General features: G+C 34.9%; 2 protein-coding genes across 2 annotated transcripts; both read left to right on the forward strand.

The window, feature by feature from the left end:
• The first annotated feature begins 8,692 nt into the window (after window positions 1-8,692).
• LOC127863873 (RNA polymerase II subunit 5-mediating protein homolog) lies at window positions 8,693-10,905 on the forward strand. The gene is made up of 2 exons (XM_052403558.1): window positions 8,693-10,615; window positions 10,758-10,905. The coding sequence occupies exons 1-2, from the start codon at window positions 10,030-10,032 to the stop codon at window positions 10,862-10,864; spliced, it is 693 nt and encodes a 230-aa protein (XP_052259518.1). The 5' UTR covers window positions 8,693-10,029; the 3' UTR covers window positions 10,865-10,905.
• A 12,353-nt stretch (window positions 10,906-23,258) lies between these two features.
• Window positions 23,259-56,584, forward strand: LOC127863874 (telomerase reverse transcriptase-like). Its single transcript, XM_052403559.1, has 24 exons — window positions 23,259-23,302; window positions 27,438-27,532; window positions 28,327-28,444; window positions 30,111-30,167; window positions 30,310-30,419; window positions 32,002-32,087; window positions 33,186-34,026; window positions 34,507-34,577; window positions 36,131-36,260; window positions 37,063-37,130; window positions 37,608-37,757; window positions 38,120-38,190; window positions 39,387-39,594; window positions 40,820-40,857; window positions 41,348-41,476; window positions 44,631-44,885; window positions 46,111-46,248; window positions 46,560-46,676; window positions 47,929-48,136; window positions 51,475-51,576; window positions 53,264-53,344; window positions 54,965-55,034; window positions 55,844-55,940; window positions 56,579-56,584. The coding sequence occupies exons 2-24, from the start codon at window positions 27,438-27,440 to the stop codon at window positions 56,582-56,584; spliced, it is 3,246 nt and encodes a 1,081-aa protein (XP_052259519.1). The 5' UTR covers window positions 23,259-23,302.
• The last annotated feature ends 1,727 nt before the right edge of the window (window positions 56,585-58,311 follow it).

Consider the following 58,311-nt stretch of genomic DNA (forward strand, 5'->3'; position numbering starts at 1 on the left):
GTGCCACCATGACAACACATATGCCTGTGTTCATTGTGCCACCATGATTACACGTATGTCTGTGTTAACAGTGCCACCATGACAACATATATGTTTGTGTTCACTGTGCCACCATGACAACACATGTCTGTGTTCACTGTTCCACAATGACAATACATGTCTGTGTTCACTTTGCCACCATGACAACACATTTCTGTGTTCACTGTGCCACCATGACAACATCGATGTCTTGTGTTCACCCTGCTAACGTAAGTCCCAATCTGTGTTCACTTTGCACAAAAGGTGCAAGCTAGAGAATCTGTCTTTATTGAGCAGTATATAGGGCAGTGAAATCTAGAAAACATGAATCTGAGTCCTGTCTGTCTCAATTTTCTACTATATGAGCTGTGCTCTGTAAAAAGGGGTTTAATACATGTGCGTAAAGTGTCGTCCCAGATTAGCCTTTGTAGTCCGCTACAGGCTTATCAGGGACGACACTTTCCGCTTTTATGACTTTTTTGTTTTAATGAAGTCTCTTCTTTGCAAAAAAAAACAAACAATTTAGGCGGAAAGTTTTTTCCTGATTAGCCTGTGTGGATTGCACAGGCTCATTTTCTGGGACGACACTCTACGCACAAGCATTATGCCCAGTTTTTCTCAGAACACAACACATATGAATCAGTGGAACCTAACAGACAAGCATTTGGATCCATTCTAATCGAAGAGTATTTGAGTCATTTCTCTCATTATCTTGGCATTAAATAGAAACCTAATAGACAAATACTTGGGACCATTGAATGTTTAATATTCGTGCCTTATACAGAACAACTTCAAGAGAGAATTTCTGTCTTAAAATTGTTCTGTATAATAGGCAGTAAGACCTATACATTGCAAGTATTCATGTCTGTTTGTCTTTACTGTGCCTTATATAAACTGTAAACCTTAATGTAAGTATTTATGTCAACTCTGTCTTCACTTTGCACTATATGAGACGGTGAAAACACATTAACTCTGTCTTTACTCTGTTTATATAATGTGTTTCAATCCAACCGACAACACAAATATTCAAGTCCCTTCTGTCTTTCTGAAATTTGGGGTATGAACACACAAATTCATTAGCATTCCAAGCCACCTCAAAAAAAAATAAATAAGGGGAACAACTCATAAACATTAAGTATTAACTTCTGTATATACAGTTTTTCATACTATGTTTGACAGATCAATAGAGCTTATGATCTATAATTTGTAGTGTGCGCTTAACACTCATTAACAAGTTTTAAAGTCCCTTCTGTATCGTCTGTTATTTGTAGTATGAGGCATCATAACTATTTAAGTTTAGGGAAGTGTATTGAAGTGTCTTCTATCTTTTCTTTGATTGTAGTATTTTAGGCAATAAAAGTCGCATAAAAACTGTACAATAAATATTCTGTCTCTGCTTTTGTGAGACCATGAAACTCTTTGCTGTTCAATAGTAAAGAAACTTGCCATAGGTAACTTTAATATGAATGTAATGTTTACACTGGTCTTGAGTTAAACCCTCCAATAAGTACTCATACAAATGTATGCATAAATGCAGTTAAGAAATTCTTGGTACATGTCTAAAATATATGCTGCAACATTAAAACCCATTTGGACATTGGGAAAGCCAAGCACTTCAAACTGAGTGGATGAACTGGTCTAGCAGAAATCCCTTCAGTGATTTATACATTCCAGGCCTTCTTCACGCCTTCTAACTATTCAATAACATAAGTACATAGTATTGGTGAGTGTTGTATCATTCTCTGGCTAGTGAAGTTGTAAGCTCAATCTTGGAGGAGATTGTGCGAGTCTTACCACCACTGCTATGCCCAACTGGCCGTAAGGTCTGTCTCGAAGGGGATTGAAAGCCTTATACCTTGTAGAGAAGGTAGCAACACTCATTTCAATACCTGAACTTATGATATTGATGGTTGGAAGGCGTGTTGACCGTTGGGAATGTACATGTCACTAACGGGACTTCATTAAGACCAGCACACTCACTTAGTTTGGAGAATTAGTCCCTTCCCTTTATCCTGGTGGGTCGATTTTAAACAGCTTATATTAAAGACCAATGTGCCGAGCATTTCTTGATGCATATTTTTCCTCAATTCTAGAATAAAAAAAATTTGTTTCCAGTGTTTCCTAGTATGTTTTTTTAACAAACAAATATTTTACACAACTTTTACAAAAACAGGAAATTTATGATAGCAACTATTAATCATAAACCTGTTCTAATGTAATCGTTTGGGTTGTAAATATAGGACAAAATTTACCAGCAATATGCTAAGTAGACTCATGATCAAGTACATGGTAAACTTGACCTGTTTCCACAAGAGTCAAGTCAGATAGGTGCATGAATGCAGTAAAGTAATCCTTGTTACACAGAGGTGGTAGGCATGGGATGATCTAGATAGTGACATCCATGTCGAAACGTAATTTTTGCTGTTTTATACCCTTGATAACTGTTATTAATTTTTTAAATGCTGCTTACTTTTCAGCCATATCAGCAAAAAAGTGATAAGGGTGTATTTTGTATTTGTATTTGCTCTTTTTCCGAATTAACTCCCTACAAAATTTCTTAGAAGGACCACACAATTACAGCTGGACCGGCTAACAAAATTTATATTGAGTGAAGCCTTGATATAAAACTTACATAAGTACAAAATAATACTCATCTTTTTCGTATTGATATTGCCAGAAAGCTGGAGGTATTTCAAAATTAAACAAAAGTAACAATGGGTATAAACTGGCAAAAAACACCTGTTTCAGCACGAACATCGCCATTTTTATAGTCGCATGATTATCATTTCTGATAAATCCTCTTAACAGTAGGCAGCGGCAGTAAAACCCATTGGGACAATGGGAAAGAAAGCCAAACACTTCAAACTGAGTGGATGAACTGGTCTAGCAGAAATCCCCTTAGTGATTTATACATTCCAGGCCTTCTTCACGCCTTCTAACTGTTCAAGATCATAAGTACATAGTATTGGTGAGTGTTGTATCATTCTCTGGCTAGTGAAGTTGTAAGCTCAATCTTGGAGGAGATTGTGCGAGTCTTACCACCACTGCTATGCCCAACTGGCCGTAAGATCTGTCTCGAAGGGGATTGAAAGCCTTATACCTTGTAGAGAAGGTAGCAACACTCATTTCAATACCTGAACTTATGATATTGATGGTTGGAAGGCGTGTTGACCGTTGGGAATGTGCATGTCACTAACGGGACTTCATTAAGACCAGCACACTCACTTAGTTTGGAGAATTAGTCCCTTCCCTTTATCCTGGTGGGTCGATTTTAAACAGCTTACTTTTTATGTATTTAAAGCATTCATGTACTGATTAGCTTCATACTCTTGGAAAGAAGTATTGTTTCCAGAATAGTTATTAGCTTGAATTCAGGACTGCTGCAGGAGTCAATTTTTTTTACAATTTCCTTTTTTCCTTCTGTCTGTATAAGAAACATCGGTGCACTTATTGCACATTTACTACTAAAGTAACCATTATCTATGGACCTTATTTATAACAGACAATGTAAGCCATAATCTAAAGAAAATCAGCAAAACTAAAAACAAAAGATCTTGTATAAGAAAATTTTGTACTCTTTATTTTGTGTCATTTTACTACTTCTTGTCTACCATGTGTAACCACTAAATGAGTTAATTTATCTGGCAAGTTTCTCGTTTCCACAACTCTTCTGTTGATTGTGTATAGTCATTCATGGAACTTTTATTGAATTTTTGCAGTATTTCAGTAACAAAAGTAAGATAATATTTAATCAAACTAATGATGATATTTTGTACTTATATTCTTTTGTTAGGGCGACTTCAACTTCTTTCTAAACACACAAACCCACTAACACCACTGCATATCAATATAATTTACCAATTAATCAATTATCAAGTTGACGTAATTCTAATCTAAATTTAAATAGCAGATAAAGTTATAATAGTAAACTATGTAAACATTGCTAGCCCAAATGTGCCTGTAACTTGCCTTAACATCCATAGCCCTCATCTAGCTGAGAACCCAAATACCCCTGGACCCCCATCGTAGGATACCCACCTTTGACCCATTTTGCTACTATACTCATTCTTTAAAAGCAAACATTTAAACCACATTGATCGCCTTTAAAATATTTAAGAGACAGCCTATTTCCATGTGGTTTTGCTTTGAAGTAATAACTACACTTCTCACGAACAAAGTAGACAAGTAGTTTTGGTGACCGTTGATAAAATATTTTGTTGATAATTTGAATTTTATAATATTAAATATATTTATCTTTTTTTTTTTTAAATTGAAAACCACAGGAAAGTTTCTCAACACACATAAAATTTGCTTTGAAAAACAATGTTGCTACACTTATTCAATTTGCCCACTTTTGCTAAGCATTTATTGCATTTATCACAAGCATTGCAACACTCCTCTGTCTACAATAATGTGTTTTCTTTAATAAATCATGCATATGATCTATAATCCTTGAACAAGACTACTCCTGGTGCCAAATTCATTAAACCCTTTGCATGCTGGGAAATTTGTCGTCTGCTAAAATGTTGTCTGCTGAATTTCTAAAATTATCATTGTCTTCGATTTTTTTTCAAAGAATACAATCAGAATAGCAAACAGTTTGGATCCTGATGAGAGGCCACGTTCTGTGGCGTCTCATCTGGATCCAAACTGTTTGCAAAGGCCTTCAAAATACGGTTCCAGCACTGAAAGAGTTTAAGACGAACACTTCACATTCACTCTAATTAAAGAAACTCTGGTTTGATTACCGCTAGCTCCATTCATGTCATAAATACATGTAACACCACCCTCCCTTTACACTTTACCACTTAGATACGTATTTTGACGCATTTGTAGTCCCTTATCAAGTTTAAATTTAATCAAATAGTTTTCTACCTTTATTCAAGTTGTAGGCTTCATTTACGACCCTTAGATACTGGAAACAGCATAAAACCTGAACAGACTGCGAGTTACTTGCAGGCTGTTCTGGTTTTATGCTGATTGCAAAGGCATTTTCACTTTGCTTCTTATTGGGGAAAGGGTTAAATTGGAAGTCTATATGTGAAGATTTTATAAGATATGTAAATTTGAAATTGTAAATTGAAGTGGAAGATTAAAACCTATTTACTTGTTTTGTTGATATCCGTTCAAAAGATAAACTTGCAACAAAATTGATTTCACTTGTTAAGAATGATCTATTATCAAGTACTGACCAAAAAGGTTTATTAGAAATTAAAACTTTTCACAACTTCAATAATGGAATTTTTCAATTAAAACATCATGCATGGTCATGAGCTCAACATAAATAAAGGCCCTTAGAATCTTGAACTATTGAAGTGGAATTTGAAGCACATTATTTGCAATTAATATGACAATAACTAAAAAAAAATGAAATTTAATATGAGCTCCTTGTCAGGTTATAAATAGCACTGAGAAATATATTTGTTCTTTTTTACTGTTATCAGAACTTGAAATGTTAATTGCTCATTGAAGTTTATAAACTGAAAAGTGATTAATATTTTCAAAATGTTTCTTTAACAAACATATTGAAAAAGATATGGAATAAATTTAATTTATATATCAAATAATTTTTATCATTTAATGAAAATTTAATAGGATATGAAGATGTGTTTACATGGAAATTAATTATTATTGGAAAACCATTTAACGTCAAATTAAACATGGCGGTGCATTTTTTTAATGTTTATTATAATTTTGAACAATTCAATAAGCAGATTCAAGCTCAGCAAAATTGTTGGTACATGTATTTTTATTTACGCTTTTTACAACAAAGCCGTACATATTGCTCTGATCTTATTCAAAATAATTATTTTTTTATAAATTTGAAAGTGAAATGCATTTAGAAAAAAATTCATGCACTCTTACAGAACCTGATATACTGAAGCATGTGTCTTGAACCTTTTTAATGAATTTCAGCTGATGATGAAAATCACAGAGCAAAATAAAGACGGTCTATGAAAATTGTTGAAATTCGTCACCTTACATACAATTCGTTGTATGACCTTTTTTATGCCATACAGAACCTGTGGATAGGAGCTAGGTCTGTGTATCATCTGCATATCCGGTTGGTGCTGTGCGTGCTGTAGATCATTGATTGACCATGGAGCTGGTTGCAACAGGTGGGTGGTGTAAGCTCTACGTTGTATGGCAGGTCTCTCTATATGTTGGCTAGGTACATTTGTTGGTGGATTGAAAATTGATGGCTGGACATCTTACTGGTTCCTGATACACTATTGATGGTTGTGGCCCATAGTGTGTTGTAGACTGCTGTACTATTAAGGGGCTGGTTGCACGAGATGTGGTTGAGGAACCCACTGCTGACCAGTTGGATTTTGTGCCTCCTCGTATGTGTGTGGGGCCATACTATATTGTTCATTGTTGTGATAATGTATGTTTGATAGCATTCCAGACGATCTTAGCTGGATTAATTTTTTTGAAGTTCAAGAATTTGTGTCTGGAACTTTAGATTCTGAGTTTCAAGATGATGTTGAAGCTTAATGTTGTTAATATCCAGCCTATGAATTATGAGTTGATGTGAACTTCGCCCAATTTTGCTATTATCTGGGATATTATAGTTTTACGCATCATTATGTATATTGGTTACCGTTGGAGCTTGCGAATGTTCAGGATTTCTTTGATGGTCTCTATTCGCTGAATTATGTCTTAATAACACCACTGTGTTCTGCAGGTCCTGATTATCAGTTTCAAGCATTTGGATACGAGCTTTGCATGCAGCAAGTTGCTGCTGGGTTTGTTCAAAATTAGCTTTTGCAGTCTTGTTTCTTGGGTTTTGTGTTTACTTTGGATGCGTTTGAATAGTTTTCATTGTGCCCAATTGCTAGGGGTTTATTATTTACAACTAGGACATTTTCGTTCACTTTCATTTGCGAGGATTTTCTGGATTTTAACGAGAGTGTCCTTGTAAAAGAAATATCTGTGGGCTCGTAATAAAATCATATGGGCCGCATAAAATCTCACATAAAATGTATCAATGTTACGTCACCGGAGTCCAGCTACTCCTGCATAAAAATGTATCTGTTTAAATATAAAACCTAGAACCTAATTTGACACAATATCGGTGTATGTAAAGTACCTTTAAAACGGGATAATACAAGTTAAAACGTTCTCGGTCCTCTAAAAACATAGTTTTTAAACGAAAAAGCAAGATGGCCGACAATTGGGAGCATGTGTTCACCCAAACCATGAAAAATCAGTCTTTTCTGCTTTCAGACACTTCACACTGGACAGCAATGTGAATATTGACAATTCCTCAACCAATATGTTAGTTAAAAACTAATTCAAACAACAATAAAACTCTAAAACTTGTTAAAAATGTATGTGCACAAAATTTTGCGTCCCTTCTCTTCCAATCCCCGTCGAGTTCGGGCTATTTCTCCCCAACTACTGAATTGAATTCAATGAAGCTTTATGGGAAGCTTAACTACCTTGAGGAGATGCGCATGTTATTAGTGGGTTCTGATGATTTATTTAAAGAGTTAAGGCCCTTTGAAATTTTTAAGTTGCTAAACCATCCATCGTATGATTTTGTCCAAAGTTATGCCCCTCAAGACGTTTCCTTTTATCTGAATATATAATGCAACATTGTGACAAAAAAACAAACCTTTGGGGAGCATCACCTGTCGGCGGTTTCTTGTTGTAGCATTTCCTCTCATGTATTCAAACTTTGTTTACTGGTTTTCTACATTAGTGTCATAGTAGCCAATTGGGAAAAAAAAATATGTTATGGCCAAAAAAATGTTACATTCTGATGGCCGACGATCTACATGTTAGATGCTATAACAGGATATCTGTATGTCTTTAACTTGAACTATGATCGGCATGTTTGATGATGGTACAGGATATTTTACATCTGTGACTCATTGAATATGGTATGGTCCTTGCAAGTAGCCTGCAACCCGGGTGAGTCGCGGTACTTAAGAAATATTCATTTGCGTCTAGAAACCATCTTCAAATATCAGATAAATAATTTATAAGACAAACATATCTGACTTAACTTCATTGGAAAATAGCCTTTTTATGACGAAAATCCTTCAATTTTAACTGCGGTATAAACAAAAACAACACCACTGTCCGCCATTGTTGTTTATTTTCCCTCCCGGTTGACTCGCGGTAAATAGGTTAAACGACACTTATATAAAATTTAACATGAATAAACATAAAGATCTGACATACCATTCATAGTAACAATCAATAACGTATATAACAATTAGAACATATGGAATTTAAGACATCAAATAAAATAAATATCACAGGTATGTTCAAGCAGTGTCTAATTTTAATTCTCAATATTCAAATAACTGTTCATGTTAATGCATTCTTCTGCTTAAGAGCCTGACCTACCGAAATAATTTTTAAAAATCGGTGGTGTGTAACCCCTTCACAAAGAGAATAATATTGGTAGTGTCTGACCTAAGCAACCGCAAGCAGACGAACTTAAAAAGTGAAAAAGTTGAAAGGGAAATTTCATTTTTACATGGATTTTTACATAATTTTGGTTTAAAATGATGTTTTAAATCGTTTTTGGGTAGTTACTTACCAAAAATCTATTCAAATTGGCAGCAAAAGATGTTTTCTGTCAGATTTCAAAAGTAGGTCACGCAGGTTTGTTTACAAACACAATCCAGAGGGCGCTAATGAAATACCGCGAGTCAAAACGACCCGCGACTCAACCGGGTTTGAGTATAGTTTTCACAAATGTTTATGGAGGTGCATCTTCATCTTGTTGTTGGTTTTGATGTTGTTGTTGTGATTTGTGGTAACATAAATATAAAAAGAAAAAACATTAACTACAGAATTATGAGCTCACTTGAAAACATAACTGTTAAATAAAATATAGTCATAGAAAGATACTTATAATTTTATTAGCTCGAATGTTTTCGGAGAAAACCCAAGGTATCGTCATAGCCAGCTCATAATGTCCGCCGCCCAGCATCTGCCGTCCGCTGTGATTAAACCTTAACATTGGCTCTAAAAAAAAAGTGCTTCCATCTACAATTCGAAACTTCATATGTAGATGCACTTTGATGAGTTCTACACGTCACACCCATTTTGGGTCACTAGGTCAAAGGTCAAGTTCACTGTGAATTCTTTAAAAAAAAATCTGACAAGCTTTCATTTATTCACAACTGCATCTGCAGCCGAGCGTTGGCACCAATTATGCGGTGCTAAATTGCTTCACATATACTGGCAAGTACAGGAGATGATTATCATAATAATAATATTTCAGTTTAAATAAGAAAGATCTGTTTGGTCAGTGTATGGTTTTCTTTCTAAATGTCCATTTATTGGACTTTTTCAGTAAGGTTAGGGGTTTTTCATTGCGAAGGTGTTGGCACTTATTCTTGTGATTCCATGTCAGTTTTCTCGGTATTGTTTTCTGAATTTCATCATAATTTTAGCTATTTCATCAATTTGTTCCCCACTCATGTGGTGGATTGCATGGTCTCTTTCACTAATTGTGTGTGTCTTTGATTCTTCATTACTTATAATGGACACTGTGCAGTTATCATACTGTGTCAACAATGTGTGTTTTCTTTTGCAATCAAGCAAATAATTGTAACATTTAAGACTTCTAGATTATGATTTGCATTTTGGAATTCCCCTATTTTGTTAATTGAACTGGAGTTCTTTATAAAATAAATTGCTAGTACAAAACATGTTTATTAATATTCAGTGTTCTTGGAAAATGTTTTGTTCCATCATTTTCAATTTTCAACCAATGTTATTGTGGGAAGGAATGGAGATTTAAAAATAGTTTTGTGAGATTTTTGATATTTTATTTTATTCATTAAACCAAGTAATTTTCCAAGTATAAACCTTTTATATATCATGACTATGATGCCATAGATGTAAATTATAACAATTATGTTGATGATCATGACTATGATGCCATAGATGTCAATTATAACAATGATGTTGATGATCATTACTATGATGCCATAGATGTAAATTATAACAATTATGTTGATGATCATGACTATGATGCCATAGATGTCAATTATAACAACTATGTTGATGATCATGAGAATTATGATGATCACAGATGTCGATTATAACAATGATGTTGATGATCATGACTATGACGCCATAGATGTCGATTATAACAATGATGTTGATGATCATGACTATGATGCCATAGATGTCGATTATAACAATGATGTTGATGATCATGACTATGATGCCATAGATGTCAATTATAACAATGATGTTGTTGATCATGACTATGGTGCCATAGATGTCAATTATAACAATGATGTTGATGATCATGACTATGATGCCATAGATGTCGATTATAACAATGATGTTGATGATCATGACTATGAGGCCATAGATGTCGATTATAACAATGATGTTGATGATCATGACTATGATGCCATAGATGTCAATTATAACAATGATGTTGATGATCATGACTATGATGCCATAGATGTAAATTATAACAATGATGTTGATGTTCATGACTATGATGCCATAGATGTCAATTATAACAATGATGTTGATGATCATGACTATGATGCCATAGTTGTAAATAATAACAATGATGTTGATGATCATGACTATGATGCCATAGATGTCAGTTATAACAATGATGTTGATGATCATGACTATGATGCCATAGATGTCAAATATAACAATGATGTTGATGATCATGACTATGATGCCATAGATGTCAATTAAAACAATTATGTTGATGATCATGAGAATTATGATGATCACAGATTTTAACAATGATGTCGATTATCATGACTATGATGCCATAGATGTCAATAAAAACAATTATGTTGATGATCATGAGAATTATGATGATCACAGATGTCAATTATAACAATGATGTTGATGATAATGACTATGATGCCATAGATGTCATTTTATTATAATGTTGATGATAATGACAATGATGATGATAACAGATGTCAATTATAACAATGATGTTGACTCAGCAGTGTCCGCTCTCTAATTTGACACGTTGGTCCATATGTGAGAGATATCCAGCCATAGGTCACTTACAGCTTGCTGTATGGCCTGGATATCTCTCGCATTTGGACCATGTCTCATGTATGAATATTTGTTAATTTCTGTTCATTGATTTTACGCGTTGGTCCATATGTGAGAGATATCCAGGCGTAGGTCACTTACAACTTGCTGTATGGCCCGGATATCTCTTACATATGGACCATGTTTTGTGTACATACATATGTTATCTTTTGTATTATTTATGTTCACTGACTTGACGCGTTGGTCCATATGTGAGGGATATTCAGGTGTAGGTCACTTACAACTTGCTGTATGACCGGGATATCTCTTACATATGGACCATGTCTCTTGTACAAACATATGTTATTTTTTGTATTATTTCCGTTAATTAACTTGACACGTTGATCCATATGTGAGAGATATCCAGGCGTAGGTCACTTACAGCTTGCTGTATGGCCCGGATATCTCTTACATATGGACCATGTCTCGTGTACAAACATATGTTATTTTTTGTACTATTTCTGTTAATTAACTTGACGTGTTGATCCATATGTGAGAGATATCCAGGCGTAGGTCACTTACAGCTTGCTGTATGGCCCGGATATCTCTCACATATGGACCATGTCTTGTGTACAAACATATCTTATTTTTGTGTTATCTCTGTTCATTGTTTGGACACTGTGGTTCATATGGGAGGTATATCCAGGCAAAGGTCACTTACAGCTTGCTGTATGGCCTGGATATCTCTCGCATATGGACCATGTCTCGTGTATGAATATTTGTATTTTTCTGTTCATTGATTTTACGCGTTGGTCCATATGTGAGGGATATCCAGGCAGAGGTCACTTACAGCTTGCTGTATGGCCTGGATATCCCTCACATATGGACCCTGTCTCATGTACATATGTTTATCATTTTCTTTTTGTTAATTCAATTGACGCAGCGGTTCATATGTGAGAGATATCCAGGATATTTCCCTCATATGGACCATGGGTTTATTTACAAATATATATAATATGTACATTGATTTTAGACTTTGGTTCGTATGTGAGAGTTATCCAGGCATAGGTCACTTACAGCTTGCTGTATGGCATGGATATCTCTCACATATTGACCAAAGTATCATATTTGCTCACACTCCTGTGGCTTGTTGTCATTTTGTTAATATTGTTACAGTTATCATTGTTCTATATTGGTCAGTGTGTATTTTTCTTGTCCTGTAATGTATATGTCAAGAGATACCATGGTTAGAAATCTTGTTGGCCTGGAACCTCCATAGAGATTTCTGCCATGATAACTCTTGACATAATACATTACAGACTCTTAAAGTCAACTGACTTTTAATAAATTGTCAAATCTTAAAAACATTTTTTTTCATATCTTTAAACTTTTAACATCAACAATAAATTCAGTCATACATTATTTTTGCAAGTTTGTTTTAAATAAAGCTCTTTTGTTTTTTTAGGGAATAATCAATCATTTGTTTTGTATGAAATACAAGATTTTGACAAAAAACTGCTTTTGTTCTAATTTTCACTGCAACAGAATTACTCATACAGATGAACCGCTGTATAGACTGTCACTATCTGTAGTGAACCAGTCTATGGCTTATACCCACTGAAGGCCGGGTAAAAGTACATGTAAGTTAGCATATGTCAAAAGTGTTTTCGATTTTTCAAGGTCATAAATAGCATCGCGAAAATATATGTAGCGTTGCATTTTTAGCTCATCTATTTTTTGAAAAAAAATTATGAGCTATTGTCATCACCTTGCCGTCGGCGTCTGCGTCCGGTTAAGTTTTGCGTTTAGGTCCACTTTTCTCAGAAAGTATCAATGCTATTGCATTCAAACTTGGTACACTTACTTACTATCATGAGGGGACTGGGCAGGCAAAGTTAGATAACTCTGGCTTGCATTTTGACTGAATTATGTGCCCTTTTTATACTTAGAAAATTGAAAATTTTGGTTAAGTTTTGCGTTTAGGTCCACTTTTTTCAGAAAGAATCAATGCTATTGCATTCAAACTTGGTACACTTACGTACTATCATGAGGGGACTGGGCAGGCAAAGTTAGATAACTCTGGCGTGCATTTTGACAGAATTATGTGCTCTTTTTATACTTAGAAAATTGAAAATTTTGGTTAAGTTTTGTGTTTAGGTCCATTTTATTCCTTAAGTATCAAAGCTATTGCTTTCATACTTGAAACACTTACTATCATTTATTCATAAGGGGACTGTGCAGGCAAAGTAATGTAACTCTGACTGGCAATTTGACAGAATTATGTGCCCTTTTTATACTTAGAAAATTGAAAATTTGGTTATGTTTTGTGTTCAGGTCCACTTTATTCCTACAGTATCAAAGCTATTGCTTTCATACTTGCATTACTTATTAACTATCGTAAGGGGACTGTGCAGGCAAAGTTATGTAACTCTGACTGGCATTTGGACGGAATTATGGGCCCTTTAAACTTAGAAAATTGAAAGTTTGGTTAAGTTTTGTGTTTTGGTCCACTTTACCCCTAAAGTATCATAGATATTGCTTTCATACTTGGAACACTCACAAACTAACATAAGGGTACAGTAAAAGGACAAGTTGCATAACTCTGGGTGTCATTTTTACGGAATTATGGCCCTTTTTTGACTTAGTAACTTTGAATATATGGTTAAATTTTGTGTTTCGATCCACTTTACTTCTTAAGTATCAAGGCTATTGCTTTCAAACTTAAAATACTTTCATGCTATCATGAGGTTACTGTACCTGGCAAGTTGAATTTTACCTTGACCTTTGAATGACCTTGACTCTCAAGGTCAAATTATTAAATTTTGCTAAAATTGCCATAACTTCTTTATTTATGATTAGATTTGATTGATACTTTGACAAAACTACTCTTACCTGACATACCACAATAGACTCCACCCAAACCATCGCCCGTGCCCCCCCTTCCCCCCCCCCCCCCCCCGATTCCCCCCCCCCCCCCCCCCCCCCCCGAACCCCCCCCCCTATTTTTATATTTTTTTATTTTATTTTTTAAGATCATCTCACAAATGACCACCACACCCTCACACTATACCCCCCCACCCCACCCCCTCCCCCAATTTCTTTTTTAAACGGTTAAAAACAAAACTATTTATTTTGATTATTTTATGTTTGAAATACCGTCCAACCATCGCACCCAAGAATCCCCCCCACCCCCCCTCCCCCCATCCCCCACCCGAATCCCCCCCCCCTAATTTTTTTTTTTTAAGATCATCTCACAAATTACCACCAAAGAATCCCCACCCCACCACTCCCACTCCCCCACCACCCCCCGAATTTTTTTTTTCCCTTTTTTTCGCATTTTTGGAAGATAATGTAATAAATGTCCACACCCCCACACAATGCACCCCTCTTCACTCCACCCCTCCCTCCTTTGTGATTGAAAATGAGAGTCCCTTCACCTTTAAAAAGAAAATAGATGAGCGGTCTGCATCCGCAAGACGGTGCTCTTGTTTTTAGATGCATCCACTATGCCTATTGTTTTGTTTAAATTTCCAAATGTAAGATCGGTCAACGCGCGCTACGCTGGCTTTTGCCCATATTACTACATTTCCTGCTGATAGCGGAGATTAGGGCATTAGGCGCATTGTGGGAAGACATCGAACTTTACCACTGCAGGAAGTTTACTAGCTACCGTAATATGATTAAAGGTGCTACCTAATTTACCGCCAAAAGCTTTTTTGATAACCATCTTGTTTATTTTAAAATAAATATATGGACAAAATATGTTCAAAATATTATAATTGTTTCAATAATAAAGTTATGCATTGAAAAATTCAATCTTCAATCAATCAAGTAACAAATGTTCCTAGCTTTAAGAGCTTATAATGCCGTAGCTGATATTTGTTTATATATAGACAAATATAGACTTTTCAAAGGTCTATACAAGTTCATACATGTTCCATCCAAGTAAACCAACAGAACTAATAAATAACATCACCACAGCTATTAACTATGTGTATAGCTTGGAAACTTAGATAGTTCAGGAATCCTTCCTTTGTTGATTTCTGAATACCAAAACTGCCAGTTTTACATGACATTCTGTTTGCATTCAAATCTTTAATACACAGCTACAATCTAAGTCAATGCAGTTGAGAATGTTGTTTATGAATTGCTTTAAAATTGCAAGTGTTTTGTGAAGACATAATTTTAAGTAGGCAACACAAGTTTGCGAAAGAAACCCCTGTGAGATACCTGTATGAACTATTTCAATAGCCAAACAAGTATGCTGCCCCTCAGTTCTGCATCATTATACATTGATACTCCTGACAATAAAAAATGATTTGACACATCACTTTATTTTGATAACCTATTTAGTTAAGGTTATGCAATAATCAACAGCTTTAGTTAAATTTAGACATGATTAAACGATATGTTTCCATGGTAGGACCAGTAGATCTATTTGGTTTCTAAAGAGTGATCTAAATAAGGCTTCTACTTAAAGGATCAAAACAGAGACCTCCGAGTCGATAAGCGGACACCATATCCACTACGTCGCCACCACCGAACTATTTTTGAATTCAAGAAGCTAAATACGCACACAAGTATTAAAAATATAAGATCAAAAATCTTGGCAGATGTAAAAGCTTCGTCCGGCCGAAAATAAGATTTTATTGTTTTGATGCATTATTTTTCTATTGAAACAATTAAAATGTTTTGTACACATAATGTCCAAATTTTTATTACATTACATGGTTATGAAATAAGCTTTTGCCCTTACGTTAGGTAGCACCTATTATCATATAATTGAAAGATGAACGTTTGGGTGCGTTTGTTGAAGTACTGTGCTTTGGTCGAAATCTCAACCGGAGTTTTCGAGAAGGCTTGCATTTAAGCGAATGCGATTATCTTCAATTTTAAACTAAGCTTTAAAAATCTGAAATTAAGTAAAGGCAGAACAAAATCCTTAAACGTTGATCATTTTATGATGTGACCCCATGTTTCACTCTCTTACACTGCGGTTCATTGCATTCGCAATGTATGGTGAGGAACGAACGACAACTCTGCTAGGAGAATGCCTCAAACTCCTCACAGCAGTTACTTCCCTTACAAAGTTTTTGCTGATCATCTTTGCTGACAACAGACTCATCACCAAAAGGCAAACGGAAAGCTTTAATGTTATGTTCAGCGAGAATCTGCATTTGATCTTGTTGAATAATTGTAAGTGGAGAAACAACTAAAACAACTACATTGGTTGAACTGGATACAGATGATAAAAGCATTGGCAAACATTGATAAATAAGGCTTTTACCATAGCCAACAGGTAAATTGACAATTACATCTTTATGACACAATATTGTCTGCAAACATTCAATTTGTTTTGTCTTGGGTGTAACATTTGGGTCAAAAATTTGAACGGCATCTAAAATATTTTGTAATGTTGTTGTTGCAGAAGACATTTTAATTTTAATGTCAAAATGAAAACTAAGGGAAATAATCATCACACAATTTTTTTTTAAATGTTCTTCGTTGCTTATTCAATGCAGTGCTCACGCTGCTGCCAGACATTATCGCCAATGGCGATTATTTTATCCAACTGGCTATTATTTCTTAAAATTGTCTAGAAAAAATGGCGATTATTTTATCCGCCTACATAAAAAAAACAAATTGCCACTAAATGTTGTCCCGCGATTGCGAAACGCCTGCAAATCGGGCCATCAAGCAGGAAAAATCGATAACGAGATTACCTGTGTACACAAACGACCCTGTGTATTGTCATACACGCGTCAATAACTTCTGCGACATTGTGGCCTAGAGCATTTTTCTCAATCAGTGTCCGACAGCAGTGATATATTTCGGAAAAAACGTCTTTAATCTCCCTGTGCTTTACCAATTATCGGTAACTGTTAGATCTTTGTTAATTTTTCGCCAATTATTATTTAATCGTCATTATTGAAAATCGCCGCTAATATTGTTGGCTGGTTTTGTTTTGCACGCCGTTTTTTCTGCAATTAGATTACGTTGAACATTGCTTGATGAAATAATTATTTAATCGCCATCAACAAATTATCCCCGTAATTACCGCTGTTTGTCGTCTGCTTTAACATAATGATTCCACAGGGGCGTAGATAATGGGGGGGCAGGGGGGGCAGCCGCCCCCCCAATATTTCAGCTAGTCATCGTTATATAAATAAACGTAAAATCCCCCAAAAATTGCCGCCCCAAAACCAGTATTTTTGTAATCACGCGCCGTCAGTGCAGAAGCCATGTGTCCCCTCTCCGTCTGCTCTGAGGTTGCCAATGGTGATGTTTAATATCCCTTGTTAGGTGTCATAAACTAGGGGCCGGGGTAAATGTCATTGCGTTAATTGTTTCATTGTTCTTTTCCGTGATTGCACTGTCAGTGTTTTGATTAGGGACAGGCGATTCTTTTTATTTTAATTGATCGCTTTAATTCAAAGGTAACTGCCACTTTAAACAATTTTGAGTAAATATACGCGTGAAAAACAGTAATTAGTTTGAAAATATTTTTGTTCTCTAAGTACATCAGTAAACTCTGATTGATGAATTTTATGTTGTAATTAGAGTTTTTGGAAAGAAAATAACATTTATATCAACATGAAAGTTCCCCCAAAACGCACCATATTAATTGTAATTATTTTTTTTTCTGAACCACGGGAGAGGACAACCCTCTCAAACGAACCTCTTTATGTTCCCAGTACAGAAATTGGACCGCCCCCCCAATGTTGGGAGGTTATCTACGCCCCTGTTCCAATGTTTAACCAGGTAACCTGGTTTTCCCAATTCAAAGGGACCCGGCATATGCCATGGTCAGCTAATTTTAACGAAACACGTGTTTGGAATTACACTAAGGTGGTGTATTTTAACTCACGCGCTGTGACGTTAATTGATGTAAACATGATCGGCATTGCGAAAGTGTTATTTTTGGAATAAATCATTTACAATTGATATTGGCCTCTGCCTACAATATTGCGGCCGATGGCAAACGCCGTATTAAGAGATAAAGTAATCGAACGATATGCACATTTTAGATTATGCATATTAATATTTTATATTATGCATATTTCATGTGCAAAACGCGTACAATTTTTCGGATTACCGTTTTCGGATACTGTATTTTTTTCGTCCATTATGATTTATTTTCGAAGTTCATAACAGCAAAAATAGAATGACGAATACACATGCGGTGATACGGAAGGTGTGGTTTATAATATTTCGAGTATTCACCAAAAATTGCAATTGGAAAAACTATAAAAAATAGTATAATTAGTGCTCTGGGTGGGTTGGGGCCTCTGCCCTTAATTCTTATGTGTATGTAACTGTAGCTGAGATCTGGTTTGTTAAGTCACACCCACAACATTGATTGTATTCTTTATTGTAAAGCCATGATAATATTTTATAAGAAAATGACACACTGATATTATGCTTGTTTTTGAGTATATATATATATATATATATATATATATTTTATATATATATATATATATATATATATATATATATATATATATATATATATATTATAACTTAAATCAATAGATATACATTTAATAAAACATAGATAAAATGAGATTCATGGTTTTTTCTTTCTTTTTGCCTTCAGTACCGTTTGCGGAAAAGTCCGCATATGTTTTGGCTATTATTTTTTTAAGGAAAAAAAATATGGCTATTATTTTCTGAAGGCCAGAGTGAGCACTGCAATGCATCAAAAGTAACTAAAGAAGGCCAATTCCCTGGCAAGACTTGAACTCGCATCTCTAACCAGTGCATCGCTGGATAGTGTACTACATTGTACTACAGGGAGAGCTTTGACCTTACTTTAGTCTATTCACAGCATTGACAGTTTAATTGATACAACGCGACACATAACAACTGAATAAAAACAAATCATTATTAACCCAAGACAAATTTTAGTAACAGTTGGTTTAATGGAAAATATGTAACATTAGCTAGACATATGTTTTTACGATATTTTGCATCGCATACATAAACAACATACAAATAAAACTTACCGAGATAGGTAACGATAGTCCCGTTACAATGTGTCCGCCATGTTGATTACCGTTACGCGTCATGGGAAAACGAAATTCATTTTTTCTATATTGTTTATTTTCTTATGTTTTACATAACCACCTTCATTTTTTTACATAAACAAACTTTTTAAAAAGTGCGTACCTAAAAATATATTTTCAACCAGTAAAATATTTTGGAATCACGTTGGAGGCAGAGGTCTCTTCTAGTATAAGGGAGACCACTGCGTAGGAGATTGAGAATGCCTATGTTTCACTCTGGATCAGCAGACGATTTATTGCCGAGATAGCCGATGTATCACGATTGCGCATCATCTACTGTACGGCAAAGTTTTATTTGATAATTCAGAATGTCGAGGTTACCTCCCTTACCTACAATATTTCCATGACATTTATTCGCGATGAAACGGTTCAGCATGATGATTTTGCTAATGGTTCGTTGAAGACTTAATGAGGTATTTTTCAGCGTGAAGTGGTCCTCCATAAAATAATTTACCTTGATTGATTTTTTTCAGCTGCCTTAAAAATGGGTTAAAATATTCAATATCATCATCGAGTAGGGTAGTAGAAATTTGGCAGTAGCAACTTAATCATGTTAATGAGTTTTTTGAAGAGTTTATCTTCATGTGTGTGTTTAAATTTGCCCCAGGGGTTGAAGAATATTTCCAGAGCCACTCGCCCTGCAGGGCGAGTAGGCCTGAAAATCCACTCGCCCTTCACTTTAATCTACATGCCCTCCATTAAAAAAATACATATCTATATTTATAGTTATGATCAACCAGAACCTTTTAAACCTACTAAACATAGTGACACTAAACTGCAAACAAATTAACTACATTATCTGATGGATTATATTTGCTTTCCTTATGTTTTCTGCACCTCTTTCCTTTTCTCAATTCTTTCCGCTTCTCGTTTTGACGACCTTTCTAAATTCTTTCTGTTCCCTGTCGCCACCACCTTGCAGATATTTTAAAAATGAACCCTTTTCCATTTTAATATTTCAGACGAACTTTTACTGAAAGACACACTTGATTGACAAACAGTTACAATATGGTAAATTTTGCCTAAGGCTTCTGATCACGAAATTCGGAATTATTCTGTTTATTAATAATTATTTTTTCTGTTTATTTTTAATTAAATATAAGAAGTATTATTATAATTAACCGTGATGTATTATTGTTTTTTATTGATATTTACATTAAAATTCATGGAATGACCAATAATTTTACAGTTTTATTCACTTTTAATGGATTAGCCAAGAGCACTGACAACGACGAAAACAGCGCAGCCGATTTCGAGAATTATTTTTACTGTGCCCGTGACGTCATTTTTCATTGTCAAAACAAAAGTGCAGTTTCTTTGTGTACTAAAAGTATTTTTTGTTCGTTCGAAAAATTGTTCGCAATTTGTATCTATGTTGAAGGAGTTCTGGAACTGAATTTATATTTCTCAACTTGAAAAACAGCACTCGCCCGGTGGGTCGAGTATTTAACAAATTTTACTCGCCCGACCGTCAACTTCACTCGCATATGCGAGCGGTCGAGTGGATTCTTCAACCCCTGTGCCCCAAGTTATGATACATAAGTTTTCGAAAAGAAATCATTAACAGATACTTATATGTTTAGTTCTTCTTGAATGCTCTGAGCTTTTATGATTTTTTTTTCTTTTTCACAAAATGAGCTTTTATGATTACATACATACAGCGGGTGCTGGAGGTTTCGGTAAATGACAAGTTCGGTAAATTGATTTATATAGTAAATGCCGTGGAGGTTTCGGTAAATTGGTTTTTATAGAGGTGGTATACCTACAACGAGGTTTTAATGACACCTATTGTTGGTACAATAACATAAGGGGCATTTATTTGCAAACTGTGGATTAATTTTGAATTGAGTAAATAATGCTATGCCTACGGTAAAGAATTAAGGGAAATGAATGAGCTACCTCTGAAAAAGAATTCTGTTAGGAAATTGTAGGTAAATTTACGATTTAAATAAGGCAATACTGTTGTTGTTTTTTATAATTGGTGCTTTTATTTAAATAACATAATAGTGATAATAAATAATTATTTATGGCAGAATCAATGTAAGATATTCAATTAAGTTTAATGCTATTTAAAAAAGTTTCTTGTAAAATATGATTTTATAAAAATGATTTCAGTTTAAATATAAAGCGCAATAGTAATTTAGACCACCAATAAACAATCAATTTCTCAATATATAAACATGGGGTAGTTTGCCATCATAATGAATATGAAACCAAAGCTCTTGCCACGTGGAGGCCACCTCTTGTAAGAGCCAAATGTTGAATTTTATATGACATGTTTTATTATTTCTTTCTGGTTGAGAAAAACACAAGAAAAAACAATATATAAAATCTAATACGTGTACGTAATTAATAAAAAGTAATATAATGATACGCGTTATGTTTTATAATTATGTTAAGTGCGCGTGCCATTGAACGTTGAGTTAAGCGAAGATATACACATAATTGAAAACTGATAAAAATGACATCTAACACAACGCCAGCAGAATGAATACACTGTGTAATAGCAAGCGCAGCTGTGATGATCACTATCTTATCACCTTAATACACAGGCACCTGGCTACTGTACTGTAACAATGGGTTTTACGGCCAAAATAACTGATATCATTTTTTGCCTGAACAAATCTGTTGAATAAAAAAATTATAACTGATTGACTTTGTAATCCATTTTATTTACTATATATTATAAATAAGCAACAAGTAAAACATGGATACAATATATATTATCATTCAAATTTTCCGCATGCTGATTTAATTTTAATTTCATTTCTAATAAAAATGAGATACATTTATGACACAGTACAAGTAAATGTGATATATATATATATATATAGGACATATTTGAATATTTCATGTCATTTAAAAAAATGAAAAGTAGTCACATATTAATAAGATACATTTTTGACATAGTACAATATTAATACGACACATTATTATCATTCAGATTTTCCGCATGTTGATTTAATTTAAATTCATTTCTAATAAAATGAGATACATTTATGACACTGTTCAATTTAATGTGACATTTCAACCATATCAGTCATTCACATCGTTCAAGACTCGTCGTCGAGCATGTGGTGGACCGCCGTGGATGGTCCCAGGGCATTGATATGGCTGATGGTCCTCAGTAGATCAGTGGTTGTCAGCTTCTCCTCTTCGTAGTCATCCCATGCTTGATGTAGTCTGCCGTGTATCGCAACATACTTCTTCCGTCTGATCTTCATGAGAAGGTGCTGGCTCACCAGCCGTATATGAAGATCAACTGTCTCAGATTCCTCTCTGAGAAGGTTGGCCAACTTGTACAGACCAAGGTTGGCTGAACACGCTCGCTTTACCACAAATAAACATCCTTTGATGTGACCACCAGTATTTTTTTGTAAACATGATTAAAGGAGGAAAACTTTTATTTATTTCACAGTTTGAAAGTTACTGGTCGTGTATGTAAAAACTCAGCCACCAGTGTTAAAGCATGTTCACGATCTAAACATACATATCTAGATTATTTTAAGAATAATACCTTATGTGCTGACCTGATTGTAGGAAAAAGAAGCGAGAAATTTATTTATATAAGAAACAAACATATTTGATCTTAGTTTTTTAAACCACCGAAATTTTCTCATTATATAAACATGAGGTAGTTTTCCAACATAATAAATATGTTGCCCAGTTCTTGCCACGTAGAGGCCACCTCTTGTAAGAGCCACATTATTATATTTTTTTATCTGATATGCTTTAATTAAGGTTTTTATCAATTAATTGTTTAAAAACATATATAAAATACAAAACGATCATGACCTAAAGATAAACTTTTTATTTATAATTTACCTCCCTTGATTAGAATATTAATAGGTTGCAAGCCTGGATAATTAATATTAACACTTTGCAAACATCTCTAAATTGATAAAATCAACTCCGTACATTTAAACAGATTATTTAATTAGTGTCAACAACTCAATTAATGTACATGCTTATCGACAAAAGGTGTGATAATCCCTATTTATACTTTACTATATAAATCAATTTACCGAACTTGTCATTTACCGAAACCTCCATAACCCCGTACAGCTCATCCCAGGACCCGGAGGGTCAATAGCTGGGAGTTGGATTATTGCAACTACTTACATGTTATCAAAACAGTAATTTGATTATGTTTATTTAGGCGAGGCAAAAAAAAAGGTCCGTTTGGGGTCTCCTTGGAAAAAAAACATGGTCGGTAAAAGGTAGTGATTTATTAATATATTTTTTTTGTCTTTCAGGTACTAGAATGGAAGGCTACTTAAGCTTATTATGAGAAATAACTGTATATATATGCTTTGTTTGCTTGATATTACATGACCATCTTACATGAACGAAAATGAACAGGGCTCGAGAAATCCAGTCGCCCGCTCGTAATTACAAGTAGAAATCGGCTCCGGACAAGTGAATATTCGGGCAGTGCTCGGTCTGCAGGGCGAGTGGTATTTCTGGTCGAAAAGATTAACATTTCAAGTTTTTACACATCTTTACCAAACAAAACAATGTTTCATCGGCGATTAAAAATTAACCAGATGTTGATTTTTAACCAGGTTTTCCGAAGGAAAAAACTGGTTATTAGATTGGCGAATGCGGGCGGGCTGGCTGGCTGGCGGGCGGGCGGAACAAGCTTGTCCGGGCCATAACTATGTCGTTCATTGTCAGATTTTTAAATCATTTGGCACATTTGTTCACCATCATTGGACGGTGTGTCGCGCGAAATAATTACGTCGATATCTCCAAGGTCAAGGTCACACTTTGAGTTCAAAGGTCAAAAATGGCCATAAATGAGCTTGTCCTGGCCATAACTATGTCATTCATTGTGAGATTTTAAAATCATTTGGCACATTTGTTCACTATCATGGGACGGTGTGTCGCACGAAAGAATCACGTCAATATCTCCAATGTCAAGGTCGCCACGACTAAAAATATATATTTTTTTAAAACAAACTTACAAAGGGGGTTAATTTTGTTTGTTCATTTCAAAAGTTCAGTTTGAGTTTTCTCCCTTTATCAGATTTTTTTTTCACAATGAAAACCTGGTTTTGTGACAATTTTGTCCCTTGTTTGCACGTTGTGCTAAAATTAGTCCTCTTCGCGTAACACGCTGATACTGGTATGTTGCGTGAAAGAATCCTATACAGTACGGTATACGGTCTTTTAATACTGCTTAAAAATTCGTCTGAATTCTTCACATCTTTAGATTTAAAGAGTGGTTATAGGCAAGTTTAATGGACGAAAATGACAAAGAGAAAACTGCCTTTTGTATACACAGAGGCTTGTTTCAGTTTAACAAAATGCCTTTCAGACTGTCCAATACTCCTAAAGTTTAATCATAATGATTGCGACCATGAGGGCCACAGTAATTGGCGCTTGGCCAAGTCACTTTAACACTATCAATTTGTCATAAAACAACTTTTTTCATCAAAAAAATAAATAAATAAAAATTCTGATATAATATATATTAACATTATGTCAGAATTTTTAACCAGGTTTTCCGAAGGAAAAAACTGGTTATTAGATTGGCGAATGCGGGCGGGCTGGCTGGCTGGCGGGCTGGCTGGCTGGCGGGCTGGCTGGCTGGCTGGCGGGCTGGCGGAATAAGCTTGTCCGGGCCATAACTATGTCGTTCATTGTCAGATTTTAAAATCATTTGGCACATTTGTTCACCATCATTGGACGGTGTGTCGCGCGAAATAATTACGTCGATATCTCCAAGGTCAAGGTCACACTTTGAGTTCAAAGGTCAAAAATGGCCATAAATGAGCTTGTCCGAGCCATAACTATGTCGTTCATCGTCAGATTTTAAAATCATTTGGCACATTTGTTCACCATCATTGGACGGTGTGTCGCGCGAAATAATTACGTCGATATCTCCAAGGTCAAGGTCACACTTTGAGTTCAAAGGTCAAAAATGGCCATAAATGAGCTTGTCCTGGCCATAACTATGTCATTCATTGTGAGATTTTAAAATCATTTGGCACATTTGTTCACCATCATGGGACGGTGTGTCCCACGAAAGATTCACGTCAATATCTCCAATGTCAAGGTCGCCACGACTAAAAATAGATTTAAAAAAAAAAAAAAACTTACAAAGGGGGTTAATTTTTTTTGGTCATTTCAAAAGATTAGTTTGAGTTTTCTCCCTTTATCAGATTTTTTTTTCACAATGAAAACCTGGTTTTGTGACAATTTTGTCCCTTGTTTGAATTTTTTTTTGATGAATTGAAGGAAAAAATTCCCAATCGCAGTCTTAAAAATTCCCAAAAGGAAGGAAAATTTCTTCAATTTTGTTTAAAAGTATATTGTCTGCAAATTAACAGTTAAAATGAGTACGGACACTGAAGATCTTAAGCCAAAATGAATGTAAATCAATATTTGAGTAGATTTGTGCTATTGTTATCAAGCAATTGAAAAGACCCAGAAAATTGTGTCTCTTTTTTCCGGAAAAAAAGGCTGTGGCCCATTTCCCAAAGTTGGTGTTTAGCCCTGCAGGGTTTTTTGCGCTAATTTTTCCCAATTGGTATGATAAGTGACTTTTCCCAATTGGGGAAAAAAATCACTGAGAATGTCAGCAACATTCTAACCAGTGTCCATTCTAGACCGCTATTTTTCCAAAGATTGCGCGCGTTTTCAGCACGTTAAGTTAAGCTAAATACTCGGAGCGCATGCGTGTGACATCATCACGAATGCATTGATCTTAATGTTAACAAATTGATCAATACCAGGTGAAGCTCCATACAAGGAAACCCTACAATAATATATTTGGTTCAATATTTGTTTCATGCTTTTGAATACCAGTAGATTCCCACGTTTAATATCATACTCACACATCATATTGACAGACTCTTTTAAGTTAACTTGTAAATTAAACTGCGCTTGACTTGTTTGAAATAAATCTATATATTTTATCATCGGGAATTCGCCATATTTTTGCATAATAAGTAAATGAAAACAGTAAATATTTGTGACAAATACACAGTTTGGTTTTAATTTACACACAGAAAAGACATTTTATACACCAATGTAAACTAGACACCAGGACTGTCAATTTCGGAAATTTTAATGGACCGTAGCCACTTTAAAAGAAAATGTCCTAGGTCCGACCTGTTTAGCATGGGTTACACAGCATGGCTTCCTTGCTAATTACCCATATGGGCATCAACTGGCTTTGCATCAAATAAACATCTGATCAATTTGCTTATTGTGTTTTAGTTACAGATCTTTCCAATATCAGTGTGCAAGCTGGGCTTTCATTTGTACACTGAATCTTGCCTAATGCTGATAATTTTATATCAATTAATATGCTAGAGAAACTTCAGCAAACAGAATTTGTAGAACTCACCTATTTGTATCAAAGTCTACCAGATCCAAAACAGATTTATGTCATCCTATAAATCAACAATTTTAACAGTAATGAAGGAAAATATGTAAAGCGCCTTTGAACGCACATCTCGAATATGAAAATTGCGCTATATAAATGTGGTAAAAAAAAAAAAATGTCAATGTATTTTCAGCTAAATTGGTATAAATTCTTGAAAATGGCCTGTTTTGCAAACCAAAATTGTCAAATGCATTGATTAATACTCCAAAACTGTCTCTGATCAGCAGATTGTGTACAATTGAATTATGCCGTTATTATTGTTTGATCTCTTGAAAAGAGTTTCATTTGGATATTCTCTAATCAACCTTTGCCTGGTGGTAGGTATTGCCAATACAACTTTTGGTTTTGGAAATGGATTATTGTTCAATAACTAATTCTTACCATCAAACACATAGAGGATATTTGTTGGATTCGGTGGATTGTCGATTTTAATTCACGCGTACAAATATATAGTTTCTATGATCACGAGTGAATTAAAATCAATATTCGGCCAAATCCAACAAATTTTCTTTTGATTCTATGCGTTTTCTCACCGTTTTTATGCATTGTTAAAGAGTTCAACTAAAGAATTTCGCTGGAATAATGATGTCATTTCGTCAAAAAATGACGTCATTTCACAGTAAACAGTGAAAATTATCGATAATTTTCACTGATGATTTTCACTTTTTGAAACAGTGAAATTATCAGTTTTAATTCACTGATATATCTGTATAAACCACCAGAAAGCATTAAATAAATATTTTTAATATTTATATTCAATTGATGTATTGCACAAGGTCTCATAGTGAGCCTTTTTTATCATTCTATGTTTTATCACTTCAGTTTGCTTGGAGGCATTTCTGTATTTGGCACATGAACTCTCTATGTCAAGATTATTTATTATTGAGCTACTATTACACATGTTAATCGTTGATAACACTTATGATAGCTGTCTTATGTCAATTATTCTTTTTTTGAAGATGGAGATTCTTGTGAAGTGTTACCCCACTGTTCTGAGACTGGATGCATGGCTGAAGCAGAAGGACCAATATGGATTTCTTACTACCGATGAAAGGTGACAGAAATACCATTCTAAATTCCTCTTAAGCTCCTGGCTAGATTTGCTCAATCTTTCTCAGCAGATCAATGACCTGAGTGTGTAGATGATTGTAAAGAAACAAATTTTCTCCGCGGTCAGCTTTGGTAGAATTGTGTCCTTTTGTCTTTTTTTTCACTTTAGAAAACTGGTATAGTAATAATTATGTTCTTCAAGTGTCTTGTTACTCAACAATACTATAAGACTGCTTGGTAGATTTCTTTCTAACTGAAACAGCTGAATAACCTTTATGTGCTGACGCTTTGAAAAAATCTTGTCTGTTAGCACTTTTGGAAGAGTTATGGCACTTTGCCTTTTTATGCTCCCCCAAAATTTATTTTGGGGGGAGCATATAGTCGCCGCTTCGTCTGTCCATCCGTGTGTCTGTCCGTGCACAATTTTTGTCCGGGCTATTTCTCAGCAACTTATGACCGGAATTCAATGAAACTTTATGGGAAGCTTCACTATCAAGAGGAGATGTGCATTTTATCAGCGGGTTCTAGTCGGATGATTTTTCACAGAGTTATGGCCCTTTGAAATTTTCTATAAATTTTTTATTGTCCCCCCAACTGCTGTGCCCTCCAGACGTTTCCTTTTATCTGAATATTTAGTGCAATATTGTGACAAAAAAAACCTTTGGGGAGCATCACCCGTCTCTGACAGTTTCTTGTTTACCTCTGTTGAATATAAAGTGGATTTGTCTGTGTACACACATTATATATAACCTGTGTTATAGGAGTATCAGTGTTAAATGTTTCATGTTATTATTGCAGTGATCTCCCTTTGCTGACCTCGGTGTTTGTTTGTTTCCATGGTGACGTCCCAGCATTTACTTGGACATCCCTCTCTCAGGGCAGATCTCTTCATGACCTGTTGATGGCAGCTGTAGAGGTAAAATTATGGTTCATTTTGCTGGAAAAAAATATGGGGATGGCAATATCATCATATATCCTGTTACAAGGGTGCCAGATATAATTTGTTATACGTTTTTGTAGGCATTTAAATGAGTCAATGTTTATAAAGTCCTACTGTTACAAAGAATCAGGTAAAGTAATTATTATAAGTTAAAACAAATAAGATATAGCAAACCAAACAATTTGGAACAAAAATTTAATATATTTGAGACACAAAAAGGGACAAAAACAATAAAAACATATTTTACAGATATAAGCACAAGTGCTCATAATGTCATTCAAAGTATGCTTCCTCGGTTAACCCTTTCAGTGCGGGAACCGGATTTTGAAGGCCTTTGCAAACAGTTTGGATCCAGATGAGACGCCACAGAACGTGGCGTCTCATCAGGATCCGAACTGTTTGCTATTCTGATAGTGTTCTTTGAAAAAAATCGAAGAAAATGCTAATTTTAGAAATTCAGCAGAAGACATTTTAGCAGACGACAAATTTCCCAGCATGCAAAGGGTTAAATGATATATGGTAGTGATTATGATTAATTTATATGAGGCTCTGCACAAATTAATAAATGGACTAGTCGTTATATTAATCTGAGCCTCACCAGATATGTAACTGAACGAGAGGACAGTTATCTGTTATTCCATATTATGTCCATCTTCATTTTAATCCTTTACGCTCTGGAACCAAATTTTAAAGGCCTTTGCCAACAGTTTGGATCCAGATCAGATCTACAAAACATGGCGTCTGATCAGGATCCAAACTGTTTGCTATTCTGATATGGGTCTTTGAAAAAAGTGAAGAAAATGATTATTTTAGAAATTCAACAGACACTAATTTTAATAGCAAACGACATATATCCCAGCATGCAAATGGTTAAAAGATGTTCATACAGGTGTCCACTTACGTCAATCATATTTAAATTAATGTTATAACACCTGTTTGTTGCACACGTAAAACTCTTTCAAACAAATGAATTTAATGAGTATGTGCATTTTGTTTTATGATTTTCCACATGTTAAATGTGAACCATAAATGATTTTTTGAAGAATGGAATTTTATTGTTAACCAGTAGCTATGCAGGAGTGAAAGCTGCTACTATAGGGTTAGAGACATAACCCTATACTAACTGCATAACACAAACATTATGCACACTATTTTGTCTCTTTGTATGGACAGTTAACCTGCTTAACTGTTACATCCAAGAGCAAATATTGGATGGTATTGCAGCATTTTTTTATTCTCTATTTTCTCAACAATTTAATATCTGCTTACTCTTTTTTGTTATCTTTGTATATTGGATATGTATTAGGAATATTCATTAATGAATATGAAAATAAAACTTTGAGAGTTTGACTATGAATACTTCCTTTTATAGATTTTTGTTGTTGTTTTCTTTTGTGGTTTATATGTATGAAATGATGTAAGTATTGCATATATTTCATTTTATTTTATGAGTCTGTGTTTTCTGCATGCAACTTAGTATGTGACTTAAATACTCTCAAACTTCAATAATTATTGTAGCGCTTTACAAAAATAATATGATTAATTTTGATACAAGCAATCTAACAGAAATTTCATTCACAAGTAATTCTTGCATGGTAAAACATTTTTTGAAAAAGTTAATCCTTCTGTGCTCTTTTTGCAGAAACTGCTTCGAAGGAATTCCCCTGGTGGAAACTTACTGACTACAGGCTTCTACTTTGTAAGAAAAGATTTTGAAATAATTTGAATTAAGGACACCAAAGTGCAAACAACAGTATTATTGTAAAATATTTATATGTATGATATGTTTAAGTTACATTTTATATTAACAAGAACCTTTTAAAGCCGTTTTGCTATTGCAGTTGTCTTCCAATCCAAATACAGTGTATTGTGGGAACAACTTGGAAAGCAGGTACCCTAACTCCCTTGTCAACAGGCTTCACTTCAGTCAGTGGCAACAGCTTCTAGACAGGTAAAAACATTCAAAGAACTTTTATTTTGTTGTTTATTTATTTATTTGGAATTATCACCACTTTTATGCCTCAACATGTAAATGTGGTTCTAGGGCAAATAGTATTAACCATTTCTGTCTGTGTGTTTGTGTCTATTCAGTATTGATGATTTTTTCATAACTTGTATTTGTTATATTTCATTTTTTTTTGCAAAGAAAATTACGGTTCTGGTACTGTTTTTTGTATATATAGGATCCGGCACAAGTTGTCATATCATACCATATTTTATTAAACGAGTTCAGGAATTGTGTTAGTAAGCGAGCCTTTGGCGAACTTACTAACGAATTTTCGAGAAGAGTTTAATAAAATATGATATGATATGACAACGAGTGTCAGATCTGTTTTATCACATGCTTTTAAATGAGCAAATAAGATAAATATTTACGAAAACATGATGATAAATCCCAAATGTTGGTTTACATTTCGTGACGTCATTTGACGTTGCAACGTCATTTCAGCAAAACAACAAAATGCGATTGGTCAATAAACGAAAACTAAGCCAATGAAAACGCTTTAAAATGTTGTATTACATGTACACATGTGTAATATAAAAAAAAGTAATGGTTGTATTACATGGGAAACAGGGTATAGCATGTGATAAAACCATTGAGTACTAAATTTATAATTAATTCAAAATGTTCACCGAATAATTCTGAGGTTGGGAGCTCATTGACAGTTCCAAGGCGGAGACCCCAGTTTTGTTTATATTTACATTTTTGTATGTACCTGTGTGTCTTGTCCAGAGCATTTTTTTGTGTCCCATTGTTGGAAGTTTCAATTTGTTTATATGTCATCTCTGAGAGATTACTTCATAAATGGGCACAATGAAGATTTAAGGCGTCAACAAACGTGACTGACACTTGAAATATGGTATACAGATATATGTATAGTGAAAATAGATTAAAGTTTTCAGGATGTAACTTTATTTTGTCTGACATACTTGTGGCAGAAACATTGATACAGTGCTGTTTGTAAGTTGGTGTACAGTAATTTTTTGCCTGTGACAGATCTTCAAAGTCATTTGGAAAAGTCTGAAATAAAGTGGCACAGTTACTAACAAACATCAAATGATGTGTTGCACACATGAAAAACCCTCCTATGTTAGAGGTCATGGTCAAACATGGCATCCAATGGTCAAATAGTGTCGGGAGTAGAACCTCTTTATGCACTGTATGAATGAAATTTTATTGGGCATACTTGTTCACCATTTTAAATAGGATCAGAGTCATCAACAGATATTTAAGAGGGATATGTACATTAGCTATGACCCACGAACATAAAATGTTGAACAATCAGCTGTATCAGCATTTTCAAGAATATAAAACCACTGACCACTTACCAAAGAATTTAAATATAAATCTCATAACATTTGCCAAATGTTCACAATAGAAGAGCTCTTAATCCCAATTAGTAGATTTAGAAGTATGCTTTATTATGATTCCATAATTATCAAAACTATCACAACAGTTTGGTTTTCTTTATCTATGCTAATGTTCAGGTGAGCGATATTGGCCATCATAGCCCTCTTGTTTACTTTTTCAGAGTAGGAGACTCAGTGCTTGCCTACTTATTTGAGTCGGCATCTATGTACCAGGAGATACAAGGGGCTTGCTTTGTGCAGCTGACAGGTAATTGTCTCGTTAACTCAGTACAAATGATATTACAATATTACACTAAATTATTTGCAGCCTAATAAAAAAGTATTTGTATTTACCCCAGTCTATACTGATTGACATATTGTTTTTGCCCTGTCTGTTGGTTTGTTGGTTTGCCTCAAACTTTGACATTTGCCATAACTTTTGCAATATTGAAGATAGCAACTTGATATTTGGCATGCATGTGTATCTCCTGGAACTGCACATGTTGAGTGGTGAAAGGTCAAGGTCATCCTTCAAGGTCAAAGGTCAAATATATGGCGGGGACATAGTGTTTCACAAACACATCTTGTTTATTTTGTTCTCATCGTAATCATTGATCAATAATTCGTTGTTTTTTTTTTAATTTGATGAATGTTGACAGTGGTATAAAATAGATGTCTTTGTTTTTCATGCAACCCCTTTTGTTAACAAAATTTGCTCCAAACAACAAGGTATCATATCAGAAATAAACACAAATAGTGTTTATTTTTTATTTGCAGCAAAGTTGATTCTTTTTTAAAACAGTTTAATTGGCATTTGTTAGCATAATAATATCAATTATTATGCAACGTTTATATATACCATATGAAGAAACAAAGTAAAATATACAACTTAGCCCTATTGAACATAAAGGCAAATTAAAAGAAAATTAATATTTTGTGTCCAATCCTCAGTTGTGGGCATGTGAATAAAAGTAATAGGTTGTTGTTGCCCATCTAAATTATGAATGTACACAAATTATTCAAAACCAAACTTTCACATATAAGAGACATTTATGCTGCTAAAGATTTAAGCCAATAACTCTTTTATTAAAATTTGAAATGGTCAATCCAAGAAAAGAAATACTTGAAATCTTGAAGAACTGTTTTTATTGAAAAGTAATGTGATTTCAAGCAATATTATTAAATGCCTAACCTTAAATTTGTTGTATAAAATTATTATTTATGCATATGTTTTCAAAATTATTGTAATTTTCAGATGAAGAACATAGTTTAGAGAAAATTTGCCTTGCTTTGTATTTAAATAATGACAATTTTTTAGAAATCTTAATTATGTCTGAATGTATTAATTTAATGTTTTTCATTACAGGCACCCCCCTGTACAATTCTGAACTTCCAGACACTGAAGGTCAACATGTGGTAAAGCAAGGAAAAAAACAAAAACAAATCAACAATAGTTTCACTCATGGTGGGACATCAGACTCTGAGCACAAACAACAAAAAAGAGATTCTGAACTGCAAAGAAACAAAATAACGAGAGAAAGACGCAAACCAGTATTGAAGAGAACAAAGAAAGGAAAACAAGAGACGAAAAAACAGGAAAGACCAAATGGCTTAAGTTTGAACACAACCAAGATTGATTGTGTTGAACTTTTGATGCAGACTGTGGGTTCATATGATCACAAAGATATTGGTAACATTATTTTAAATGTCCTACCTAATGAGTTTCCCCTGGTTATAAATGAAGATTATTTGACTAATGTTCAGATGGTTCATGATCAGGTAGATAGCCAAGTTGAGAATGGAGGACAGATTTTGGCAAGTAACCATGAACATGAGTTTACAGCCATTAAAATAAATAATTTGACAAAAAGAGGGCTAGTTGAGCCATTTAGTTGTCAAAGTACATGTACAGATAAGATGGAAGGTAGCAAAACAACAGAAATGAAAAGCGTACATGAAAAACGTGGTACCCAGAGTTTGAAGAGGAAACGATTTGACAGCAATTATGAAAAGCAACAAAGGATAGGAACAAAAGAGCCATGTTTACGAAAGGAAGATGTCATACCCGTAAAAGAAACTCCTGCTTTCAAGACACATGATTATCTGCAGGTCAGGGTAGGGACCAGCGGTGTACATGTAGATGCCATTAGTGCAGTGGGAAAAAGGACGAAAAGGAATGCAGTGTGCCCAGTGAACCATACCTACCGGTATGATATACTATTGTGTGATTTATTTATTGAATTATTTCTTTGTATGACTCATTTCTCAACAAACTTAAAAGGTTTTCAGGAAAATGATCTAAATACAAACAAGGTATCCTAATGTCAGATAAAAATCTTGATTTTGTATTGCACATACTATCAGTGAAGCTATTGTTTCTTGGGTAATACTCATTAAGATTCTATTATTGTTACTTATTATCCACTGCCATTCACTTTCTGTTAGATATGAACTAAGTTATTATTATATATAGGTTTCAAGTCATTACCGTAACTTATGATTGAATATCCATTGGTTGTATGAATATTGCATTGTCCAATTAATTAATATGGTGCCCATCACCATTTTTAAAATTGTGTGCTCTTATACCTTAAATATTTCCTGAGGGATACATTATACTGCTTATATTTGATGTATATTCAGTTAAAAAATGAATAATGAGTATGAATAAAGCACTTTTTTTACAGATCAACTCAGGCCATTGACAGGAAGTGCATCTTATATGTGAGGAATGTCAGAGAGAAGTTTCCCAAGTCAGGTATGTTTTATTAAGCCTTGTTCTGGGAAAACTGGGCTTAATGCATGTGCATTATGCGTTATCCAAGATTAGCCTGTGCAGTCCATACAGGCTCATCAGGGAGGACACTTCGCTTTCATACAAATTTTTGTTTAAAGGAAGCCTCTCTGCATCTGGATTCGATTCAAATGATCAAGCTCTAATTTATTGACAAAAGCATTCTCTTTCTCGTAGCAAGATGAATATCTTTGGTTTTTCAACTTATTTTGAAAATAATTTATACAAACCTTGTTCTGGGAAAATGGGGCTTAATACTTGTTCTTTAAGTTGTGTCGAAACTTGGTCCATGCAGTCAGCACAGGCCAATCGGTACGACGCTTACAGCTTTTTAGGTGAGGACTGCACAGGCTTATCTTGGACAACATTTTATGCACATGCATGTAGCCCCTTTTTGAAGTACATGTAGGGTCATATGACAGACTATACCTTCACACTTTACCACAATAGATCCCATACCAAGGGCAGCCACATTGCTCATGCACTTTACCACAATAGATCCCATACCAAGGGCAGCCACATTGCTCTTGCATTTTACCACAATAGATCCCATACCAAGGGCAGCCACATTGCTCCAGCACTTTACCACAATAGATCCCATACCAATGGCAGCCACATTGCTTTTGCACTTTACCACAATAGATCCCATACCAATGGCAGCCACATTTCTCCTGCACTTTACCACAATAGATCCCATACCAAGGGCAGCCACATTGCTTTTCCACTTTACCACAATAGATCCCATACCAATGGCAGCCACATTGCTTTTGCACTTTACCACAATAGATCCCATACCAATGGCAGCCACATTGCTTCTGCACTTTACCACAATAGAACCCATACCAAGGGCAGCCACATTGCTCCTGCATTTTACTACAATAGATCCCATACCAATGGCAGCCACATTGCTCCTGCATTTTACCACAATAGATCTCATACCAATGACAGCCACATTGCTCATGCACTTTACCACAATAGATCCCAAACCAAGGGTAGCCACATTGCTCATGCATTTTACCACAATAGATCGTATACCAATGGCAGCCACGTTGCTTCTGCACTTTACCACAATAGATCCCATACCAAGGGCAGCCACATTGCTCCTGCACTTTACCACAATAGATCCCATACCAAGGGTAGCCACATTGCTCCAGCACTTTACCACAATAGATCCCATGCCAAGGGCAGCCACATTGCTTCTGCACTTTACCACAATAGATCCCATACCAATGGCAGCCACATTGCTCCAGCACTTTTCCACAATAGATCCCATACCAATGGCAGCCACGTTGCTTCTGCACTTTACCACAAAAGATCCCATACCAAGGGTAGCCACATTGCTCCAGCACTTTACCACAATAGATCCCATATCAAGGGCAGCCACATTGCTTCTGCACTTTACTACAATAGATCCCATACCAAGGGCAGCCACATTGCTCATACACATTTGCATATCAATTAATATGCTTGTATACTAAACTGTGAAGCTGTTTGGGTATCTTTAATTGTTATTTCAGCTGCTTTGTCGAGACTAGGGGACACCAGTGGTTCCCAGCTGTTTAGTGAGGTGTTTACAGTGCTAGAAGCCACTGAGGGGACAAAGACAAGAGTTGTGGAACTGCTGTCGGAGTTTGGAAGGAAGTTCAGGTAAACTTGTTATAATCCAACTCTCAGCTATTGACTCTCCGAGTTTGAGCTTAACATATATATTCATAAAAGGTCATAGCATGGAAGAAAAAACTAGGATGTCATGCTGTTTGATTCACTGTTTCGTTTGTATTATCACTTTGATTTCAGTTATTATTACATGCTTACCTACTATTTGTTTCATGCGTTGGCCACATTTCCATTTTTTTTGTATATCCCAATAACATTTGCAGCAGATTAAGATATTTGTATCTTCTACTTTTAATCATTAATGATCACTATTTATTATGATGTTTTTTAAGATGACTCCAAACAGACTCACTACAGTAAATTAATGTCATCCTTTATCAACTTAAATTCTGTATTTTCAGTAAACATGTGTCTTAAACAATTTACTTATTATGGCTTAATTCTCTTGGAAACTATGTGATGTAATGTTAACCATCTATTGCCATAATGTCTTTTATAAGAGCTCTGCACTTGACTTCCAATATACAAGAACATTCATGCCATTTAGAGTTCACATGCTTTCCTATTGTCAGTTAAACTGTTTTTTAATATAAAAAAAAGAAATATGGACTTGTTACTGCAAACAACATGATGCTGTTATGACAGAAATCAAAATAAATAAATGTAGGCCTTATGTCTTATAATGATGTCACATATTTAACAATAGTATAATATGATGACTCCAATTAGATAGTCGATGGTAGGTAATATACGGTAAATTGTAAGACATTCAATTATACATGTATACAAATTTTGCTTGCTTTAATTCTTTGAAGTTGAAATTGATTTCTAGGAAAGGCCCAACAAGAACTATATTGACCGCACTTTGCCCTTTGAATAAGAATGCTACAGGGAATTCAGGTGTGTATAAGAACTATCAATGTCATTGTTCACATGTTTGCAAATGCATTTCATCGATACAGCTATACAACATTAATCTGGCACTAACCTTTATTCTAAAATATACCTTTAAAATAAATACTTTAGTTTTTTAGTTCTGTGCTGGAGGTGAATTAAGTCAATAAGCTTATCCCAATAAATAAGCTGTTATGTTATCATTAAACCAGTGTATCCTGTGTTCAAACAGAGGTAATTTATAGGATTCGTGCGATGTAAAGAAGATGTGTCACCCTCTTGGAAAATGTGAGGTTTACGCCATAGGTCAAAGGCCAAACATGTGGCTCAAAATGTAAAAGAATTATGGCCAAAAATGGAAAACTTTCTTTTGGCAAAAATGGAAAAACAACTTTGTCAAAAATATATTATAGCATTTTGGCTATAAACTAACTTTTATTAGTGTAAAAATAAAAATGTGTCTTAATCATTTGTCCATTTTAGTGTTGACCAGCAAAGGTTGCAATATTTCCAAACTGTTGCACGGTCATCATCACCACAGACAGGTGTATTTGTTTGTACGAGCTTGCATCCTCCGCATGTTACCAGAGGAGCTAATTGGCGGAAGGCATAACAGAAACGTTCTGCTGAAAAGTAATTTATGTGAGATTGTGGATCATTGCTGTGTTTGAAATAATAGCTCATGACATTGTTTTTGTTTTCTAAGTTGTTTTTCTTTCCTATGTAAGAAACTGAATGATGGCAAAAATGGTTTTCTGCCAATATAAAACAAGTCAGCTATAAATAACTGCAACACATTTGACAATAAATGAAATGAAATTTATATAAATGGCAATAAGTCAGCAATAAAAGTTGTTGCATTTTTTAACCGACATAATGTCGATAAATCTTCAAACTTATTTAAATGTTTAAAAAAATTAATGTGTATAATATCTTATGGAAAGTAATTTTGTAAGAGGAAAGATAACTCTAATTATGAATTTATTATTGCACAGATGTATCCAAAGTTATCTCCCTTGGCAAGTATGACAAGATGTCCCTGGGCCAACTGATGTCGGGAATAAAGGTATGCTTTGTATCATAGTGGATTCATGGGGAACTTCTTAGTGCACTGATGACAATACCTCAATATTCCTCATATTAAATATATAGAATAATAGGTTGGTGTTGTTTATAGATCAGGTTTATCATGCGAGGCTTAGAAAACAAAAAGCACGAGCCTTGGCGAGTGCTTTTTCATTTTCGTGCCGAGCATGATAAACCTGATCTATAATCAACACTAACCTATTATTCTATTTATGCCACTTTTTATTCCGTAAACCTTTTTATTCAAACAAAATTAGTTTAACTGGATAATTTTGCGTTTTCATGAGTCTTTATTGTACTTTGATGATGACTGTAGTGTAACCAAGGTCAGTGTAATACTCAGCATTCCAAAAATAACCACTGATCAAATAATCATTTTTTTAAATCAGAATATCGTTCTGTGACAAAGAGTCGTGCGTTATAAATTACAATTTTGTTCATATTGAATTGCAAATCTATAAGTTTTATAACATCAATATAACATTTAGTTGTTATATACAAGGAACTACATTTGTTTACATTAGGTAGCCTAACAACGTACCACGTTCAGTGGATTATACCAGATATTTTATCAACGTGGCTTTAATCAACAGAATTCGCTGTATAAGTGGGATAAAAATGAATATACTAGCTTGAAAGTTTAGTATTGTAATGATGCCCTGCTGGTAGGGAATATATTGGGTCACTACCAGTTTATAATTTGAATGGTTTGTTATAATGTTACAAGTTTTTGGAGCTTAATAAATACTTCCAGATTCATCAGCCGATTAAACGAAAGCTTAATATATGAGATCATCATAAAGGGTAGATCTGCACACAACTTTTTTTTTCTTTGCAATAATATTTACATTTCTCACTTAATTGCACTTGAACATAGCTGACAAATTGCAGTCTGCATATTAAAAGATAGTGAAGAAAACTACTTCAACATTTTTATAGTGATTAAATTTAAATATGAAGTTTAGTTATGCAAACCACTTTGTTCAACCCCACTAATTTACCCATTCTCCAGTTATTTTCTCATGAAAAAAATGAGAGAATAGTGGCATGTTATTGTTTATTACAACAATTCCAGTTTTCCCCTAGTATTTTCCAAAAATTTATGCAAACCTCAATGGTTTTTTTACCTTCTAGGTATTTGCGCTCTTTCGAAACCAAATATATGTGTCATTCCAGACAAAGAACGTTCAGTGGCTGCTGTCAGTAGAGTGTAACCGTTGCAGACTGGATCTCATGTCCAGACTGGTTCACTGGATCATCACCCAGTTTGTGTTTGTCCTGCTGCGCACGCACTTCTACATCACTGATACGACCTTCCTGCGATACAGACTGGTTTACTACAGGCAGGCCACTTGGACTAGGCTGCACATTCTGGGATTGACTGGTACATGTGAATAAAAACAATAGATGGTCTTCATTGGTTTTGGTAGATGATTGATTTTAATTTGCATGTGGCGACAAGTGGTTAACTGATAAATCAATATATATCTGAACCAACAAACAAGCTCTTTTTATGCCCCCGGATTGAAAGATTGGGGGCATATTGTTTTTTGCCTGTCTGTCTGTCGGTCGGTCGGTTGGTCGCTTTTGAATTATTGAAGATAGCAGCTTAATAATTGGCATGCATGTGTATCTCATGGAGCTGCACATTTTGAGTGGTGAAAGGTCAAGGTCATTCTTCAATGTCAAAGGTCAAAGCGGCGCAATAAGGGGCATTGTGTTTCTGACAAACACATCTCTTGTTTATGTAATGTGTCACCACTATTTGTTTACATTTTAATTTGGTGAAAGTGGACAATTGTGCTGGAATAATAATGTCATGAATTTTTAGCTCACCTGAGCACAATGTGCTCATGGTGAGCTTTTGTGATCGCTTTTTGTCAGTCGTGCGGCGTCAACATTTGCCTTGTTAACTCTCTAGAGGCCACATTCATTGTCCAATCTTAATGAAACTTGGTCAGAAGATTTGTCTCAATGATATCTTGGACAAGTTCGAAAATGGTTGGGGTTGGTAGAAAAAAATTGCTACCAGGGGGCGGGGCATTTTCCTTATATGGCTATAGTAAAAACTTGTTAACACTCTTAAAGTCACATTTATTTCCAATCTTCATGAAATCTGGTCAGAATATTTGTTTTAATGATATCTTGGATGTGTACGAAAATGTTTGCGGTCTGTTGAAAAACGCTGCTGCCAGGGGGCGGGTAATTTATCTTTATATGGCTATATTAAAACCTTGTTAGAACTCTTAAAGTTACATTTATTGTTCACTCTTCATGAAAATTGGTCAAAACATTTGTTCTAATCACATCTTGGGCTTCACAAAACAGGTCAGTTGCTTTGTATCTCAGGTGAGGGACTTTGGGCCTTTCCTGCCTTCTTGTTTTAGTTCTGCATTTATCCATGAACAAAATTTATTAGGCGAGATAAATTCAATGAATTTGGTTGTTATTAAAAAAAATTGTAGTAAGTTCTACAACAAAACTTTCGATATGCTTTTTTTCTTCTCACACAAGTAAGGAAATGAAAATTTATAAATAAAAAATTTACAAAAGCATGTATGCCATTTTCGATGACAATTGTAAAAAGAAAAATGTACCTTTTGTTTCAGGCTTACTTCGTAGAAAGATAATGAGCCCAGTTTCAGAGGTGAGGCTCTTTATTCCTCATGTAAATATTACTACAAATGTACAAGTATTTGTTACCTCGTGTAGCCTTCCAGTAAAATAACAAGCATGCATAATTATTTTTGTGATGCCATTTACACCATGTTTAAGAGAATTTTTTTTAAGTGTTTCACTTTCCATAATTTAGATATATACATAAAAAATTGTCAAGAGAGTTTTTTATGTTGTGATAGTCTGCAACATGGGTATCATAAGTGTGTGGAAGCATGTCTTGCACAAGTTGGCAAAAATAAAAAAGTTCTGCACATTAGCGCACAGGTAACTTTAGAAGGATTACAATGAACAAACATTAAAACTAAATATAAATACAGACTAGATGTCAATTACTTAAAAAAATAATTAAAAGTTATTATTTACTTAAAGTCATTACTTTTATTTTTGTTTGTCATTTGGGTTACTCTATGTCATTTGGGTTACTCTATGTCATTTGGGTTACTCTATTGTAAATTCAGATGTTTGTGAGAAACCTGGTATCTTCTCGGGCAGGCCTTGGCATATCTACGCTGCGCTTTCTGCCCAAACAGAAGTCACTGAGACCTATAGTGAATATGGGATGTCCTGCTAGGATACTGTCCACTCAGGTTTGGACAATGTACTGAGACAGTGTTTGTGTTTATCTAACCTTGTACACAATACTTGTTTTTCATGGGTTAAGCAATGTCACCTGCCCCCATAAATTCAGAGACAGTTGTCTGTTTGTTAGTGCATCAGTACATACTTCCTGAAACCTATGTTTTTACTTCTTTAATAGCTTGATGAATATTCCTCAAGCATTCATTGCTGAATGACGTTAATTTAAAGATAAAGCAATTTTGGCTGCAAACACGTTTATGGGGAATTATGGCCCATTTTCTTCATTCATTCAGTCCAACCTGTCTGTAAATCAACAGTTTGTTCCTTCATTCAGTCTTACTTGTCTGTGAAACAACAGTTTCTTCCTTTAATCAGTCCAACCTGTCTGTGAATAAACAGTTCTTTCCTTTAATCAGTCCATCCTGTCTGTAAATCAACAGTTGTTTCCTTTAATCTGTCCAACCTGTCGGTGAATCAACAGTTTTTTCCTTCAATCAGTCCAATCTGTCTGTGAATCAACAGTTGTTTCCTTTAATCAGTCCAACCTGTCTGAATCAACAGCTGTTTCCTTTAATCAGTCCAACCTGTCTGTGAATCAACAGTTTTTTTCCTTTAATCAGTCCAACCTGTCTTTGAATCAACAGTTGTTTCCTTTAATCAGTCCAACCTGTCGGTGAATCAACAGTTTTTTCCTTCAATCAGTCCAACCTGTCTGTAAATCAACAGTTGTTTCCTTTAATCAGTCCAATCTGTCTGTGAATCAAGAGTTGTTTCCTTTAATCAGCCCAACCTGTCTGTGAATCAACAGTTTTTTCCTTTAATCAGCCCAACTTGTCTGTCAATCAACAGTTTTTCCTTCAATCAGTCCAACCTGTCTGTTAATCAAAAGTTTTTCCTTCAATCAGTCCAACCTGTCTGTGAATCAACAGTTTTTTCCTTCATTGAGTCCAACCTGTCTGTGAATCAACAGTTTTTCCTTCAATCAGTCCAACCTGTCTGTGAATCAACAGTTTTTTCCTTCATTCTGTCCTATCTGTCTGTACATGACCATTTTCTTCTTTCATTCAGTCCTGGATGTCTGTAAATCAACAGTTTTGTTCCTTATTCAGTCCCACATGTCTTTAAATAAGTTTCTTTTCCTTAATTATCCTTTTTCTGTGAATAAGCGTTGCTTCCTTAATTTAATCCAACCTGTCTTGCTATCAGCCATTATTTCTTCTTCATTCAGTCTAACATCTCTGCGAATCAACAGTTTTTTCTACATTCAAACCTATTAACAGTTAATTAACAGTTTGCTTCCTTCATTTATTAATTAACAGTTTGCTTCCTTCATTAAGCCCTACCTTTCTTTGAATCAACAGTTTTTTTTCTTTATTGGGTCTAACCTGTATGTGAATCAGCACGTTTTTATGCTCCCCGAAAATTTTCGGGAAGCATATAGTTGCCAGTTTGAAATTCCTTACTTCCTTACTTCCTTCCTTCCGTCACACTTTTGTTACAGTTTCCATAGCACCTTCAATATTTTACCGATCTGTTACATATTTGGCATGTAGGTACCTTGCATGGACCTCTACCTGTTGATGAGGTTTGAGGTCACCTGGGCCAAGGTCAAGATCAGCGAGGCTAATAATCGATTTTTCCATCACAATTTTGTTACAGTTTCTCATAGCACCTTCAATATTTTTCCAATCTCTTATATATTTGGCAAGTAGGTAACTTTCATGGACCTCTACCATTTTATGAGGTTTGAGGTCACTGGGGTCAAGGTCACCCATTCTAATAATATATTTGTTTGTCACAATTTTGTTACAGTTTCTCATAGCGCCTTCAATATTTTACCGATCTCTTACATGTTTGGCATGTAGGGAACTTGCATGGACTTCTACCTTTTAATGAGGTTTGATGTCACTGGGGTCAAGGTCAACAAGGCTTATAATAGATTTTTCCGTCACAATTTTGTTACAGTTTCCCATAGCACCTTCAAAAATGTTCTGATCTCTAATTTATTTGGCATGTAGGTACCTTTTATAGACCTTTACCGTTTGATGAGGTTTGAGGTCACTAGGGTCAAGGTCAAGGTCACCCAGGCTAATAATAAATTTTTCCGTCACAATTTTGTTACAGTTTCTTATAGGGCCATCAATATTTTACCGTTCTCTTACATATTTGGCATGTAGGTACCTGGCATGGACCTATAACTTTTGATTAGGTTTGAGGTCACTGGGGTCAAGGTCAAGGTCACAGAGGCTAAAAATAGATTTTTCTGTCACACTTTTGTTACAGTTTCTCATAGCACCTTCAATATTTTACCGACCTCTAACATATTTGGCATGTAGGTACCTTGCATGAACCTCTACCTTTTGATGAGGTTTGAAGCCACTGGGGTCAAGGTCACCAAGGCTAATCATATATTTTTCCGTCGCAATTTTGGTACAGTTTTTCATAGCACCTTCAATATTTTACCGATCTCTTATATATTTGGCATGTAGGTACCTTTCATGGACCTCTACCTTTTGATGAGGTTTGAAGTCACTGGGGTCAAGGTCACCGAGGTTAATAATAGATTATTTTCAGTCACAATTTTGTTACAGTTTCTCATAGCGCCTTCAATATTTTACCTTTCTCTTACATATTTGGCATGTAGGTACCTTGCACGGATTTCTACCTTTTTATGAGGTTTGAGGTCACTGGGGTCAAGGTCACAGAGGCTTAAAATAGATTTTTCCGTCACAATTTTGTTACAGTTTCTCATAGCGCCTTCAATATGTTACTGATCTCTTACATATTTGGCATGTAGGTACCTTGCATGGAATTCTACCTTTTGATGAGGTTTTAGGTCACTGGGTTCAAGGTCAAGGTCACTGAGGCTAATAATATATTTTTTTAGGTGGTTATTAACACAAAGATTGACAAAGCGCATCATCTGGGAGCTTCCACTGTTAATCTTGTTTTTTCATGCATTCAGTCCAACCAGTCTATGAATAAAGAGTTTCTTGCTTTAATTTTATTAGGGCTTAATTAAAATCTGTGCAGGATTGATGTCAAAACTTCAAAGTTATGACCTCATAGCACATATATTTGTCTGGCATCCTCAACCATCAGTAATGATGTTACTGTACAAAACAAACAATAGTAATTGGTGTTTGTTTTCCTTCATTTCAGCCCTACCTGTCTGTGAACCAGCAGCTCAAGGATCTCCATAAGGTGCTCACACATCTAAAAGACAGGACACCCAGGCTGGTTGGGTCTGGCAAATTGGGCATGAACGATATCCACGCCTCCTGGGCCCAGTATATGGCAATCTGGAGACAGGGCGGGGCCAGGAAGTTGTATTTTGTTAAGACAGACATCTCTAACTGCTATGATTCCATCATCCAAGAGAAATTGGTGCAGATTATGGAATCTATTATCAAAGAGGTAGATAGTAGATAGGTTTCTTGGTCTTTTTAGCAGGTTATTGGAATTTGTTGGTTGAGATTGTGTCAAACTGTTTTTAATGGATATAAATTGAATTAATAACATTTCATACATTGTGGCTTCAGACTATGAGTCATTGCTTTTCCCGATATACAAAGCTAATTGTTTTACCCTGTTAATACAGGATTGGGCCCGTCTGACAGTCAGTCCATCCGTCTGTCACCAATCTTTTGAGGGGTTTATCTCAGAAACAATATAAGTCACGAAACTTCATATGTGTATAGATATCAATGAGAAGAAGTGCCATGTACAAGAACCATAACTCTACACTTTCTTTTCTATGAGTTATTACCCTTTGTTTTTTGTATGATGAATTTTTTCAGGGCTTTATCTCAGATACAATGCAAGATTTCAACATGAAACTTCATGGGTGTATTGATATTAATTAGGAGAAGTCCCATACTTAAGAGCCATTACCCATCATTTTCTTAAATAAAATTCATTGCCCTTTGTTGTTTTTGTATGATGGAGATTTGCAGGGCTATATCTCAGATATGATACAACATTTCAACATGAAACTTCGATTGCGTGTCAAAATTAATTGGAAGAAGTGTCATGCACAAGAATTATAAATAACCCTGCACTTTCTTAACTAAGAGTTATTGCCCTTCATTGTTTTTGTATGATGTAACTTTTCAAGGCTATATCTCAGATACGCTACAAGATTTCAACATGAAACTTCATGGGTGTGTAGATATCAATGAGGAGAATTGAAATTCATAAAAACAATTACCCTACTTTTAATTATTTCCTATTAATTATTACACTACACTTAATTATTATACTGTATATTAGGGCTTTGCACCGATACATAAACAAAGTTTATTTTGTGGGGGATATCAATTCAACAAATTTGCTTACTTGCTATGGTTTTATATCAATCATAATGAAGTTCTCCATAAACATAATATAATGATTTTTAAATAGTTCATAGAATACCATTTGTTCATGTCAATTATTCAGAGTATGTATTTTGTTTATTACAAAGGTTGTACAATAAGACCACTGAAGCAGTTATTGCAAATTAATCTTGCTCAACCTTTTGGGTATCATACATAGACACTCTTTGTTGATCATACAAAATGATTTCTATAAAGTGGTATCTGATTGGCTTATCAGTTTGTTGAATTAATACGTGTCTAGTTTTACAACCTTTCGTGCACAGGAGTTGCAGGAGGAGTGTGTGGTTCGCAAATATTTCACCTTCTCCCTGCAAGGTGGTCAGGTGCGCAAGACATACCAGAGACATGCAGCCCAGCTTTCTAACTTCATTCAGGATTTCACAAATTTTGCAAAATCACAGGTCAGCCAGAAGAATCCATATTTATGTGTCTTGTAAAATTAAAAAAGTATCTACCATGATTGAAATTAATTTAATTTTGTCTAAGACAAATGCATGCCTTAAGTTTTTAGTGGTATACCGGGTAAATGACAAGGAATATTTTTTAAGTTAATTATTCCTAAAGTATGTTTTTTACATGCATAGTGCCAACTATGAAGATCAACAAGTACTGTCAACCTAAAACAGCTAAAAAAAAACACGGTGTTTCAGATATAATTTTAGTATTATATTTCTTTATAAACAAAACCAGTTAATTTATCTCTTTTCTCCAGGTCATTGAGAAAAATTTGCATGGTGTTGTCTTCGTAGATAAGGTCCTCTACCAGCATTTATCAGCCGAGACAGTGCTACAAATTCTAAGGAGCCACATTTTCAACAATATTGTGAAGGTAAGATCTTACCTGACAACAGTGTTCACTTTTTAATGCGTCTAGCCATTTGGAACGCTATTAATTTATTGTTCTACAGACAATATTTGTAAAAAAAAACATTAATGGATGGTCAGCAGTTGTTTTCATAGACAACATCTATAATGTTCAACCTCTGTTGAAATCAAAAGGACAATGTCATGTGTTTACATACATGTAAATGGTAGATACAAAACAATGTATGGCAAATAAAATGTACAAAGCAACATTTAAGAACTATAATTGCTAAGCATCAATCTCTGTTATCAGTTGATTTAAGTAATACTATTCATCTACTTTCAATCATTCACATGTCCTATATTTTTTTAACATACATGGTTATAAAATAAATTCAATCATAGATATATGTATGTTGTGAGGTAAACATTCAGCCTTAACTTAAATGTTTTGTCTTAGATAAAACAAGTTGCTAGAAGTAGGCCAGCAGTATTACCCCCAGAATCAAGCTTTTAGCTAAACCCAGTCAATATAATAATTTACGAAAGTGCATCAGGCAAGTTCCAGTTAATTTACCACAAAAAGGAGAGCATCAGCTAAGACTCTGTTCATTCAATAATTTGCATGCTGTTTTAACAAATCCCGGACAATCGCTCCTACGGACATTCGCTCCTACAATTTATTGACTGTGCGGACAGTCGCTCCTACGATGTATTGACAGGGCGGACAGTCGCTCCTACGATGTTTTGACAGGGCGGACAGTCGCTCCTTCGATGTTTTGACAGGGCGGACATTCGCTACCACGCTAAATTTGACAGGGCGGACAGTCACTCCTACGATGTTTTGACAGGGCGGACATTCGCTACTACGCTAAATCTGACAGGGCGGACAGTCGCTCCTACAATGTTTTGACAGGGCCGACAGTCGCTCCTACAATGTTTTGACTGGGCGGACAGTCGCTCCTACGATGTTTTGACAGGGCGGACAGTCGCTCCTACGATGTTTTGACAGGGCGACAGTTGCTCCGACGATGTTTTGACAGGGCGGACAGTCGCTCCTACATTATTTTGCCAACCCGGACAATCGCTCCTACATTATTTTGATTCCACGGCAAAATGTAGTGTACCCCGATCAAAGGCTAACACCTATAATTAACCAACAATTTGATTTGCCAACTTGTTAACAGTAAGCCGATTCAACATGAGCAGATCAATGTAATTTTAATAAATTAATTTACTTATTAACAAACTATGTTACAGTTTGTAAACTGATACAGGTAGGCAGGCAGTATTACCTACAGAATGAGGGTATCAGCCAGGGCTCTATTCTATCCACCCTGCTTTGTAATTTCTACTACGCGTGCATGGAGCATGACCACATTGCCCTGCAGAGTGACGAGCTGCTTATGAGGGTTGTCGATGACTACCACTTTGTGTCTCCCTCCTTGGAAAGGGCCACTGGCTTCCTCAGGACAATGCTGGCTGGTTAGTAACGTGTGCCTATATTATACTATGAGATAAATTGATATTCACACTTAAAACTTTTGGCCACCTGAGATTGGTTCTAACCCCAAAGAATATGGTTTTCATTTATGGTTCCAAGGGGCTGAATATGAGTTTTACTCATAAATGTTAATATTTGTTGTCTGTTTTTATTTTGTGTTTAATTGTATAGCAATTTGTCACTTGCCTTTAATAAATGGTCTTGTTGCAATGATATGAATAACCTTTCTATGGAACCGGAGTTTCTTTTTTGTGTGCATTTAATAAGCAGACAAGTACTGACAGGTTAGAAGGGCTTGCATCATTAACGTGAACTGTGTGAACTCTATTAGCCGTAATAGTAAAGTGCTTTACTGGTTTCCTGTATTTGTATTCATCTGTGTTTGTGTATTTTAATGATGCCATTACAGTACATTTTTATGCCCCAGGATATTTGGCATGCATGTGTATCTCATGGAGCTGCACATTTTGAGTAGTGAAAAGTCTAGGTCAAGGTCATCCTTCAAGGTCAAAGTTCAAATATATGGCTTCAAATCCGCGCAATAGGTGGCATTGTGTTTCACAAACACAGCTTTGTTTTTAGTTTTGATAGCTGTTATTAACATAAAGAACTAGAGTTTGCAATATTTGAAAACTGTGACCTATAAGGTTGTGTTATACTCTAATATGTAGAAACGTGTTGACCACCATCAATCTTTTAATATCTTGTACAAAGGACAGATTTTCGCTGAACATGTATGGGGCTTTCAATCCAATAGCCCAGAAAATCAATAGAAGGATCGTCTGAATTTCTTTATGTAGCTGCAATAAGTGCTCAAATGTCATGGCATGATATATAATTAGCTGTGAATTGTTTTGACATTTGCAATTGTAAGAGTTTTTTACTTTTATTGTTTTCATATATGTTTAGAATTATGTATTTTTTTTTACCCTAGTAGTTTTAAAAGAAACACTTGGGTCCAGATGCTATTATTTTAACTGGCCATTTAAGCAAACAGCTTGCTTATTTACATGTAAATGTATTTAAATTTAAATAATAACAACTTCTGTCACATTCATATGAATGCTGCATTCTGATTGGATAATTTGTTCCCGTGACCGGTTTTTCATTTTCCGATGAACCCACTTCGTATGCAATTTTAAACATGAATATTCATGGTGCTACTTTCTGGTCATAAACAAGTTGCCAAAATGACATTATGTTTTGCGCGAAACTTAATGGCGTTGGTTTGTATTGATCAATAGCCAAATGATGTTATATTTTTTGCTCGAACTTCAACGATATACCCGTTTGACGGAGATGAAACTGAAACTGAAAAAAGATTCATACGCTAGATTAAAAAGGACTTTTATGACCCTTACCACGATAGAATTTCAGATTTAAGATCATTTTGTGTTGTAATTATAATTATTGAATGGCATTTTTCTGAACTTCATCGGTGTATGAACTGTCGGGAAAAATACATCTAATTTATGCAAATTAGGGGTCATTTTCCCAACAGTTCATACACCGATGAAATGCAGAAAAATGCTTTTCAATTCTTTAATAAAATAACCAGAAACTTAATAAATACTTCAGAAAATTATATTAAATTAATGGACAATTTAAACGTGTAAGATTTAATTTCCACCAATAACTTCAAGCACATGTTAATGGTTGTATGCTATTTTTTCATATACATATTTAGACAGTTCATACTTGATGTTTTAATGCAAATTTTTTTATCTACTGACCGATACAAAACTATATGCATGGCATTTTATTAGCTCATCTATTTTTTGAAAAAAAAATATGAGCTATTGTCATCACCTTGGCGTCGGCATTGGCGTCGGCGTCCGGTTAAGTTTTGCGTTTAGGTCCACTTTTCTCAGAAAGTATCAATGCTATTGCATTCAAACTTGGTACACTTACTTACTATCATGAGGGGACTGGGCAGGCAAAGTTAGATAACTCTGGCGTGCATTTTGACAGAATTATGTGCCCTTTTTATACTTAAAAAATTGAAAATTTTGGTTAAGTTTTGCGTTTAGTTCCACTTTTCTCAGTAAGTATCAATGCTATTGCATTCAAACTTGGTACACTTACTTACTATCATGAGGGGACTGGGCAGGCAAAGTTAGATAACTCTGGCATGTGTTGTGTTTAGGTCCATTTTATTCCTTAAGCATCAAAGCTATTGCTTTCATACTTGCAACACTTACTAACTATCATAAGGGGACTGTGCAGGCAAAGTAATGTAACTCTGACTGGCATTTTGACAGAATTATGTGCCCTTTTTATACTTAGAAAATTGAAAATTTGATTAAGTTTTGTGTTTAGGTCCACTTTATTCCTACAGTATCAAAGCTATTGCTTTCATACTTGCAAGATTTATGAACTATCATAAGGGGACCGTGCAGGCAAAGTTATGTAACTCTGACTGGCATTTGGACGGAATTATGGGCCCTTTATACTTAGAAAATTGAAAATTTGGTTAAGATTTATGTTTTGGTCCACTTTACCCCTAAAGTATCATAGATATTGCTTTCATACTTGGAACACTCACAAACTATCATAAGGGTACAGTAAAAGGACAAGTTGCATAACTCTGGTTGTCATTGTTACGGAATTATGGCCCTTTTTTGACTTAGTAACTTTTAATATATGGTTAAATTTTGTGTTTCGATCCACTTTACTTCTTAAGTATCAAGGCTATTGCTTTCAAACTTCAAATACTTACATGCTATCATGAGGTTACTGTACCTGGCAACTTGAATTTTACTTTGACCTTTGAATGACCTTGACTCTCAAGGTCAAATTATTAAATTTTGCTAAAATTGCCATAACTTCTTTATTTATGATTAGATTTGATTGATACTTTGATGAAACTACTCTTACCTGACATACCACAATAGACTCCACCCAAACCATCCCCCGTGCCCTCCCCCCCCTCCCCCCCTCCCCCCTCCCCCTAATTTTTTTTTTTTTTTTTTTTTTTTTTTTTTAAGATCATCTCACAAATGACCACCACACCCTCACACTATACCCCCACCCCACCCCCCCCACCCCACCCTCCCCCCAATTTTTTTTTTGATTTTTTTTTTTTTTTAAGATCATCTCACAAATTACCACCACACCCTCACACTATACCCCCCCCCCATTTTTTTTTCGCTTTTTTGGAAGATAATGTAATAAATGTCCACAACCCCACACTATACACCCCTCTTCACTCCACTCCTCCCTCCTTTGTGATTGAAAATGAGAGTCCCTTCACCTTTAAAAAGAAAATAGATGAGCGGTCTGCACCCGCAAGGCGGTGCTCTTGTTTTCTTCATTGCAGGGATCAAGGACTATAACTGTCATACCAATGTTGACAAAGTCATGAGTAACTTCTCTTGTTGCAGTGTGGTAAAAAACCAGTCCATTGAGTACATTGAAACAGGTAAATGTGTAAGAAGGTTTGCCCTACAAAAGTCCATTTATTGTAAGATGCTTTCCGGACTTTAAAATGAATAATTTAAATGCATTTTATTTGCATGTATAAAGTATACAAATAATGACAAACTTGAATAGGTTACCTCACAAAGTCAATAGATCAATCATTTGTTAACCAGGTTTTCCGAAGGAAAAAACTGGTTATTTTCATATCTTATACTGTTTTCCACTTATTATTCTAACGCTGAGCCCTTGTTAAGTGTTTGAATAATAATAAAAGACTTATCTTTGCAAGATCAACCATTCAATATCACTATCAGATAGGTAAAATCATTTTGATGAACCTGTTAGAATATGACTGTGTCTTAAAATATATTTAACTTACCCACTTTCTTTGTCTCATGATTGTTATGCCCCTGTAGGTGGGCATATAGTGATTGCTCTGCCTGTCTGTCTGCCTGTATGTCTGCCTGCCTGCCTTGCCTTGTCTTGCCTTGTCTTGTCTTGTCTTGTCTTGTCTTGTCTGTCTGTCTGTCTGTCTGTCTGTCTTCCTATGGAGACTGCTCTTGTTGTTTAGTTTTTTGGCACAAAGTTTGAAGCATTAACTATTTCACTTCTCCAGTTGTGTTTCCATAAGTATGTCACTACCTTCTTTCTATTGAGATGTAAACCAAATCTTGTCCAGGAAGTAACTTTATTATTTTTCCGACATATTTAAAATAAATTGCCAAGTTGCCACAAATGAAGTCGATTGTATGGAGACAACACTTGTTTATCTAGCTCATATGCAAAGTAACAATTTAAGGTCAAAGGTCACAGTGGGCATAATGCAGATTGTCCAGACTGTAAGTGTATCATTTATATTGTGATTTTAAAGGGGCCTTTTCACAGATTTTGGCATGTTTTGAAGTTTGTCATTAAATGCTTTATATTGATAAATGTATACATTTAATTTAAAAAGCTCCAGTAAAAAATTTAAAATAAAATTTAAAAAAGGAAAAAAATAGTAGCCCGTAGCAGGGCTCGAACCAGTGACTCCCAGAATCCTGAAGTAAAAACACATTAGCCAACTGAGCTGTCCTGCCAAGCATACATAAGTGCGTATTTTATACGTTATATAAGCAATCTTTGTAGTTTCACAAATTTAACTGACTACAACAGAACCCTCCAAATTATTCAATCGTTTCGTGTTGCAACGCTTCATAATTTTTAGGTTTTTAAATCGTCAAAAGATGCATATAATGGCTATATTAGACCATGGCAAATGTTCAGTAATACTGTTTCCTCACAAATATCATAACTAAACCGAAAATTTGCGAATCTGAAACAACTTTTTTCAATTTTGTCAATTCACCAAACGTGAAAAGATCCCTTTAAAATAACATCCAGTCATTATCATAGAGAAGAGTGTGTCTCATGCACAATGGAAGTAGCTGAGAGGTTAAGGTCACATGTTGAGGTCAATTATAGGCAAAATTGGTAATGTATTGGGATTTCTGTATTAATTAAATTTGTGTTTTTAATGACATGCAAAAAAAGTGGCATGAAACATCGATAATGGATTTTACTATATAATAGTTATTTGTTCTTTGAGTGTTATACTGTAGTAGAGCATTCTTTATGATTAAATGTACGCTTCAATTGTGTATTGTCTGGTCTGGGACTCAATTGGAAGGCATATCTCAATGTTTCAGGCTGGTTTCCATGGTGTGGACTTCTGTTCAACATGCAGACACTGGAAGTGGCTATGGACTATACCAGATATGCGGGCGCAAGTAGGAAGGGCTGGAATTGTTATTTTTGTTGTTTTACCATATAAAATATACATAATCCCTTAGCTTTTATTCTTTAAAGACTTTATTTAGTTTCAAAGCCAGCACTAATTTTATGAGTAATGATCTTTTTTGTTAGACAATGAAAGATATTTACGTGAAACTTTAGAGGTAAATGCATATCATTTAGGGGATGTGCAGTGCATTAATTAGACCAATACTCTTCCTCAAATACTTTTTTTTTCCCCTACCTGTGAAACCGGAGAGAACTTATGGTTTGGGCTCTGTCTGTCAGTCTGTCTGTCACACTTTTCTGGATCCTGCGATAACTTTAAAAGTTCTTCATATTTTTTTATGAAACTTGAAACATGGATAGATGGCAATATGGAGATTATGCATGTCATTTCATTTTGTTCCTACGTTAAGAATTCTGGTTGTTATGGCAACAAATAGACTAGAAATATTAACAAATAGACTAGAAATAATGCTGAAAATAGTGAATCCTGCGATAACTTTAAAAGTTCTTCATATTTTTTCATGAAACTTGAAACATGGATAGATCGCAATATGGAGATTATGCACGTCATTTCATTTTGTTCCTATGTCAAAAATTCTGGTTGCTATGGCAACAAATATATATTTTTTAATCTGACAATGGTGGAGTTTCACCGGGAGGGGACCAAATTGCTTGGCAATCTCTTGTTCATTTAAAGGGACCGTCAACCACAAATGACGAAAAAAGAAAAGTTCTAAAATACCGTATTTTTTTACAATTATTAAATTATACTGCCCACCACAAATGACGAAAAATGAAAAGTTCTAAAATACTGTATTTTTTTACAATTATTAGTTTATATTGATTAAAATATCACGACTGGTATATTACATTACTTGAAAAAGGTTTTCATATTTTCAGTATATTCGGTAATAAATTTTACTGGGTATAGGTACCTGCAGGTAACTACCAGTTAACTATAAATAATGCCAGTAGATTGATCCTCATCGTCAAGTAGTAAACCCAGGAATGCAAATTGGTCATGCGTAGTGAATTGTTTTAATTTTATATATAAAATGAGCAATCTACTTGCGTTATTTATAGTGTGTATATTGTTATGTCACCTATTTTCGCGATGTACTTTCGATTTCACATCGCAAACTTTTATTACCGAATATACTGAAAATATTAACTTTTTTCAAAAAATGTAATATACCAGTCATGATATTTTAATCAATATAAACTAATAATTGTAAAAAATTACGGTATTTTAGAACTTTTCTTTTTTCGTCATTTGTGGTTGGTGGTCCCTTTAATGCAGTATTTGTCTCGAGCACAGGTGTTAGACTTTTGTGTGCCTTGCAATATTATGGCCTATGTCTGACATAAGCGCTCTGTAGTCATGTGACTCCTTTAACTCCCAGAGTTCTTATTGAAGTCATTTATTATCATCTTTTTTAGGTTTAAAAGTAAAAAGAGTTGCTGCTATATTGTTTGTGGTCTTGACAACTTTTTGTACACCATACCTATCCTTATCATTCTTAATCTTTGTAAATACTTTATTTTGTATTATATCGTGTCTTATCTATTGAAAACCATAAGTTATATGGTTCTACTTTACTTAACAGGTATTAAAGACACAATGACTTTTGATTTTGTAAGGGAACCTGGAAAGACATTCAAAAGGAAATTGATTGGGTGAGCACAGCTTCTTTAGCTTCTTATGTATAATTTTCTATACACATAAGTTTGTCTTTGATTTTATTAATGTTCTATCATCAACCGATTGTTAATAATAATAATAATGTTCTCATGCTGTATGACCTTACCAGGATGCCGCATAAAGTCTGTATGATAACTTTTTATGTCTCCCAGTCTATACTGGGGGACATCTTTTTTTTTTCCCTGTCTGTTTGTTGGTTTGTTGGTTTGTTTGTGTCAAACTTTATCATTTGCCATAACTTTTGCAATATTGAAGATAGCAACTTCATATTTGGCATGCATGTGTATCTTATGGAGCTGCACATTTTGAGTGGTGAAAGGTCAAGGTCATCCTTCAAGGTCAAAGGTCAAACATATGGGGGGACATAGTATTTCACAAACACATCTTGTTATATCTGTTATTAACAAATTGGACACTTGCAATTTGAACTCAAGTTTATATTTATACTGAAAGAGGAACACATTTGGTTATCGTTATGAAATTAAAGTAGTCAATAAATAAAGAATAAATAAATAAACATCTTATACAAAAGGCCTATCATGAAAATTATGGCAAGACTTTGGAAAAAGAACACTTATCCCCTGAGTGCAAACAACGCTGGCCTATTTTATTCACCAATGGGTATTGCAATAAAATAATAACAGATGATATGGATAGCATATTTGAAAGAATCAATAATTGGCCAGACTTTGTGTCAGTAAACATATTTGAGTTTTTTTCCCGAAGCAAGCCCTTACTGGCTTAGTCCATTTTATAGGTTTTGGAAAATAATTTTCTATGACAGCTCCTTGCGTCAGAAGTGTCATGACATGTTCCTGGACCCTGCAGTTAACAGTCCCAGTCAGATCTTCACCAGTGTCTACCATCTTTTTCTACTTACAGTACAGCTCACGCAAAACAAACATATTCCGCGATCCGCGGAGTCAGACGCCATCTTGTGTTCGCGGAGTCGACTCGGAATCGACTATCTGGTCGCCGAGTAGCCTCGTCGGTCCGCCGAGGCACTCCGCATCTCGTCTCCGCGACACGCCTCGGCATGATGCCGAGGAATTTGTTGATGATGTCGAGTCATTCGGCGGACAATCGTATTAATTATAATTTACAATGTACATGTACCTCGGATAGAAATGGACTCCGAGTTTCGCATCATACAATTTATTACATGGAGCGTTACTACGTTTCGAAACAATTCACTACATAATACATTGACATTAAGGTTTTGCATCATCTGTCCAAATTATCTTTATTAACTGTTTCTTAACCCTTTCCCTGATAGATGCGTATAATCCCGAGTCTATCGTTTCCCCGATACATGCGTTTATTACTGTCATTATCGATTACCACATACATGCGAATTTTTCCGTCTCTATCCATTACCCGCTAATCCCGTATATTCCATTTTCAAATGCAAATTCTGATTAATACTGACGAGAAAAGTGCTCAAGAAAACTCATTAACACAGACATCCAACATTTTTCTAAAATATCACATGAATTTCGACATATGTTTCTATTTAAAGATTTGATTAAATATGTGTCCAATCGGGACAAGGGTGACACAAATAAATACATGTATATGCCCATGATATTTTCGTGTCCAGTGTTTCTCTATAACAAAAAGCGCGCGAAAATAGGCGTGGGTTAATTTATTGATACACGAAACTACGTAGCGCAGACAACATTGTAAAAGCTTCGTATTGAATTTCCATTTGAGTATTAGGGTATCTCGCAAATGATTTTGACATTTTCCTGAATAAAATAAAAGTAAAAAACGCTGTATCATTTTCATATTTTAGTTCGTTCAATATTGCAAAAATTACTGTATTGTATCTGATTGCACAAAAAGTGCCATGTAAAGTTAATATTCTTTTACAACGACCAATTAACAGCGTCATCTATATTTAGATTTTATGCAACATGTATAAGTCATTTTCTGAAAATTGGGAGAAAGGAAAAGCGATTTTTCGAAAATAAACCAACGTTTTTTTTTTCCATTTAATTTGTCATAATTATTTACATTTTGTTTTTTCTGTGTATGTTTGATTGGTTCTCATTTGTTTTAATCTTCTGAACAAAGCAAGTCCCGTTTCCGAGATCATATACGAGAATTACTTCGATATGTTTACTGATAAATTATGGTTTTGACAGACGACACGTGCTTATCTAAAGTGTGTGTTTTTGTAATACACGGGATATTGGATTATCGGTGCTTGATTGAGCAATAAAACAAAGACGCAGTCGGCGGTTTTCAGAAGGCCTTTTGTGCTGACCAACATACTAATTAATAGTGCACGTGCTTATCTAACATTTAGGGATAAAACACACGGGAGACTAGACACTTTGTGCTTGTTTGGGCCATAACCGGTGGTTATTTTCAGTAGCACACGTGTCCAGAAACTAACGAGTTCGGGTAATAAAGCACTGAGATTATGATCTTATAACTGCATGGAGTCTGAAATGAAACAAAATGCCGACAAATCAAAAGATTAACCGCCTAATGTTTCAGTATAAAAAAAATGCCGACAAATCAAAAGATAAACCGCCTAATGTTTCAGTATAAAATTCGATATTTTAAGGCGGGGTTCTCACTGCATTTCCTTTTGCATTCGCATACGCTTGTATTACTTTTTATATCCTCGTATTATTTGCACAGATTTATTAAAATTACAATGAAAATGCTCACGCTTTCCAGGCAGATAACGTGATATTACACAAGTCATCTTTATTTTCGCGCAATTTCTATGAGAACAGCAGATTTACAAGTGTATTTAAATGTCACAATAAAGATACTGTTTTGCGTCACAATATTATTTTGGTAGTCACATTTATGCCGAGTTTAATGTTTCAATATATTATCCGATAATTTCGTTTATTAAATTTATATTTAGATGCAGCATGTACATGGCCATTTCTGAAAATCGGGACGAAGTGAAAGTAATCATTTTTAAATATAAACGAATAGAAGTTTTTATTAAAATTGTCAACATTATTTATATCTGTTTTCTATGTGTATAGTTGTTTGGTTCTCATATGTATTTTCGCAAATCTTATGATACTCAATATGTTATTTTCGAGGTTTAAAGCAAATCTTGTTTCCGAGATCATGTTCGGGATAAAACTGTGTAAGGTTTATTGATATGGTTATAATGACCTACAACATCATTACGTCAAAATAAAGTTCCGCATGCAGCGAAGCTTACCAAAGGTTTACACAATCACGCAGAAGTAAACATATCAACGTATTATTTGTAAC

This window comes from Dreissena polymorpha, unplaced genomic scaffold, assembly GCF_020536995.1.
Source record: "Dreissena polymorpha isolate Duluth1 unplaced genomic scaffold, UMN_Dpol_1.0 chrUn052, whole genome shotgun sequence".
In the NCBI taxonomy this organism is placed as follows: domain Eukaryota; kingdom Metazoa; phylum Mollusca; class Bivalvia; order Myida; family Dreissenidae; genus Dreissena; species Dreissena polymorpha.

What these genes read in the sequence shown, in the direction of transcription:
- LOC127863873 (XM_052403558.1), top strand. Translation starts at nt 10,030, where the DNA reads ATGTCAATTATAACAACTATGTTGATGATCATGAGAATTATGATGATC. An exon ending in CTATGATGCCATAGATGTCA is followed by an intron (nt 10,616 to 10,757) that starts GTTATAACAATG and finishes TGATGATCACAG; the next exon opens with ATTTTAACAATGATGTCGAT.
- LOC127863874 (XM_052403559.1), top strand. Translation starts at nt 27,438, where the DNA reads ATGGAGATTCTTGTGAAGTGTTACCCCACTGTTCTGAGACTGGATGCA. An exon ending in TGTTGATGGCAGCTGTAGAG is followed by an intron (nt 28,445 to 30,110) that starts GTAAAATTATGG and finishes CTCTTTTTGCAG; the next exon opens with AAACTGCTTCGAAGGAATTC. An exon ending in TTGCTTTGTGCAGCTGACAG is followed by an intron (nt 32,088 to 33,185) that starts GTAATTGTCTCG and finishes TTTTCATTACAG; the next exon opens with GCACCCCCCTGTACAATTCT.